At 47.8% G+C, this 71,761-nt stretch overlaps 1 protein-coding gene and 1 long non-coding RNA gene across 2 annotated transcripts; both read left to right on the forward strand.

Moving 5' to 3' along the window:
• Positions 1-23,291: 23,291 nt before the first annotated feature.
• Positions 23,292-29,572, forward strand: LOC103638413 (uncharacterized). Its single transcript, XM_020546224.3, has 2 exons — positions 23,292-24,419; positions 27,546-29,572. Exon 1 carries the CDS (start codon positions 23,432-23,434, stop codon positions 24,029-24,031), a length of 600 nt encoding a protein of 199 aa, XP_020401813.1. The 5' UTR covers positions 23,292-23,431; the 3' UTR covers positions 24,032-24,419; positions 27,546-29,572.
• A 1,995-nt stretch (positions 29,573-31,567) lies between these two features.
• Positions 31,568-35,990, forward strand: LOC100194369 (uncharacterized). The gene is made up of 2 exons (NR_160004.1): positions 31,568-32,689; positions 35,816-35,990. It is a non-coding gene; the product is annotated as an uncharacterized lncRNA (long non-coding RNA).
• The last annotated feature ends 35,771 nt before the right edge of the window (positions 35,991-71,761 follow it).

Below are 71,761 nucleotides of genomic sequence, written 5' to 3' on the forward strand. Positions count from 1 at the left end.
CATATCATCCACATAAGCTTCTACACGCTTGCCCCAGTGATCGGCTAAGCATGTCTGAATGGCTCTCTGGTAAGTTGCTCCAGTGTTTTTGAGGCCAAACGACATGAAGGTGTAGCAGAAAGCCCCAAACGGGGTGATGACTGCTGTTTTTTCCTTGTCTTCTTTTGCCAAGCTGATCTGATGATACCCGGAGTAGCAATCTAAGAAGGACAACACAGAACACCCGGCGGTCGAGTCTACCACCTGGTCTATTCTAGGAAGTCCGAAGGGATCCTTCCGACAGTATTTGTTGAGATCCGTATAGTCGACGCACATGCGCCAATCCACTTTATTCTTTTTGAGTACAAGAACAGGATTTGCTAACCACTCGGGATGTAGTACTTCTCTAATGAATCCTGCCGCGACCAAGCGAGCCAGCTCTGCACGAATGGCTTCTCTCTTGCCGGGCGTGAAACGACGTAATTTTTGTCGGATTGGCCTCGCCTGGTGTCGGCGTTTCGAGACCGAGGGGTCCCTGGGCCGACGAGTGAATGTCGCCGCGTGCCCCAGCTCAGATGGGTCGAGCGCGAAGGGGGGAGAGCGAGGCGGCCGGAGACCGGCGTGAAAGAGGTGGGAATCCCGCGGCCTTCGTGTTCGTCCCGCGCCCAGGTCGGGTGCACTTGCAGTAGAGGGTTACAAGCGTCCACGCGGGAGAGGGAGCGAGCGGCCCCAAGCGAGCGCCTGTCTCGTCCTCGTCCCCGCGCGGCCAACCCTCTCTAAGAGGGCCCTGGTCCTTCCTTTTATAGACGTAAGGAGAGGATCCAGGTGTACAATGGGGGGTGTAGCAGAGTGCTACGTGTCTAGCGGAGGAGAGCTAGCGCCCTAAGTACATACTGTTGTGGCAGCCGGAGAGATTTTGGCACCCAGCTGGTGTGATGTCGTGGCCGTCGGAGGAGCGATGGAGCCTAGCGGAGGGACAGCTGTCGGAGCGGTCGAGTCCTTGCTGACGTCCTCTTGCTTCCGTAAGGGGGCTGAGAGCCGCCGTCGTCACAGAGTATGCGGGGCGCCATCATTGCCTATCTGGCGGAGCGAGCCAGATGAGACACCGGTCTTGTTCCCTGCGGCCTGAGTCAGCTTGGGGTAGGGTGATGATGGCGCCTCCTGTTGACGTGGCTGGCCTGCGCCCTAGGTTGGGCGATGTGGAAGCTCCTCCGAAGCCAAGGTCGAGTCTGTCTTCCGTGGCCGAGGTCGAGTCCGAGCCCCTGGGTCGGGCGAGGCGGAGTTCGTCGTCTTCTAGGGCTGAGCCCAAGTCCGAGCCCTGGGTCGGGCGGAGCGGAGTTCGTCGTCTTCTGGGGCTGAGCCCGTGTCCGAGCCCTGGGTCGGGCGGAGCGGAGTTCGCCGTCTTCCGGGGCTGAGCCCGTGTCCGAGCCCTGGGTCGGGCGGAGCGAAGTTCGCCGCCTTCCGGGGCTGAGCCCGTGTCCGAGCCCTGGGTCGGGCGGAGCGGAGTTCGTCGTCTTCTGGGGCTGAGCCCGTGTCCGAGGGGCGGAGCGGAGTTCGCCGTCTTCCGGGGCTGAGCCTGTGTCCGAGCCCTGGGTCGGGCGGAGCGGAGTTCGCCGTCTTCCGGGGCTGAGCCCGTGTCCGAGCCCTGGGTCGGGCGGAGCTTCCTATGGTGCCTTCTGTAGGGCCCGACTGCCTGTCAATCTCACTCTGTCAAGTGGCACCGCAGTCGGAGTGGTGCAGGCGGCGCTGTCCTTCTGTCAGGCCGGTCAGTGGAGCAGCGAAGTGACGGCGGTCACTTCGGCTCTGCCGGCCGGGGGGGGGGGGGCGTGTCAGGATAAAGGTGTCAGGCCACCTTTGCATTAAATGCTCCTGCGATTTGGTCGGTTGGTGCGGCGATTTGGTCAGGGTTGCTTCTTAGCGAAGGTAGGGCCTCGGGCGAGCCGGAAATATGTTCGCCGTTGGAGGGGGGCCTCGGGCGAGACAGAAATCCTCCGGGGTCGGCTGCCCTTGTCCGAGGCTAGGCTCGGGTGAGGCGTGATCGAGTCCCTCGAATGGACTGATCCTTGACTTAATCGCGCCCATCAGGCCTTTACAGCTTCATGCTGATGGGGGTTACCAGCTGAGAATTAGGAGCCTTGAGGGTACCCTAATTATGGTCCCCGACAGTAGCCCCCGAGCCTCGAAGGGAGTGTTAGCACTCGCTTGGAGGCTTTCGTCGCACTTTTTTGCAAGGGGAACAGCCTTTCTCGGTTGCGTTTTGTTCCGGGGGGTGCGCGCGAGCGCACCCACCGGGTGTAGCCCCCGAGGCCTCGGAGGAGTGGTTTCACTCCTTCGAGGTCTTAATGCCTTGCGTAATGCTTCGGCTTGTCTGGTTGTTCCCTCATGCGAGCTGGCCATAGCCCGGGTGTACGGTCGGGTCCCAAGTTCTCGGGCTGGTATGTTGACGCTGTCAACGGTTCGGCCGGAGCCGGGTTTGCGAGAGCAGCCCCCGAGCCTCTGCACAGGGCGAGATGGCGATCAGGGACAGACTCAGCTTTTTTACATACGCCCCTCCGTCGCCTTTCCGCAAGGAGGAGGGGGGGGGGAAGCGCCATGTTGCCCTCGATGGGCGCCGAACATGGTGTCTCCGGTGAGCTGCAAGCGGGTAATCCGAGTGGACGTCCGTGCCCCGTTCGTTAGGGGTCGGCTAGGGGCCCAGAGGCACGCCCAAAAGTACCTGCGGGTGATCTGCCGGACCTGGTCCCCTGGCGACGGGGTCCGAGGGCTCGATGCCTCCCTCTGATGGGATTCCGTTACAAGATCGTTCCCGCTGGTCTCGGAAATGTCCTAGGGTACCTCGAGAGCGCAGCCCGAGCCTTGGTAATGTATCGAACGTACCCATGGTCATCCCTCGCTCGGCGTCTGAGGCGGCTGTGAACCCTTTGGGGGCCAGCCTTCGAACCCCTGATCAGTAACCGCGGAGCCCGAATAGCCTGAGGCGGCCGTGGAAACCTTTCCGAGGGGCCGGCCTTCGAACCTCTGACCAGTAGTGGGTGTAGGGCCCACGCGATCTGAGGCGGCTGTCGAACCCTTCTGGGGGGCCAGCCTTCGAACCTCTGATCAGTAGGGAGGCTCGGAGCCTGGTTCCTTCACGGGGAAGGATCCTTTTCGGGGTATCCCCCTTTCCCAGTCCCTGTTGCAAGAGAGAGAAAGAGGAAAAAAGGAAAAGAATACGAAATCGAACGACGCGGCGTACCTTTACTGACGCGGTCATTATGACGAAGGCGAAGCGTCGCCCGCTTCTCCTGCCAGAGGCGCCGCCTGTCCCACCGCGAAGTTAATGCGACGGGGCGAGTGGTTGGCGGGGCGGCCGTTGCGCATGCGCGAGCCGTTCGAGGATGGAACACGGGCGCGTTGTCTTCACGCCGTGAGAGAGGGTTCTCTTGCTGCCCCCGGATGGGACATGAGCTTGGCTGACGACGTGACTGCTGCTCCTGCCCGCCTGCCACCGTCATTGCTGCCGGCCCATTTTTGGCCGCACTAACCGCCGCACCAGGCTGGCGCTACTGGGTCGTGCGCTGGGTCGCCTCGAGTCACGGTATTGGTTCCGCAGTCGAGGAGGCGCGGTGGTGGCGCAAGTGGCGGTGCAGTTGCATGCACGAAGCATTCGGCACGCCGGTTGCATGACGCGTGGGCCTAGGCCTCCATGCTGGGCGTGTTGGGAGTCAGAGAAGCGCGCCCACTTGGCACGGTTGCATGCCGCCTTCATGGCTGCCCGCCCCTTTCGCCCGTTGGTCTGGGCAAAAGTGGAGGGTCACTTGTAACCGCTGGGCGGTCGTGCGCACCGCGCACGGCGGTTTGGCTTCTTCTGCTCTGAGCCGGTTTGCATGACGTGTGGGACCCAGCCCCCGCGCCGCAGGGGAGGACCTTGGAGTGTGTTGGAGAAGACTCAGCCCGCAACGGTTGGGGGCGCAAGTAGGGAGAGTCGCCTTTAAAAGGAGGGTGACCCCCTTTGGGAGGCGACCATGTCTTCGCGCTCCCTTATGCATCGTGTCTTTCCACCTTCCAAGCCCCCGGATGGGGGATACCCGCCGTCTTTCCGCCTCATCGTTGGAGGAACGCAACTCCGGGTGTGTTTTGTAAAGCTGCGTCTCTTTTCCTCTTGCTTCGAGTATCCAGACTTTTTTGTCGGTAACAGGGATGTTTGTGCGAGCGAGAGTTGCTTCTCGCGGAAGGTGACAAGTGAGGTATCCGTATCCCGGAGGCGTAGGAGTCCCTCGGCTCGGTCGGCCTTGCTGCTTACGCGCACTCTTACCCATCCATGGGGCTCTGTCACCGACGCAGTCGAGAAGGCTCGAAGGATCGCTTCGGCAGAAGAGCTTCCGAACGTGAAGACTTGTTCGGTCCGCGGAATCACTTATCCGAACGTGAGTTACTTATCGCAGAAGGTGATGAGTGAGGTATCCGTATCCCGGAGGCGTAGGAGTTCCTCGGCTCGGTCAGCCTTGGCTGCTTACGTGTACTCCATCGTTTTCAGGATCCACTTTTCGAAGTAGTCAAAAAGCACGAAAGATATTCTGGCAGAAAAGATCTTTCTTCGAGGAAAATTTCGACGCAGAGGGGGTTCCCCCCCTTTTAGCCCCCGAGGGAGGGTCGGGCTTTGCCGGGGCGAGGCCGACCCTTCCTTGATGACTAAACTTTGCGTGGGTGCGAGGTATATGAACAACTTGAAAACATCTTAAGGGTAGAAGCGACGTAGTTGTTGGATGTTCCAAGCGTTGCCGTAGACCTCGCCTTGACTGTTGGCCAGCTTGTACGTTCCGGGCTTCAGAACTTTGGCGATGACGAAGGGCCCCTCCCAGGGGGCGTGAGCTTGTGCCGCCCTCGGGCGTCTTGTCGCAGCCGAAGCACCAGGTCGCCCACCTGGAGGTCTCGGGACCGGACCCCTCGGGCATGGTAGCGTCGCAGGGACTGCTGGTACCACGCCGAGTGTAGTAAGGCCTTGTCCCGAGCCTCCTCCAGCTGGTCCAGCGAGTCTTCTCGGCTAGCTTGGTTGCTTTGATCGCTGTAGGCCCTCGTCCTCGGGGAGCCGTATTCCAGGTCCGTGGGCAAGACGGCCTCGGCCCCGTAGACTAGGAAGAACGGCGTGAAGCCCGTGGCTCGGCGTTGTCCTCAGGCTCCAGACCACCGAGGGGAGTTCCTTCATCCATCGCTTGCCGAACTTGTTGAGGTCGTTGTAGATCCGAGGCTTGAGCCCTTGTAGAATCATGCCGTTGGCATGCTCCACTTGCCCATTTGACATGGGATGAGCCACGGCGACCCAGTCCACCCGGATGTGGTGATCCTCGCATAAGTCCAAGAACTTTCTGCCGGTGAACTGGGTGCCGTTGTCGGTGATGATGGAGTTTGGGACCCCGAAGCGATGGATGATGTTGGTGAAGAACGCCACCGCCTGCTCGGACCTGATGCTGTTCAGAGGTCGGACCTCGATCCACTTGGAGAATTTGTCGATGGCGACCAGCAGGTGCGTGTAGCCCCCCGGTGCCTTCTGCAAGGGGCCAACGAGATCCAGACCCCACATAGTGAAAGGCTAGGTGATGGGTATCGTCTGAGAGCCTGAGCGAGCAGGTGGGTCTGCCTCGCGTAGAATTGACACCCTTCGCAGGTGCGGACAATTCTAGTGGCGTCGGCCACCGCCGTCGGCCAGTAGAAGCCTTGTCGGAAAGCATTCCCGACAAGGGCTCGAGGCGCTGCGTGATGGCCGCAAGCCCCCGAGTGTATCTCTCGCAGGAGTTCCTGACCTTCGGCGGCGGAGATGCAGCGCTGGAGGATGCCAGAGGGGCTGCGGTGGTAGAGCTCCTTCTCATCGCCCAGCAAGACGAACGACTTGGCGCGCCGCGCCACCCGCCGAGCCTCGGCTCGGTCGAGGGGTAGCTCTCCTTGGTGGAGATATTGCAGGTACGGGGTCTGCCAGTTTCGATCAGGCGTGGCCCCGCTTCGCTCCTCCTCGACGCACAGCGCCTCACCCTCGGGGGCCGAGGGTACCTCAGGCTGAACCGAGGGCGCCTCGGGCCGAGCTGAGGTTGCCTCGGGCTGTGCCGAGGGTACCTCGGGCTAGGCCGAGGGTACCTCGGACTGGGCCGAGGGCGCCTCAGGCTCGGGCGTGTCGTCGATCCTGACGGAGGGTTGATGCAGATCCCGGGAGAAGACGTCCGGGGGAACCGTTGTTCGCCCCGAGGCTATTTTAGCCAGCTCGTCCGCAGTCTCGTTGCAGCACCGAGCGATGTGGTTGAGCTCGAGCCCGTAGAACTTGTCCTCCAAGCGCCGAACCTCATCGTAGTAGGCCTCCATCTTCGGGTCGCGGTAGTGGGAGTTCTTCATGACTTGGTCGATGACGAGCTGCGAGTCACCGCGGGCGTCGAGGCGCCGGACCCCTAGCTCGATGGCGATCCGCAACCCGTTGACCAGAGCCTCGTACTCAGCCACATTGTTGGACGCCGGGAAATGGAGGCGTAGCACATAGCATAGGTGTTTCTCGAGGGGCGAGATGAAGATCAGGCCTGCGCCGGCCCCCGTCTTCATCAACGACCCGTCGAAAAACATGGTCCAGAGCTCCGGTTGGATCGGAGCCATCGGTAATTGGGTGTCGACCCATTCGGCCACGAAGTCCGCCAAAACCTGGGACTTGATGGCCTTCCGAGGGGCGAACGAGATTGTCTCGCCCATGATTTCCACTGCCCACTTTGCAATCCTACCCGAGGCCTCTCGGCACTGGATGATCTCCCCCAGGGGGAAGGATGACACCACAGTTACCGGATGAGACTCGAAGTAGTGTCACAACTTCCGCCGTGTCAGGATCACTGCATACAACAGCTTCTGAACTTGTGGGTAGCGGATCTTGGTTTCGGACAGTACCTCGCTGATGAAGTAAACTGGCCTCTGAATGGGCAATGCATGCCCCTCTTCTTGCCTCTCGACCACAATCGCGGCGCTAACCACCTGAGTGGTCACGACGACGTAGACCAAGAGGGCTTCTCCGGCAGCTGGAGGCACCAAGATAGGCGCCTTTGTGAGGAGCGCCTTCAGGTTCCTGAGAGCTTCCTCGGCCTCAGGGGTCCAAGTGAAGCATTCGGCCTTCCTTAAGAGGAGGTACAGTGGTAGACCTCTTTCGCCGAGGCGTGAGATGAAGTGGCTCAGAGCCGCGAGACATCCCATAACCCTCTGTACGCCTTTCAAGTCCTTGATGGGCCCCATGCTGGTGATGGCTGCGATCTTCTCCGGGTTGGCTTCGATGCCCCGCTCGGAGACGATGAACCCCAAGAGCATGCCTCGGGGCACCCCGAAGACACACTTCTCGGGATTGAGCTTGACGCCTTTCGCCTTGAGACATCGGAATGTCACTTCAAGGTTGGAAAGGAGGTCAGAAGCTTTCGTCGTCTTGACTACGATGTCATCGACGTAGGCCTCAACCGTGCGGCCAATGTGTTCGCCGAACACATGGTTCATGCACCGCTGGTACGTCGCGCCCGCATTCCTCAAGCCGAACGGCATGGTGGCATAGCAGTACATGCCGAAGGGTGTGATGAAAGAAGTCGCGAGCTGGTCGGACTCTTTCATCCTGATTTGATGATACCCTGAGTAGGCATCGAGGAAAGACAGGGTTTCGCACCCAGCTGGGGAATCCACGATTTGATCGATGCGAGGCAGAGGGTAGGGAACCTTCGAACATGCTTTGTTGAGACCTGTGTAGTCTACACACATCCGCCATTTCCCCCCTTTCTTTCTCACAAGCACAGGGTTGGCAAGCCATTCGGGATGGAATACCTCTTTGATGAACCCTGCCGCCATTAGCTTGTGGATCTCCTCGCCTATCGCTCTACGCTTCTCCTCGTCGAATCGGCGCAGAGGCTGCTTGACGGGCCGGGCTCCGGCTCGAATATCCAGCGAGTGCTCGGCGACATCCCTCGGTATGCCGGGCATGTCCGAGGGACTCCACGCGAAGACGTCGGCATTCGCGCGGAGAAAGTCGACGAGCACTGCTTCCTATTTGGGATCGAGCCCAGAGCCGATCTGGATCTGCTTGGAGGCGTCGCCACTAGGGTCGAGGGGGACGGCCTTAACCGTCTCCACTGGCTCGAAGTTGCCGGCATGACGTTTCACGTCTGGCACCTCCTTAGAGAGGCTTTCCAGGTCGGCGATGAGGGCCCCGGACTCGGCGAGGGCCTCGGCGTACTCCACGCACTCCACGTCGCATTCGAACGCGTGTTTGTACGTGGGGCCAACGGTGATGACCCCGTTGGGGCCCGGCATCTTGAGCTTCAGGTAGGTGTAGTTGGGGGCGGCCATGAACTTCGTGTAGCATGGTCTTCCCAGTACCGCGTGGTAGGTCCCTCGGAACCCGACCACCTCGAACGTCAGGGTCTCCCTTCGGAAGTTGGAGGGTGTTCCGAAGAAGACGGGAAGGTCGAGTTGTCCGAGGGGCTGGACGCGCTTCCCGGGAATGATCCCATGGAAGGGCGCAGCGCTTGCTCGGACGGAGGACAGATCGACACGCAGGAGCCCGAGGGTCTCGGCGTAGATGATGTTGAGGCTGCTACCTCCGTCCATGAGGACCTTGGTGAGCCTGACGTCGCCGATGACGGGGTCAACGACGAGCGGGTATTTCCCCGGGCTCGGCACGTGGTCGGGGTGGTCGGCTTGGTCGAAGGTGATGGGCTTGTCGGACCAGTCTAGGTAGACTGGCGCCGCCACCATCACCGCGCAGACCTCCCGGCGCTCTTGCTTGCGGTGCCGAGCCGAGGCATTCGCCGCTTGCCCACCGTAGATCATGAAGCAGTCGCAGACCTTGGGGAACTCTCCTGCTTGGTGATCTTCCTTCTTGTCGTCGTCGCGGGCCCTGCCACCCTCCGCGGGTGGCCCGGCCCTGTGGAAGTGGCGCCGAAGCATGACGCACTCCTCAAGGGTGTGCTTGACGGGCCCCTGGTGATAGGGGCACGACTCCTTGAGCATCTTGTCGAAGAGGTTGGCACCTCCGGGGGGTTTCCGAGGGTTCTTGTACTCGGCGGCGGCGACAAGGTCCGCGTCGGCGGCGTCGCGTTTCGCTTGCGACTTCTTCTTGCCTTTCTTCTTGGCGCCGTGCTAAGTCGACGCCTCGGGAGCATCTTCCGGTGGGCGGCCCTAGGGCTGCTTGTCCTTCCGGAAGATAGCCTCGACCGCTTCCTGGCCGGAGGCGAACTTGGTGGCGATGTCCATCAGCTCGCTCGCCCTGGTGGGGGTCTTGCGACCCAACTTGCTCACCAGGTCACGGCAGGTGGTGCCGGCGAGGAACGCGCCGATGACATCCGAGTCGGTGATGTTGGGCAGCTCGGTGCGCTGCTTCGAGAATCGCCGGATGTAGTCCCGGAGAGACTCTCCCGGCTGCTGCCGGCAGCTTCGGAGGTCCCAGGAATTCCCAGGGCGCACGTACGTGCCCTGGAAATTGCCGGCGAAAGCTTGGACTAGGTCGTCCCAGTTGGAGATCTGCCCCGGAGGCAGGTGCTCCAACCAGGCGCGAGCGGTGTCGGAGAGGAACAGGGGGAGGTTGCGGATGATGAGGTTGTCATCGTCCGTTCCACCCAGTTGGCAGGCCAGACGGTAGTCCGCGAGCCACAGTTCCGGTCTCGTCTCCCCCGAGTACTTTGTGATAGTAGTCGGGGGTCGGAACCGGGTCGGGAACGGTGCCCGTCGGATGGCCCGGCTGAAGGCCTGCGGACCGGGTGGTTCGGGCGAGGGACTCCGATCCTCCCCGCTGTCGTAGCGTCCCCCACGCCTGGGGTGGTAGCCTCGGCGCACCCTCTCGTCGAGGGTGGTCCGACGGTCGCGGCGATGGTGTTCGTTGCCGAGGCGGCCCGGGGCCGCAGGCGCGGTGTTGCGCGTGCGCCCGGTGTAGACCGAGGCTTCCCACATGAATCGGGAAGTCGCGGCATGAGGTTCCGAGGGGTACCCCTGCCTTCGGGAGGTAGAGCTCTCGGCCCGTCGGACCGCGGCGCCTTCCAGGAGATTCTTGAGCTCCCCCTGGATTCGCCGGCCCTCGGTGGTTGATGGCTCCGGCATCGCGCGGAGAAGCATCGCTGCTGCAGCCAGGTTCTGGCCGACCCCACTAGATGCGAGTGATGGCCTGACCCTGACGTCGTCGGCGACGCGGTGATGGAAACCCTGGGGCAGATGATGTATTTCTCCGGCCGGGGGTTGGCCCGCCCATGCCTGCCCGACGTCTCGGCGGATCGGCTCAAGCGCCCCTGCTCCCTCGTCGAGCCTGGCCTGCACCCCGCGGATTTGCTCGAGTTGTGGGTCATGGCCCCCCGCCTGAATGGGGACCACAGCTAGCTCCCGTGGGATGTCAACGCGGGGCATCAGCCTAGGGAGATCACCGTCCTCCGACATGCCGAGATGATTGCCTTCAGAGGGACCCCCTAGATCGAGGTGGAAACATTCGCGGCTTGGGCCGCAGTCCTCGTCGCCAAGGCTGCGGCTACCGTCGGAACAGTCGGAGAGGCAGTAGTCACATGCGGTCATGAAGTCCCGCATGGCACTGGGGTTGCCAAGTCCAGAGAAATCCCAACAGATGCTGGGCTCGTCGTCTTCCTCGGACCCAGAGGGCCCGTAGGTCGAGACGTCCGTCAACCGGTCCCAAGGCGACCGCATGCGAAACCCCAGAGGGTTTGGACTCGCCTCTACGAGAGCGCCCGCCAAAGCGAGGTCGCTAGGCGGGTTGAGGCTGAATCCAAATGACGTGGGATGGGAATCGGTCGGTACCTCTTGGTCGACGAGCGGCGATAAAGTCACGTCGGGGACTGACTGCACCGTCGTCTCAGGTACGAGGGTGACGTCCAGCAAGCTTTCCGCGAGCGTGCTGGCGTCGTCCGCTTGCTCGGGATTGGCGTGTCGCAGGGAGACGACGCTCGTCTTTGTCTCAAGCGCGAAGTCGATACCCGGTGCGCCCCCCGTTGGGGTGCCGGCGCTGTCGACTCGCTCGACAGCCGACGAGGCGCTGCCTCCTGCTTGGCCTTGGTTGCCCTACCTTCCCCTCCGTCGGCGGGGAAGAGGGCGGGATGAGCTCGAAGGTTGTTCTTCCACCACGCGGGGAAGACGTCATCGATTCCGCCGCCGGCGGGCGGGCTGTTGGCTGCTGTTGTCGTCGTCGCGCGGCGGTGGAAGGAGTATCATGTTGTAGCTGCCGTCGAGGGATATGAACTCAAGACTCCCAAAACGGAGCACCGTCCCGAGTTGGAGAGGTTGCTGGAGACTGCCCATCTGGAGCTTGACGGGAAGCTGTTCGTCAACACGCAGCAGGCCCCTACCTGGCGCGCCAACTGTCGGCGTTTCGAGACCGGGGGGTCCTTGGGCCGACGAGTGAATGTCGCCGCGTGCCCCAGCCCAGATGGGTCGAGCGCGAGGGCGAGCGCGAAGGGGGGAGAGCGAGGCGGCCGGAGACCGGCGTGAGAGAGGTGGGAATCCCGCGGCCTTCGTGTTCGTCCCGCGCCCAGGTCGGGTGCGCTTGCAGTAGGGGGTTACAAGCGTCCACGCGGGAGAGGGAGCGAGCGGCCCCAAGCGAGCGTCTGTCTCGTCCTCGTCCCCGCGCGGCCAACCCTCTCTAAGAGGGCCCTGGTCCTTCCTTTTATAGGCGTAAGGAGAGGATCCAGGTGTACAATGGGGGGTGTAGCAGAGTGCTACGTGTCTAGCGGAGGAGAGCTAGCGCCCTAAGTACATGCCGTTGTGGCAGCCGGAGAGATTTTGGCACCCAGCTGGTGTGATGTCGTGGCCGTCGGAGGAACGATGGAGCCTGGCGGAGGGACAGCTGTCGGAGCGGTCGAGTCCTTGCTGACGTCCTCTTGCTTCCATAAGGGGGCTGAGAGCCGCCATCGTCACAGAGTATGCGGGGCGCCATCATTGCCTATCTGGCGGAGCGAGCCAGATGAGACACCGGTCTTGTTCCCTGCGGCCTGAGTCAGCTTGGGGTAGGGTGATGATGTCGCCTCCTGTTGACGTGGCTGGCCTGCGCCCTAGGTTGGGCGATGTGGAAGCTCCTCCGAAGCCAAGGTCGAGTCTGTCTTCCGTGGCCGAGGTCGAGTCCGAGCCCCTGGGTCGGGCGAGGCAGAGTTCGTCGTCTTCTAGGGCTGAGCCCAAGTCTGAGCCCTGGGTCGGGCGGAGCAGAGTTCGTCGTCTTCTGGGGCTGAGCCCGTGTCCGAGCCCTGGGTCGGGCGGAGCGGAGTTCGCCGTCTTCCGGGGCTGAGCCCGTGTCCGAGCCCTGGGTCAGGCGGAGCGGAGTTCGCTGCCTTCCGGGGCTGAGCCCGTGTCCGATCCCTGGGTCGGGTGGAGCGGAGTTCGTCGTCTTCTGAGGCTGAGCCCGTGTCCGAGCCCTGGGTCGGGCGGAGCGGAGTTCGCCGTCTTCCGGGGCTGAGCCCGTGTCCGAGCCCTGGGTCAGGCGGAGCGGAGTTCGCCGTCTTCCGGGGCTGAGCCCGTGTCCGAGCCCTGGGTCGGGCGGAGCGGAGCTTCCTATGGTGCCTTCGGTAGGGCCCGACTGCCTGTCAGTCTCACTCTGTCAAGTGGCACCGCAGTCGGAGTGGCGCAGGCGGTGCTGTCCTTCTGTCAGGCCGGTCAGTGGAGCGGCGAAGTGACGGCGGTCACTTCGGCTCTGCCGGCCGGGGGGGGGGCGCGTCAGGATAAAGGTGTTAGGCCACCTTTGCATTAAATGCTCCTGCGATTTGGTCGGTTGGTGCGACGATTTGGTCAGGGTTGCTTCTTAGCGAAGGTAGGGCCTCGGGCGAGCCGGAAATATGTTCGCCGTTGGAGGGGGGCCTCGGGCGAGACGGAAATCCTCCGGGGTCGGCTGCCCTTGTCCGAGGCTAGGCTCGGGTGAGGCGTGATCGAGTCCCTCGAATGGACTGATCCCTGACTTAATCGCGCCCATCAGGCCTTTGCAGCTTCATGCTGATGGGGGTTACCAGCTGAGAATTAGGAGCCTTGAGGGTACCCCTAATTATGGTCCCCGACACCTGGGGATAGACCTTCAGTTTGTGCTCGGCTAGTTCTCTCGGGACTCCTGGCATATCCACAGGTTGCCATGCGAATACGTCTCGATTATCTTGTAGAAACTGGACGAGCGCGCTTTCCTATTTGTCATCCAGGCTGGAGCTGATGATGGCAGTATTGCATTCATCGGTGAACTCGAGGTTGATTCTGTTGGTTTCTTCAGTCGGCCGCATAGAGGTCATGGCTTGAGCTTCACTCGCAGGTACTGCGAGGTCCTCCTCAGGCTTTGAGTTCGCCTGCGCAGAAGAAGTCGCCGATGGTTTGGTGGTGAGGGCCGCCTGAATGGCCACTCGGAAGCACTCTGCGGCACCTTGGAAGTCAGCACACACAGTGATGATTCCTTGTGGTCCTGGCATCTTCAATATCATGTACGTATAATGTGGAATGGCCATGAACTTCGCCAATCCAGGCCTACCGATGATGGCGTTGTATCCGCAGTCGAAGTTCGCCACCTTGAACCTTAGGAACTCGGTTCTGTAGTTCTCTAGGGTTCCGAAGGTGACCGGCATGTAGATGTGTTTGAGTGGATATTCTCCTTCAGTTGGCATGATGTCGAATAAAGGAGTGTCTGACTCGTGGAGCTCTTTGAGGGCGACTCCCAAGCCTTGAAGCGTCCGAGGGAAGGTGACGTTGATGCTGCTTCCCCCGTCCACTAACACCTTGTTTACCCTACTCTCTCGGATCACCGGATCGACGAGGAGTGGGTACTTGCCTGGCTGATCGAAGTTGAGCCACTGATCCGCCCGAGTGAAGGTGATCGGGTGTTCAGACCATCGATACGGGGCGGGAGGACCGGTGGTCGCCACCAGTATCTGACGGTCGTTGAGCTTCTGTTGTCTCTTGCTTTCTTGCGATCCATGTCCGCCGAAGATGACGTTGACTTCTCCGTCGACGCGCGGGAATGCTCCGCCTCCTCCCCCTTCCTGTTGTTGGGGCTGTCGAGGTTCTCCGGGTCCTCCTTGAGGCGGGGGAGGTGGTAGAGGTTGGAAGGGTCGGCCGTTCCCAACGGAGTACTTGAAGTCCCTGCAATTCCAGAGGGTGTGGCGCATGTCCTTGTGGTACGGGTACTGGACGTCGAGGATGTCGTCCAATGTACGTTTACCTCCGCGGGGTGCTCCTCGGGCACGAGAGGCGGGTGGTCCGGCGGCGTGGACTTCTTCACGAGGCCTCTTCTCCCAACGCTTGTCGGGTTGTTGGTTCGTGTCACGTCGTGGTGCCTCTGGTGCAGGCTTTGCTCCTCCGATGAGGTCCTGAGCTCGTTCGTCGGTGGTGATGTAGAGGTCGGCTTCTCGGAACAGCTGCTCGGAGGTAGTCGGTGCCTTTTGTAGTATGGCTCGGACGAAGGCTGAGTCATTAGATCCTCGGTAGAAGTCCTCGATCACTGCTGCTTCCGCAACCTCAGGGATACGATTTCTCATGGTCTAAAATCTTTTGAGGTATGACCAGAGAGTCTCATCCCCTCGGCGTTTGATGGATTTGAGGTCCCATGGCTGCGCCGGTTTGTCGGAGAGAGATTGAAAGTTGGTGGTGAAACGCCGACTAAAGTCGCTCCAGTCGTCGATGCAGTGTCGAGGTAGGTGTCGTAGCCATTGCAGTGCATCCTGCTCGAGGACGATGGGCAAGTATGCGGTCATCACATCTTCGGTCGCCCCAGCGGCTCAGGTGGCGGTGGTGTAGACGGCCAACCAGCCTCCTGGATCCTGCTTAGGCTCGTACTTGTAGACGTTGGAGACTTTGAAGTTAGGGGGCCATTAAATGGCCCTGAGACGTGGAGTGAGCGCCGATACTCCACATGTGTCCTCCTGTCGGCGATGATGATGTCTATCCTGGGGAGGGGAGTTGTTGTCGTGGTGCCTCGACTGTCCCCAGGTTGTGCCGCCGGTCGAAGCCGTTGCCGACTCAACTCCGGTGGCCTGACTCCGCGCAGGGATACCGTGGTCCCGATCATATTCTTCTCAACACCAGATCTCGTTCTCGTGTCGTCGTTCGCACGAAGCGTTGATGGAGTTTCGTGCGTCCCGCCGACTGTTGATGGCGTGTCGTAGATCACTCGGTGGATGAGCGAGACGTAGAAGATGATTAGCTGCCCGAGTGAGCAGCCGCCGATAGCCCTCGACGTCAGGAGTCCGGGGGAGGCCATCGGCTATCCGAGCCAATACTCCACCGACCTCACTCGGTGTGTTCATGCCTCGGGCGAAGTCGGGGTTCAGGTTCCGTCCGAAAAGAGGGTTCTCTCGGCATTGTCTTGCTTCCTGCTCAGCCTGCTCTTGAGTTTGCCGACGATCACGTCGTCGGGAATTCCTTCTTTCCCTGAAGACCCGTTCTTCTGGAGTTTCTCCCATCTCCGAGATTTCATCTCGTGACACGGGCTGCGTCGGGTCCTGTTCTCTGGCTTCGTGATGTCGCCGAATATTTCGGTGTCGGTTCCTTTGTCGGCGAGATTCTCGCTGAAGTGGTTCTTCTCCCGGCGCGGTTGGTTCATCGTCGGAGATGGGAGTTGATTCCACTCTTCCTCCGATGAAGAGGATGTCAGGGTAGAATGGAACCGTCGTAGTGACGAGCTTCTTTCCTTTCTCCTTTGAGGGTGGAGGTACCAGAAGAGCAGTTTGACGATCCTTTACCTTGTCCGCCTCCTTTCTCCTTGTGATCTGTGTCCATTTTTCCGTAGAAGAGGTGGACAACGGAGTTCTCGGGGTAGATGGACCCTCTGCTCCTGGCTTGCAGGAGGTAGTCTTTGCTCAGAGCGCTGGAGGTTGCGCTTTTTCCTGCTTGGCTCCGGCTTTTCCGAAGATTGTTGAGGGAGGCTTTCTCTCTGACGGATCCGTGATGCGATGTAGAGTTCCTTCCTCATCTGCTACGGATGAAATGGTTCCGAAGCAGAACATGGACCCGGGGCGAAGGACAATCTTGTGCTGGAAAGTGATGGCCATTGAGCTAGCTTGGATCAGTGACACACCCCCTACCTGGCGCGCCAGCTGTCGGTGTTTTGGGTCCGACCGCGCACCCGGGGTTGCCCCTCGAGGTGCTTTTTGGAGTAGGACGGTGTTACCGACTGTAGCTTGATGGTTCGTGCCTGATGCATGAGAAACAGTAGACAATCTTGTATAGGTTCAGCCCGCTTTGAGGTGCGTAACACCCTATGTCATGGCGTGGATACTTTGTGTGGTGGGTTACAAGAGAGTTCTCTAGTATCAGGGATGCTAGAGAGCTAAGTAGATGGCTAAGTAGTGAGATGTTTTGAGGGGATGCCCCCTAGGCCTTATATACTCGACCGTGGGGCGTTACATGTGGATATGATAACAGCGTGTGCCTAAGTAATAGTAAACCGACTGAGCCTATCTTCCTATAATTCCACCGACTTATCTCCATTCAGTTCTGATGCATGAGGATAGTGTACGGGAAGGTTGGGTCACTGCTGCGGTCGTTGCTCAAATTCATCGGGCCGTCTGGGTTCGAGTTGATCCAACCTTGTGTCAATCCACTTCGCTAGACGTCCCTCCTCAGGCCCACGAAGGGATGAACTTGCGAAATATTGGACCCAAGGCCTTTCGCGAGGTCTTTTAGCCTTCAAGTGGACCCGAGGGATATCTGTCCCCCACCACAGGTGCATAAGGGTCAACACAAACCAATAAAAAATTCAAGTTAGGGACACAATTTTAAAGGAGCAAAAGGACTTGAGTGCGCTGAGAATTGGCGCGCCAGACTGTCCGGTGTGCCACCGGATAGTGTCCGGTGCACCAGGGCCGTACACTCCGAACCAACCACTCTCGGGAATTCAGGGGCACCCTCTGCTATAATTCACCAGACTGTCCGGTGTGCCACCGGACTGTCTGATGTGCCAGCGGAGCAACGACTATCTGCGCCAACAGTCGACTCTGACAGCAGGAATAGTGCAGCACAGTACCGTGCAGAAGTCAGAACAGCGAAGTCAGAGGGGCACCAGACTGTCTGGTGTGGCACCGAACTGTCCGGTGTGGCACCGGACTGTCCGGTGCCACATGAAGACAAAGCTCCAACGGTCGACCCAGCTCCGAACCCTAACGGTTGGGTGACATGACAGTGCATCGGACAAGGAACAGTGCCTGTCCGGTGGCGCACCGAACTGTCCGGTGCGCCCATCGCCAGCAGCCTCCCCAACAGCTATGGAAGTGGTTGGGGGCTATAAATACCCCCAACCACCTCATTCATATCCATCCAAGCATTCCAAACATTTCATTCAATACAAGAGCAAGAGACTCCACTCCAAGACACATCAAATAGATTGAATCCTCTCTAAACCTCCAAATCAACTCAATTCCATTAGGGACTTGAGAGAGGGTGTTCTTGTGTTCTTTTGTTGCTCTTGTCGCTTGGATTGGCCTTTTTATTTTCCCATTCTTATTCTCAAGTGCTTTGTAAGCAAAGAAGAGACACCAAGTGTGTGGTGGTCCTTGTGGGGTCTTAGTGACCCATGAGATTAAGGAAGAAGGCTCACTCGGTGTAAGTGACCGTTTGAGAGAGGGAAATGGTTGAAATAGACTCGGTCTTTGTGACGTCCTCAACGGGGACTAGGTTCTTTAGAACTGAACTCGGTAAAACAAATCCCGTGTTCACTCGCCTTGATTCTTGTTTGATTTGTTTCCCTCTCTCCAGGACTTGAATTTGATTCTAACGCTAACCTCGGCTTGTAGTGTGAATTTAAAGTTATAAATTTCAGAATGCCTATTCACCCCCCTCTAGGCGACTTTTAATTGGTATCAGAGCCAGTGCTTCATTAAGAGTCTAACCAACTCAAAGTGATGTCTGGAGATCACGCCAAGAGGGAGATCATGACCGGGGAAAAAGCCGCAAGCTCGGGGAGAACTCTCTCAAGGGAGTCCGACAACAAACAAAAGGAGGAATCCTCTTCCTCCATCAAGTCGCATCGGAGAGGTGACAAGAAGAAGAAGATGAAGAAGGTGGTCTACTACGAGACCGACTCTTCGTCACCCTCCACATCAAGCTTCGAGTCATCCACTACTTCTAAGCGCCATGAGCACAAGAAGTATAGTAAGATGCCCCTTCGCTATCCCCGTATTTCAAAGCGCGCTCCATTACTTTCCGTACCCCTAGGCAAACCACCATATTTTGATGGTGAAGATTATTGTATGTGGAGTGATAAAATGAGGCACCATCTAACCTCACTCCACGAAAGTATTTGGGATATTGTTGAGTATGGAGCGCAGGTACCTAAGGTGGGGAACAAAGATTACGACTCGGATGAGGCTGCCCAAATTAGGCACTTTAACTCTCAAGCCACGTCTATACTCCTCGCCTCCTTGTGTCGAGAGGAGTATAACAAGGTGCAAGGGTTAAAGAGTGCCAAAGAAATTTGGGACGTCCTCAAGACCGCGCACGAAGGGGACGAGGTGACTAAGATCACCAAGCGGGAGACGATCGAGGGGGAGCTCGATCGATTCGTCCTCAACAAAGGAGAAGAGACACAAGCAATGTATAACCGGCTAAAGACCATGGTGAACCAAGTGCGCAACCTCGGGAACACCAAGTGGGATGACCATGAAATGGTCAAGGTTATTATTAGATCACTTGTTTTTCATAATCCCACTCAAGTGCAACTAATCCGTGGAGACCCTAGATATAAACAGATGTCTCCCGGGGAAGTGATTGGTAAGTTTGTGAGCTTTGAGCTAATGATCAAAGACTCCAAACACATTGTCAACTTGGAGCAAGGCGCCACCTCCACACCTGTAACATTATAAAAAAATCATCAAATAAAAATAATACAGTTAGTTTATTAATGGTATTTATGGTAATGAATTTTCTTTTAAGTGTTTGTTATTTATTTGCATTTGGAATTGTTGGGGGCCTTCGGCTTCCGAAGGTCCTCAAAAACATGATTTGACAATGTTTTCCAAGAGAAATATGTAAACAGGTACCTTCGAAGTTAGATTGCGGGTATACAAAAGCACAGTTAAAGACGAAGCTTGACTGGGACGAAAGGCGATCACGACGAAGGATAAGATGATCACGAAGCTATGTGCAGAAAAGCTTCGGCATAACGGCAGAAAAGGGGAACCGACTTAAAGATGAAAAGCCAAATTAGACCTCGAAGAATTACTATAGAGTTATTGTTAAATGTAATGGGTATTAATGTAATTTTGCATGGGCTGCGACCCGTGGCTATAAATAGGTGAACAATATTCCTATACTGGTGACGGGGATTTGGCATTTGCTTTTGCATCACACCTGTATTCACATTCCTTCAAGCCGAAGGTACATTTGTAATTTACCGTTGTTTACATAAGTAATATAAGTGAAAATAAATTAATAACAATGTTTACAGAGATTATGTTATTTTCTGTATTCTGTGTTTGAATGTTCTTTATCTTTTATCATGATCATGAAGGTTTGTCCTTCATGACCTTCGTCCGAAATCCATTATATCTGAAGGGAAATAATGATCCAAAGGACGAAGGGTTTTGATATTTAACATTTTGTGTTGCCTTGTTCTTGATTCATAGCATTTGAGAACAAGTTCCCAACATTGGCGCCCACCTCCGGTGAACTCACTTCCATTTCTTGAGCTTTTGAACATCTTCGGCAAACATCACCTTCGTCATGCCGCCGAAGAAAGCTTCAGCGACAGGGGCTGCCACTCTGCAGCCGCTGGACCCCAATCAGGACGTCCTTTCTCTTAGGGAGGCCCGAAGCCAGAAGAGAAAGGCCACCAGTCCAACGCCTCCGGAGGACGACTTGGACCAGGAAATCCAAAACCTGGAGATGCTCCAACAACAGGTGCAACGAAAGAGGGAGAAGATGGCTCGACTAGCTGACCTTCAGAAGCAGATAGATGAAGCTTCGGAAGAGGTTCGTCATCTTGTTCAGGATGACCAGAACCGAAGGCCTACGCGCAGAGAGCTCCATCAGGAGGGTTTCTACAATGAGGATGACTGGTATGAAGATTTCCATCATGGAAATTTTGCTTTTGATGATGCTTCTCCTCTATCAACAGAATTGCAGGCTACACCATGGCCCCAGTCTTACAAGCCACCTCAGCTCCCCATGTATGACGGTCATTCAGACTTGAAGCAATTTTTGATGAGCTATGAGGCAACCATATCTTCGTATGGTGGCAATACGGCAGTCATGGCAAAGTCTTTTGTCATGGCCGTCAAGAGTGTTGCTCAGACTTGGTACTCCTCTCTTCGACCTGGGACAATTACTTCATGGAAAAAGCTGAAGGATATGTTGATAACCAGCTTCCAAGGATTTCAGACAAAGCCAGTCACCGCTCAGGCTCTATTCCAGTGTACCCAGGACCACGAAGAATACCTTCAGGCGTATGTCCGAAGGTTTCTGCGTCTGAGGGCACATGCGCCAACAGTGCCCAATGAAATTGTCATTGAGGCCATGATTAAGGGACTTCGGCCGGGACCTTCAGCGCAATACTTTGCCAGGAAGCCACCACAGACTTTGGAGAAGCTGCTCCAGAAGATGGACGAGTATATTCGAGCTGACAATGACTTTCGCCAAAGAAGGGAGGAAGCATTCAGGTTCTCTGAAATGACCAGGGGCTTCGGAGGAAGATTTCACCCGAGGCACATCAGGTCAATTCATAACTCTACTCAAAATGACGATAGAGGGAGTCAGCAGCAAAGGCCACAATATTCTTCACAAGCTTCGGGGCAGCAGCAAAGCTCTTTTCGGCCGCCAGCACCAAGGGGCAGAGGCGCCAGGGGCTTCAGGGGAAGATTTGGAGATCAGCCAAGAAAGATTTACTGCCTATTCTGTGGTGAAGACAAGGGCCACACTACCAGGATGTGTCACGTTACCATCCAGAAGAAAAAGGAGATAGCAGAAGCTGCAGCACAACAAAGTCAGCCGAAGCAAGTCATGCATACTGCTTCGTATCATTCGCCTTACATTCCAGAATATGTAGGCAATCACCCTACAGCTTATGTTGCTTCGACAAGCCAACCCCAAGCATCTTGGCAGCAGCCTCCGCCGCCACCACCAACACAAAGAGGCCAGCAGCCAGAAGGGAGTCAGCGCATTAACCTCCAGCGGGACTTCAGAGAGGAGTCTGAAGCTCGCACAGTCAATAGCACTGTGCCAGAGTCGAAGCACATCTACTGACAAATATCCTACCTCGACAGCAGTTTTTCGCATTTTCACATTCAGTATTGCTTTCTTTTTAATAAAGAACAATTAAGGGTAGTTTTAACGTCTTTTATCGCCTTTCAATTTCTTGTAATAGTTTCGCTCTTTACCGTAATGAAAATATATCTTCTCCATAGGCCTAAGATGCCGAAGCATGAGAATTTATGATTGGCAAGGAGGATTTTCAAGTTATCAAAAATTTGTTCTAAGGAACGCAGTGCAATTTATTCGAAGCAGCAAAAAGCCGTTCCTAAGGGAGCGCAGTGTAAGTTTTCTGAGCCTACAGCGAAAAATAAGCGCTGGTTCCGCCGAAAGTAAAAGGCGAAGAAGCTCCTAAGGGAGGCTTACAGCGAAAAATAAACGCTGATTCCGCTGAAGTAAAAGGCGAAGAAGCTCCTAAGGGAGGCTTACAGCGAAAAATAAACGCTGATTCCGCTGAAGTAAAAGGCGAAGAAGCTCCTAAGGGAGGCTTACAGCGAAAAGTCAGCGCTGATATAAAAAGATTGTGTGCTTTATTGCAGGGATGTGTGTACTTTCGGCACAAATATCATTTTGCATAACATAACATCATCACATCATTTTGCATAACATAAGCATCATACAACATATTGCATGTGGAACAAGAAGGGGATACAACATTGATCTTCGGAGAATGTTTTGAAAAAGAGAAAATCATGCTAATGCACAAGATAAATCGAGAAGAAGTGTAGCTTCATTAGAGAGGCAACATAAAACTTTTTTATAGCTTCGGAGAATATTTCACGAAGCTTGGATATTCTCCATCAGAGAAGTATGCAAATTCTTGTGATATATAAAAGATTTTCTTCACGAAGCATGAAAAGAAGGGAAGGTGTTTTTTCGCTGAAGGCTCAAAAAATGGTATGTATGCAAAATTTCATGCATCGTAAAGAATTGAACTATAAATAGATTATATATTACATTCAAAGTTACAATGTATTACATATGTTACGTTCCAAATGTTTCTACAATAGCATTTAATCCTCCTTAAGAACTATTTCTGCAGCTTCGTTCAGTAGCTGGTCGACAACCTTGTCCATGATGGCTTCGGCCATTTTTCTAATTTCATCGTCCCCCTTCGGGTGGGGGCCCGGAGATGCCTCAGCAGGTTCTTAGGGAGGAGAAGATACATCTATATTACTATTACAAACCGCGAACAAAGTCAGGAATAAAAAATTACAACAGAATAAAAACCACTAATTAATACCTATTTGCCCTTTGGGCTCTGTACTTTTCTCAGCAGCCTCTGCTACTTTTCTAGCATCGTGGATGCCTTTTTCGCTCTTTTGAATAATTTCTTGGGCCATTTCTGTGACACCCCAGGTGTCAGTTTCATGTTATGTCGGGAGATTTGTCCCTAACGCGAATGCTCAGTGAAGATTTCTATTTCTCGATCGTGTCTATCTCTGTCTATCAGGCTTTCTCATGGAAGTTCACCGAATTCGGAGTTAATCGATCACGAGAAACAACCAGTTTTGGAGCCTGTTAAAACTTTTTATTTCTCGGCTCGAATGCCAACTCGTTAATCATTCTCGATTTATAAAATCTTGTCTAAAGATCATTTAATCAAAACACTCGACTATTGTTAGTGGAGCTGTGCCCGAGTCTAAATCCTCAACCTTTGATCTATGTCCAAAAATTAATCCGACTCCGTACTCTCACACGGAATACTCAGTACGTCGTCCTCTAATTATTTCTTACTCGACTCGGCCAAATATCTCATGTCCGAACCGAATTCAAAACCCCGTATCGACAGCGATTTTAAATTATCACACTTCGCCTTCTCCGACTACAAATCCGAAAGCCAGTCGTATTCTGAGACAAATTAATTTCGAATCATGCGTAGGGAATTATTTTCAAGCAAAGTCAAACCAAACTCTCGGCCGAATTAATTGCTCAATCGTCCGTTCGCCGAAATCTATTTCGCTCTGTTCTGTGTACAGACAAATTCCGCGGGAACATTTATTCCGGAAAATGTTTAGCGCAGCCCGATTCGTGTTTTGGGCCAGCCCAACCCAGCCCAATTGGGCCCATTTGAAACCCTAACCCTAGGGTTTCTCTATAAATACGGATCCCTCTCCCTTGCCCTTGGTCATTTTGCATTCCCACCCCTCCACTTTTTCCAGCCGCCACTCTCTTCTTCCTCCTCTCCCACACGCACAACTCTCTCCTCCTTGCTCCATGGCGCAGCAGCAAAGTCCTTCTTCCCCACATACGGTCGTCGTCCCCCTGGTCCTGCTCGGCGATGCCCTTCTCCCCTAGGCCGGTGAACAGGTCTTCTTCCTCCCTGCTTCACGGCAGCAAGCATGGACGCCGCTGCTCCTTTTTTTTCCTCTCGCTCTGCTCGCTCAGCCGCCAGCAGCCATGGCCGACCTCCACTTCCATGGAGCAGGCGCCCCCAACAGCCATGGCGCCCTTCCCTGTTCTCCAGCGCCCTCCCTGCCATCTTCCCTCCCATGGGCGCGAGCTTCACCCTCGGCAATGGACGCTGCGCGAGATCCCCCTGGCGCCCCTATTTTCCCAGCCGTGCAGCTCCCTATTCGACTTCCATGGTCGCCCAGCTCCCTGTCCACGGCGCCCAGGAATTCCAACAGCAGCTCATCCCCTCCCAGCGCCCCCTTCTGCTCCATGGCTGCAAGAAGCCTCTCCATGGCTGACGCACAGGTGGCCAGCAGCTTCGCTCGCCCCTTGTACCTTGAGCAGCAAGAAGCGGCGCCCCTATCTCCTTTTCCCCGCAGCCCCACCAAATCGACGCGCCGTAGGTGCTCGACAAAATGCGCAGCTCCATTTCTCCATGGCCGCGAGCATTTCCTTGCTGCGACTGCCTCCCAAGGACAGCGCGTAGCAGCCTCCCCGTGGCCATGGTCTGCAACATGAAGTCGCGCGCTACATGTTCGATGTTTTGCGCAGCAGCTCCGACGTCTCCGCGCGGCTCGCTGCTTTGTGCTGCGCAGCGAACAGCCGTCGACGCCTGCCATGTGTTCGCTGTTTTGCGCAGCCCCAATATCGTCGTCGTTCACCCCGGTGAGACCACGACAATTCTTGTTTAATTTCACATCGACATTATTCTCCGGTGATTAATTGTGTATGTGTTGCTTGTTTTGTTTTGTGGACGAGACGAACCCCGTGTTTTGCGGGGAGAAGGCAAGTCGTTCGACGCTCGTCGACGTTCGAAGTTATGCGCAAATCGAAATCGCCATCGTCCTTACAAACACCGATTGGGTTTGTTTATGGTGAGCCGATGCATATCGCTCTCGATCGACTCAATTAATTATTTTGAATGGATGTGTGTAAAATGTTTCGATTGTGCGCATTGGTAGGATCGCGTTTGCGATTGGAGAACAAGAAGTTGTTTGATGTGTGCGATTTGTAGTTTGTCTAAATACGTTTTGGTCGATGTGGTGTGTATTGGTGTTTGAATATATGTGGTTGCGATGATTCATTTAGGTGTCACGAGGATGGTTCGTGGGGTATTAATCGTTTGTTAAAATACTTCGTCATAAAGCAGTGTGTTAGTCGTGGTAAATCTAATAAAGCGTAAAGCATGTGGTGGTTTCCTCAGTCGGCTAATGAGTTAGTCTATGTAAATATATTTTATGTATTCATCATGGTGTAGGTTAGAGTGGGTTGAAAATATAAATTATGTCACATATGATTAAGTGTTTCAAAGGCGAATGTACGAATAGTCAGTTGGTGTTTTACTCGTCTAATCGCTAAGTGTTGTCATAAATAATTGCGCTAAAATTTGGTTATAAGAATGCAGTGGTCACGTGGTGTGTTTGGATGTGACAAGTAGATTAGGAGTGTGGGGTCTGTCGAAGCACTGTGATGTCAAACGTGTATATCGAAGTGCATTGTGGTGGTAATTGCGTTAAGTTAATCGGTAGTGTCTCGAGTGCATGCCACAACATGGTTGTATGTGAGACAAGGTAACATAAGGTGTGCTCGACACGAATGTTCGGTCGATATAAGTAGGAAATTGTGTTTGCTTAATTAGAGAGGTGGTGACATGCCGAAGTAGTCATCGCTTTCTCAATACTTATAAGTCGAATCGAGTCGATGCGTATTTTGTGTTCGTTAAATTATGCTTCGCGTATAATGTGTGATTGTGCTCACGGATTCGAGTAGACACTTCAAGCAAGTCAAGTAGGTTTGTGGTATGAGTTGTGTAATGGAGTTAATTGTTTTAGGATAATTATTGAAATGCTCTGTTCGTATGATAAACATGTATGTGTTCATGATTGGGAAGTAAATGCATGGTGATTGTGAGTTGGAGACTAGTAGTTTACGATTCGTATGATTTGGTCGGTGTGCGAATATACTTGTGAATCTGTGGGTTTATAAAAATGTTGTAATATATGTTGTGTCTCGGATTGCGGCAATAAAAGGCAAGTTGACGTGTATGTTATTTAGCGGCGATGTCGTTGCTCTAGTTAACCGAATGGTTAGATAACTTGGTTAAGCTCGTAATCACAGCGAATGGCTTGTTGTGGTCTAACTATGTATGTTTATGGTCGCGGATGAAAAGTAGTAGTGCTCATGTGATGTCCAATTTAAAACGCAAATTGTTGGGTGATTATCGTAGAGAATGCGTTGTTAATTGGTTGTAGTAATTTTAGTGCACTAAATGATTTGGATAAAATTTGTAAGTCTACTTGTTAGTCCTCATTTAATTAATTCAACTCTAACGAATGGTAAAGTGTTAGAATAATTCAAGTACTTAGAACGCGGCAATTCTTGAATTGTATAGGAGCTGAAATTAATTAGTTGCTGTTTTGGGCTGCACGCATTGTTTTCGTTGTGCTGATTGTTTGATTAACCAAATCATATTTTCTGTAGAAACGTCATATAGAAGAGTTGTAGATAACATGATTATCTTGCTTGTATTAAAATTTGACAGCCATAAACCTGATCGTTTAGGAGTTGTGCTTTTCACAAGCCCAGCACCTGAATCTGTCGAATTTCTGAACAGATTTCAGAAATTGCAATGGTTGCTTAAGTTAATGTTGAAATCAGTGATTGGTGGTCACAAGAAAGTTGTGGACAACTTTATTATCTTGCTGGTGTTAAAATTTGACAGCCATAGGTCTGACAGTTTAGGAGTTATGCTTTTTACAAATTCAGTAACTGAATCTGTCCAAATTCTGTACAGATTTCAGAAGCTGCATTGTTTGCTTAAGTTAATATTAGAATCAGTCCTTGTCGATTATAAGAAAGTTGTAGAGGCTTTTCTGATATTGCTTGTGTTAAAATTTCATAACCATAGGACTGATAGTTTAAGAGTTATGAATTTTTCAAACTGGTTGCTGTGTTCTGTCCTCTGTCAGAACATATTTCAAAAACTGTAATGTTTTATTTGAATAAACCTGGAATCACTTCTTGGTGATTATAAAAGTTATGTATTACTTTTCCCAAGCTTTCCAAAAAGTCTTGGATCACTATTTTTGGTGGTTTGAAGATTAAGTTACATGTGTTTGAAGTGTGAAGACTGAATCTGTCCAGTTTTGGACAGCACAGCCTTCATAGTATATTTTACCCTTGATACATGCTAAACCAGCCAGGGATGTTTATAAATAATTTGTAGAACATTTAATTAGCTTTCCAGAAAGTCTAGGATCACTTTGTTTGGATGTCTGAATCTTTTGTTGTGAATTTTTGAAGCTGGAAGTCTGAATCTGTCCAAATCTGGACAGAGCTGCCGTGTTTGCACGATTCGACCTTGCTAAGTGTTTAATCAGGTTGTGATGACAATACCAAAGTTGTAGAGCACTTTTTAAGCTTTCCAGAAAGTCCTAGTTTGATATTTTTGGACTAACCATTGAAGAGTTATGATTAAAACAAGCAACTGCTGTATTGCTGTCCAAAAATTCTGCTAGTGCTCATTTGATTGTTAGTTCACCCGTTTGGCTAAAAATGTTTGGTTAGCACTTAAATAAATGTAGACTTGCCATGACTAAGCTTAATATTGCCTAAGTGTCCTGTTTTATATGTTGCTTCTCTAGTTGATTGTGATATAGGAGTTCATAGACATGAATGCCTAGGTCCTATTTAAACTTACGTTGTATTGGTTGCTCGTGTACGCTCAATAGAAGAACAAATGAACGATTAAGGTGAGCGTAGTAAATGCGTGTACTTGTGATGTCGTGGTCATGTTGCGTAAATAAATAAAATGTTGTCATCTTTTTTTAATGGTGTTAATGTTGAACGCCGACGACGTGTAGATAACTAAAGCTAACATGTAGTTATCTACGGTGTCTTCCACTTTAATGTTTAGTTCGCCACTGTGTCTTGGTATATCTTGTGCTATTTTTGTGCTACTTTCATTATATTCATACATATGCATCTTGCACCTCATATAGGACCGAGAGATGATGATCGAGCCAGTGATGTGGTGCCAACCACAAGATGCCGTGGTGGACGACCTGAAGAATGGACTTAACTAGTGGATGCTCGCCAAGCGAGTACCCCCCCAGCAAACACTATCTAATTGTTAAATTAAAGGCAAGCCCCGGTTTTATGCATAACCGTTTATATATGCTATTTTACTATACTTAATGTTTGTAGGTTTGTACTGTGCACTTAAGTGTAGGAGTTGACTGAAACCCTAGTTGCATGAACTCAGGATTCCTTTTTGAGATGGATACTAGCATGCTAGGTCGAGTAGCTGCTTTATTAATTAGGGATCTCGGTAGAAGTCGAGTGATTTTTCTAGCACTCGCGCGAGGTCAGGACATTGATTGTACCCACTTTCATATCATACTGATGTTGGTCTGTGGACACGGATTCATGGGGATGCGTGGTCTATGAGATGAAATTGGAATAAGTATTAACGTGCGGATACCTGTGTCAAGCGTTTGAACGTACTAAACACATACCGAGAAATATGGTAAATCGGTAAGCCTAGTACCTGATTGAACCTGCCCACAGACATATCCCCTCACGCGACCTGAGACGTGGTCTCCCATTCCGGTTATGGTGGGTACAAGTGCGGTCACTGCACGACGGCAGTCGGGGTCAGTGAGGCATTGTACGCCAAGGCGGTGAGCCCTGATCTGTTGCCAGGGAATCGATGGGGACGGTTGATGTGTGTGGGGACGGAGTGCCTCGCCACGTCGTGTGTTTAGGTTTACCTTGCAAGGATAAAAACTCGATTTGAATCGTCTGCTTCTCGCAGCTAATGAGACTGCTTGATCCATTGTACTGCATTGAGTAATAAGTGGAAATGAGATGACAAAAGATGTTGATTGATAAAATGTTTGATATCATGTATGACTAGCTAGGTACACATCTAGTAAAGAGGATCATACTAAAACTTGAAAAGCTAAAACTTGATTTTAGACTCAGCTAGTGCTTTTGGCAAACCAACCCCCTCAGCCAAACAACTGCATGTCTAGAGGTAGAGGAGTAGACTCCTCACACCGGGTAAGTCTAGCTGAGTATTAGTATACTCAGCCTTACTTGTGGCACAATTTTTGCAGGTACTCCTTAGGATGATTTGTTGCTGGTGTGACTTGGCCTCCATCCCTGCCACCGGGATAGATGGTCGAGTGGGTTACTGCTTCCGCAGGAGAGGACCAGGAGGAGTAGCGTGGCCAGGCTTCGCCATGTTGCTCGGTTCTTCTCCGTTAGTTATTTCCGCTGCATTAAAAATTTATGGTTATTATTTCTGAAACTCCGATAATGTAATCACTAATGATACTTATTAAATTTGTGGTATTATGTTTTATTGTATTTCTCTGTGCCTCACCTTCGAGTGAGCTAGTGGTATTCGATCCTGGATAAGTGGCTTTATCGGACTAGATCCGAGGGACTGACGGATTATTCCTATTTAAGTGTGGTCTAGCCTCTAAGGCGGGACTTAGGCACTTAAGTCGGAATAATTCGGGCGGTTCCGCCACAGCTGGTATCGGAGCGAATACCATCACAGAGAAGTCAATAAGTCATGATTACCAACCTTTTCTAAAGTAAAACTTGCTTAGAAATCAAAGTTGGATAGATCGTCAGGACGATAAGGATAGACCTAGGACGTGAAGCCCTAGGAATAGATGGGTAGCTAGGTGGCTAGTTATTTAGGCCATAAAGGCTACTACTACTATTAATAAGGATGCTGTAGAAGCATCCGAAAAATTAGTTAGGTCTGAGAAGACGACTAGAATAAGCATGCATCATGATTGTCGCATTATAAATGTCTCTTGTGCACAAATATGCTTCTCTCACCTTTATTCCAAGAATAAGAAATTGTGAATAATGTGTTGTATAGCTATGAACTGTAAAAAAATGTCTTATCCTGTGTGTCATGATAGTCTTGACTAGGTTGTGCTATGTGTTTCTCTTTTCTTGCTATCTAGGTGATATTGTGATTGTTCAACCCTTTTGCAAAAAAAAATAATTGTTGCTTGTTTTGCCCATAAAAAGAGACCCCCTTTCTCCAAACAATCTAGTGGTTCCCTAGTGAAACCAAAAAAAAATCATATGCTTATGTAGTTTTTCTAGCCCTTGTGAGTTTATCCTTGAAATTACACCTGCACAGCTTATAGACACCCATAGCTTGACCGCTAGATCAACCCAAGTCTCCTTGTGCACTTGTCGTGTCAAAAAAATTTTGTCTAGTTGCGCAAACCATATGGAAGCTATGTTTCTTTCCATAAAATCCTTGCCCCTAAAACTTCATAACATTTCTATTGATCATCCTAGCCGCTCCTGTTTGCCTACCTCTCCTTTCGCATGGATCTGGTGATCTCTTTCCTTGTGAATCATGTTGTGGCTTTATCATCAGAATCCCTGGATTCTTTAATGATTCTGCCCCGTTATCTGGTTATCTGCTATAACCTGTTCTCATGTATCGGGTGTTGATCTTGCCTAAATCTCTCATTTCTGATCATTCTCATACTCTTTCTCTAAGGATCATGACGCTTGTTTTATCAACTTATCTCTAAATGGCATATCCATTTGGTTCAATGGATTTGATTCTTGTCTTTAGTTCTCTCATGTCTCTACAAGCTCTTCAATCTTGATCTCATGGTTGGTTCGTCCTCATATCAAATCTCGTGCTAATATCTGATCTGATAATCTCCATGTTGATCATCAAATGGTTCTCTGGGTTAAAGAAAATTCTCATGTGATGCTCTTTTGTCAGCAATCTCTGCTTCAACTCCGGTCACATTCTTATTTTCTGAGCCATACTCTCATGAGCTCCATCTATCTGTGCTATGTGGATTTCTCATTGGTTGCGTTTGGTAATGGTATTATGGCTAACCACTGATGGTGCCGCGACGAGACCGAGAGCCTACTATGGTGCACACATGGTTGAGCTACTCGACACGCGCTGGTATCGCGGTTAATAGTCGTGGTCCATTACGAGACTATACTGATGTGCTATCTTTTGTGGATATTCTTTCAAAGTGATCGCTGCATTTTGTCTCAATATGTCACGATATTCTAACCAAATCTGTCTTCAGTATCTTGTCAGATACCCTCTCATGAATTTGCATCTATCTTCAGTCTGGGAGTTACATGCTTCTCCACCCTTAAATATCCTCATTCGAATCTCGGGACGAGATTCTTTTTAAGGGGGGAAGGCTGTGACACCCCAGGTGTCAGTTTCGTGTTATGTCGGGAGATTTGTCCCTAACGCGAATGCTCAGTGAAGATTTCTATTTCTCGATCGTGTCTATCTCTGTCTATCAGGCTTTCTCATGGAAGTTCACCGAATTCGGAGTTAATCGATCACGAGAAACAACCAGTTTTGGAGCCTGTTAAAACTTTTTATTTCTTGGCTCGAATGCCAACTCGTTAATCATTCTCGATTTATAAAATCTTGTCTAAAGATCATTTAATCAAAACACTCGACTATTGTTAGTGGAGCTGTGCCCGAGTCTAAATCCTCAACCTTTGATCTATGTCCAAAAATTAATCCGACTCCGTACTCTCACACGGAATACTCAGTACGTCGTCCTCTAATTATTTCTTACTCGACTCGGCCAAATATCTCATGTCCGAACCGAATTCAAAACCCCGTATCGACAGCGATTTTAAATTATCACACTTCGCCTTCTCCGACTACAAATCCGAAAGCCAGTCGTATTCCGAGACAAATTAATTTCGAATCATGCGTAGGGAATTATTTTCGAGCAAAGTCAAACCAAACTCTCGACCGAATTAATTGCTCAATCGTCCGTTCGCCGAAATCTATTTCGCTCTGTTCTGTGTACAGACAAATTCCGCGGGAACATTTATTCCGGAAAATGTTTAGCGCAGCCCGATTCGTGTTTTGGGCCAGCCCAACCCAACCCAATTGGGCCCATTTGAAACCCTAACCCTAGGGTTTCTCTATAAATACGGATCCCTCTCCCTTGCCCTTGGTCATTTTGCATTCCCACCCCTCCACTTTTTCCAGCCGCCACTCTCTTCTTCCTCCTCTCCCACACGCACAACTCTCTCCTCCTTGCTCCATGGCGCAGCAGCAAAGTCCTTCTTCCCCACATCCGGTCGTTGTCCCCCTGGTCCTGCTCGGCGATGCCCTTCTCCCCTAGGCCGGTGAGCAGGTCTTCTTCCTCCCTGCTTCACGGCAGCAAGCATGGACGCCGCTGCTCCTTTTTTTTCCTCTCGCTCTGCTCGCTCGGCCGCCAGCAGCCATGGCCGACCTCCACTTCCATGGAGCAGGCGCCCCCAACAGCCATGGCGCCCTTCCCTGTTCTCCAGCGCCCTCCCTGCCATCTTCCCTCCCATGGGCGCGAGCTTCACCCTCGGCAATGGACGCTGCGCGAGATCCCCCTTGCGCCCCTGTTTTCCCAGCCGTGCAGCTCCCTATTCGACTTCCATGGTCGCCCAGCTCCCTGTCCACGGCGCCCAGGAATTCCAACAGCAGCTCATCCCCTCCCAGCGCCCCCTTCTGCTCCATGGCTGCAAGAAGCCTCTCCATGGTTGACGCACAGGTGGCCAGCAGCTCTGCTCGCCCCTTGTACCTTGAGCAGCAAGAAGCAGCGCCCCTATCTCCTTTTCCCCGCAGCCCCACCAAATCGACGCGCCGTAGGTGCTCGACAAAATGCGCAGCTCCATTTCTCCATGGCCGCGAGCATTTCCTTGCCGCGACTGCCTCCCAAGGACAGCGCGTAGCAGCCTCCCCGTGGCCATGGTCTGCAACATGAAGTCGCACGCTACATGTTCGATGTTTTGCGCAGCAGCTCCGACGTCTCCACGCGGCTCGCTGCTTTGTGCTGCGCAGCGAACAGCCGTCGACGCCCGCCGTGTGTTCGCTGTTTTGCTTAGCCCCAATATCGTCGTCGTTCACCCCGGTGAGACCACGACAATTCTTGTTTAATTTCACATCGACATTATTCTCCGGTGATTAATTGTGTATGTGTTGCTTGTTTTGTTTTGTGGAGGAGACGAACCCCGTGTTTTGCGGGGAGAAGGCAAGTCGTTCGACGCTCGTCGACGTTCGAAGTTATGCGCAAATCGGAATCGCCATCGTCCTTACAAACACCGATTGGGTTTGTTTATGGTGAGCCGATGCATATCGCTCTCGATCGACTCGATTAATTATTTTGAATGGATGTGTGTAAAATGTTTCGATTGTGCGCATTGGTAGGATCGCGTTTGCGATTGGAGAACAAGAAGTTGTTTGATGTGTGCGATTTGTAGTTTGTCTAAATACGTTTTGGTCGATGTGGTGTGTATTGGTGTTTGAATATATGTGGTTGCGATGATTCATTTAGGTGTCACGAGGATGGTTCGTGGGGTATTAATCGTTTGTTAAAATACTTCGTCATAAAGCAGTGTGTTAGTCGTGGTAAATCTAATAAAGCGTAAAGCATGTGGTGGTTTCCGCAGTCGGCTAATGAGTTAGTCTATGTAAATATATTTTATGTATTCATCATGGTGTAGGTTAGAGTGGGTTGAAAATATAAATTATGTCACATATGATTAAGTGTTTCAAAGGCTAATGTACGAATAGTCAGTTGGTGTTTTACTCGTCTAATCGCTAAGTGTTGTCATAAATAATTGCGCTAAAATTTGGTTATAAGAATGCAGTGGTCACGTGGTGTGTTTGGATGTGACAAGTAGATTAGGAGTGTGGGGTCTGTCGAAGCACTGTGATGTCAAACGTGTATATCGAAGTGCATTGTGGTGGTAATTGCGTTAAGTTAATCGGTAGTGTCTCGAGTGCATGCCACAACATGGTTGTATGTGAGACAAGGTAACATAAGGTGTGCTCAACACGAATGTTCGGTCGATATAAGTAGGAAATTGTGTTTGCTTAATTAGAGAGGTGGTGACATGCCGAAGTAGTCATCGCTTTCTCAATATTTATAAGTCGAATCGAGTCGATGCGTATTTTGTGTTCGTTAAATTATGCTTCGCATATAATGTGTGATTGTGCTCACGGATTCGAGTAGACACTTCAAGCAAGTCAAGTAGGTTTGTGGTATGAGTTGTGTAATGGAGTTAATTGTTTTAGGATAATTATTGAAATGCTCTGTTCGTATGATAAACATGTATGTGTTCATGATTGGGAAGTAAATGCATGGTGATTGTGAGTTGGAGACTAGTAGTTTACGATTCGTATGATTTGGTCAGTGTGCGAATATACTTGTGAATCTGTGGGTTTATAAAAATGTTGTAATATATGTTGTGTCTCGGATTGCGGCAATAAAAGGCAAGTTGACGTGTATGTTATTTAGCGGCGATGTCGTTGCTCTAGTTAACCGAATGGTTAGATAACTTGGTTAAGCTCGTAATCACAGCGAATGGCTTGTTGTGGTCTAACTATGTATGTTTATGGTCGCGGATGAAAAGTAGTAGTGCTCTTGCGATGTCCAATTTAAAACGCAAATTGTTGGGTGATTATCGTAGAGAATGCGTTGTTAATTGGTTGTAGTAATTTTAGTGCACTAAATGATTTGGATAAAATTTGTAAGTCTACTTGTTAGTCCTCATTTAATTAATTCAACTCTAATGAATGGTAAAGTGTTAGAATAATTCAAGTACTTAGAACGCGGCAATTCTTGAATTGTATAGGAGCTGAAATTAATTAGTTGCTGTTTTGGGCTGCACGCATTGTTTTCGTTGTGCTGATTGTTTGATTAACCAAATCATATTTTCTGTAGAAACGTCATATAGAAGAGTTGTAGATAACATGATTATCTTGCTTGTATTAAAATTTGACAGCCATAAACCTGATCGTTTAGGAGTTGTGCTTTTCACAAGCCCAGCACCTGAATCTGTCGAATTTCTGAACAGATTTCAGAAATTGCAATGGTTGCTTAAGTTAATGTTGAAATCAGTGATTGGTGGTCACAATAAAGTTTTGGACAACTTTATTATCTTGCTGGTGTTAAAATTTGACAGCCATAGGTCTGACAGTTTAGGAGTTATGCTTTTTACAAATTCAGTAATTGAATCTGTCCAAATTCTGTACAGATTTCAGAAGCTGCATTGTTTGCTTAAGTTAATGTTAGAATCAGTCCTTGTCGATTATAAGAAAGTTGTATAGGCTTTTCTGATCTTGCTTGTGTTAAAATTTCATAACCATAGGACTGATAGTTTAAGAGTTATGAATTTTTCAAACTGGTTGCTGTGTTCTGTCCTCTGTCAGAACATATTTCAAAAACTGTAATGTTTGATTTGAATAAACCTGGAATCACTTCTTGGTGATTATAAAAGTTATGTAGTACTTTTCCCAAGCTTTCCAAAAAGTCTTGGATCACTATTTTTGGTGGTCTGAAGATTAAGTTACATGTGTTTGAAGTGTGAAGACTGAATCTGTCCAGTTTTGGACAGCACAGCCTTCATAGTATATTTTACCCTTGATACTTGCTAAACCAGCCAGGGATGTTTATAAATAATTTGTAGAACATTTAATTAGCTTTCCAGAAAGTCTAGGATCACTTTGTTTGGATGTCTGAATCTTTTGTTGTGAATTTTTGAAGCTGCAAGTCTGAATCTGTCCAAATCTGGACAGAGCTGCTGTGTTTGCACGATTCGACCTTACTAAGTGTTTAATCAGGTTGTGATGACAATACCAAAGTTGTAGAGCACTTTTTAATCTTTCCAGAAAGTCCTAGTTTGATATTTTTGGACTAACCATTGAAGAGTTATGATTAAAACAAGCAACTGTTGTATTGCTGTCCAAAAATTCTGCTAGTGCTCATTTGATTGTTAGTTCACCCGTTTGGCTAAAAATGTTTGGTTAGCACTTAAATAAATGTAGACTTGCCATGACTAAGCTTAATATTGCCTAAGTGTCCTGTTTTATATGTTTCTTCTCTAGTTGATTGTGATATAGGAGTTCATAGACATGAATGCCTAGGTCCTATTTAAACTTACGTTGTATTGGTTGCTCGTGTACGGTCAATAGAAGAACAAATGAACGATTAAGGTGAGCGTAGTAAATGCGTGTACTTGTGATGTCGTGGTCATGTTGCGTAAATAAATAAAATGTTGTCATCTTTTTTTAATGGTGTTAATGTTGAACGCCGACGACGTGTAGATAACTAAAGCTAACATGTAGTTATCTACGGTGTCTTCCACTTTAATGTTTAGTTCACCACTGTGTCTTGGTATATCTTGTGCTATTTTTGTGCTACTTTCATTATATTCATACATATGCATCTTGCACCTCATATAGGACCGAGAGATGATGATCGAGCCAGTGATGTGGTGCCAACCACAAGATGCCGTGGTGGACGACCTGAAGAATGGACTTAACTAGTGGATGCTCGCCAAGCGAGTACCCCCCCAGCAAACACTATCTAAGTGTTAAATTAAAGACAAGCCCCAGTTTTATGCATAACCGTTTATATATGCTATTTTACTACAATTAATGTTTGTAGGTTTGTACTGTGCACTTAAGTGTAGGAGTTGACTGAAACCCTAGTTGCATGAACTCAGGATTCCTTTTTGAGATGGATACTAGCATGCTAGGTCGAGTAGCTGCTTTATTAATTAGGGATCTCGGTAGAAGTCGAGTGATTTTTCTAGCACTCGCGCGAGGTCAGGACATTGATTGTACCCACTTTCATATCATACTGATGTTGGTCTGTGGACACGGATTCATGGGGATGTGTGGTCTACGAGATGAAATTGGAATAAGGATTAACGTGCGGATACCTGTGTCAAGCGTTTGAACGTACTAAACACATACCGAGAAATATGGTAAATCGGTAAGCCTAGTACCTGATTGAACCTGCCCGCAGACATATCCCCTCACGCGACCTGAGACGTGGTCTCCCATTCCGGTTATGGTGGGTACAAGTGCGGTCACTGCACGACGGCAGTCGGGGTCAGTGAGGCATTGTACGCCAAGGCGGTGAGCCCTGATCTGTTGCCAGGGAATCGATGGGGATGGTTGATGTGTGTGGGGACGGAGTGCCTCGCCACGTCGTGTGTTTAGGTTTACCTTGCAAGGATAAAAACTCGATTTGAATCGTCTGCTTCTCGCAGCTAATGAGACTGCTTGATCCATTGTACTGCATTGAGTAATAAGTGGAAATGAGATGACAAAAGATGTTGATTGATAAAATGTTTGATATCATGTATGACTAGCTAGGTACAAATCTAGTAAAGAGGATCATACTAAAACTTGAAAAGCTAAAACTTGATTTTAGACTCAGCTAGTGCTTTTGGCAAACCAACCCCCTCAGCCAAACAGCTGCATGTCTAGAGGTAGAGAGTAGACTCCTCACACCGGGTAAGTCTAGCTGAGTATTAGTATACTCAGCCTTGCTTGTGGCACAATTTTTGCAGGTACTCCTTAGGATGATTTGTTGCTGGTGTGACTTGGCCTCCATCCCTGCCACCGGGATAGATGGTCGAGTGGGTTACTGCTTCCGCAGGAGAGGACCAGGAGGAGTAGCGTGGCCAGGCTTCGCCATGTTGCTCGGTTCTTCTCCGTTAGTTATTTCCGCTGCATTAAAAATTTATGGTTATTATTTCTGAAACTCCGATAATGTAATCACTAATGATACTTATTAAATTTGTGGTATTATGTTTTATTGTATTTCTCTGTGCCTCACCTTCGAGTGAGCTAGTGGTATTCGATTCTGGATAAGTGGCTTTATCGGACTAGATCCGAGGGACTGACGGATTATTCCTATTTAAGTGTGGTCTAGCCTCTAAGGCGGGACTTAGGCACTTAAGTCGGAATAATTCGGGCGGTTCCGCCACAATTTCTCGGCCGCTGTTGTCCCAAATATCGGTGAAAAATTTTCTGCCGATCATGCTTGCTTCGGCTGAGGGGTCTTTAATGTCTTCGGAGGACAAAGTAGCTTCGGATTGCGCTAAAGATTTTACATGCTCGCAACCTTTCCTCTCCAAAACAGTAGCAATTCCTCTAGCACCCGAAAAAGCACATATGTCTCCGCGGCTATTCAGGATTTCCTCGAAGGCCTCAGCTTCATGACTGATCCATTCCATCGGACCTTCGGGATTGCCCCTTGAGAAATTCTCTTCGCTAGAAAATGCGCCAACGTTGGCGAAGCTGGATTTTATCTTCTTAACACACACTATGGATTTATCATAGCATCTTCTCTAGGATGCACGAAGCTCTTTAACATTTATTTCTAAATGATTGGCCCATTGATCACTAAGCTCTCGTTTTGTCTCTTCAAGTATACGTTCTTCTTTAGCTCTGGCTAGCTATTTCTGAAGATCTTTAATTTCGCGTTTTTGGGCTTCAGCTTGAGCCTTAGAGGTAGCTTTGTCTTCCTTTATCTTGTCCACCAATGTAAGCAGAATTTTATCTTTTTCCAGAGCTTCATTCCTCAGCTTAATAACCTCTGATCGTAGATTGTTGAAAGCAATATCATAGCTCTCGTCTTCGACATTCTTTTGCGCTCTCAGCGCGTTGCTCAATATTAAACCCTATATATACAAGAATTAGTATAAGAATAAAAGAATGATTTGAAAATTATAAATTTCTAAATATACAATTCTCATATCTTCAGACTATTATATGCAAGATTATCTGCAAGATCGTCCTTCGTCATAGCGCAGAGTCCAGCTTCAAGCTTCGGAAACCCTATACTTCTAGCCATCTCCCGGTAGACAGATAATTCTTTGTTGTCCGGGAGGCAGTATAAAAAGTCATCTTCGTTCGTGCCATTGAATACTAAGGCTCCCTTCGGATACTTCAATTCCCGAGCATAGTGATTAGCCTCAAAAATTTCTTCTTCAGATAATCTTTTTCCAGAAGCATGTCATAAAATATAATTGAGGGCCTCGGAGGATGCTTCGGGGGCAGCAGTGTCAGTTTCTGCAACCAAAATTGGCTCTGTCCTTTTTGGTTCTTCGGCTTCCAGGGGATTTATCTTTGTAGGTTCTGAAGGCCCAGCTTCAGTTTCAGGTTGTTGCTTCGAAGTTTCAACAGCAAGGGTTTCACCAGGCACTTCAGGAGTTTCAATAGTTTTCTTTGGGGTTATGCTTGAAGATTTAATTGTCTCCAAAACATCTAGCACATTAACCATTCTTTTTCTTTTCGGAGTCACTGTTGGCCCCTTTTGACTTTTTGCTACCTCGATTTCTCCTGAAGGACTCAAAATTTCTGATATTTTTACTTCTTCAGCTGATATTTTTACTTCTTCAGCCCTCGGTTCTTCTTTCTTTTCTGTCGATGGCACTTCGGCCAGCTCTACGATTTTTGGCAGTGGAGTTGGTTCTCTAGCTTCGGTGGCCGTAGAGGTCTCACCGGCGAACTCAGGCACCGTGGCTGGTTCAATAGAGCGTGGCCGGTGTGTGAGAACCTTTACCCTTTTTCTCTTCGGCGCTGGCTCGCTAGGAGCGGCTGAAGCAGTTTCTTTTGCAGAAGTTGTGCTTTTTCTTTTTTGACCCCGCGATGGATAGCGGTAGTCGGGGTAGACAAACCCAATTGCGTCAAATACTCGGTTGAGTCTTTTCTTCTTTCGGCCTCCGAAGGCCGCTGATAATGCAGTGTCTTTGGCCTTTGAATATACCCCAAGCAATTCATCACTTACAGTCTCAATGCTCTTTAACCAATCATCATTTGGCTCAACGAATTTGTCTCTATACTTGAATGTGTACTTCAGCCTGACTAGTCCACCTTCATCAGTTTCTTTAACAGTTTCTTTCGGCATTTCCCAGTTATCTGCAAGTGGCCATACTCTGAAGGCAATGTGTTCTTGTATTAAATCCCTTGTCCCAATAAAAGAGCAGACTACGCCGAAGGCCCTTTGGCATTCTTCGGCTACTTCATCCATTTCTACCTTCGGTTTCCGGAGTCCAAAGCGCTGCCAGATAGGGTACATGATGATATCTTTAATATCTTCTTGAGAGCACCTAGAGGGGGGGGGGTGAATAGGTGATCCTGTAAAAGTTCAAAACTTAAGCCACAAAAACTTGTTAAGGGTTAGCACAAGTATGGCCAAGTGGCTAGAGAGAACTCAAAACACGATAACCACAAGAAAGCAATCACAGAGTTGACACGGTGGTTATCCCGTGGTTCGGCCAAGTACAAAACTTGCCTACTCCACGTTGTGGCGTCCCAACGGACGAGAGTTGCACTCAACTCCTCTCAAGTGATCCAATGATCAACTTGAATACCACGGTGTTTTTCTTTCCTTTGATCTTTTCCCGTTTGCGAGGAATCTCCACAACTTGGAGTCTCTCGCCCTTACACTTGAGTTCACAAAGAAATACGGAGTAAGGTGGGAATGAGCAACGCACACAAGACTCGAAAATCAGAGCAACAACACGCACACAAGTCGCAACAAGAGCTCGCAACGCAACACAAAGAGTTCACAACTCCACAAGAGCTCTATATGCTATCACAATGAAACGAATGCGTGAGATTGATGTCTTGGTGCTTAGAAGAGTTGTAGGAATGCTTGGTGTGCTCCTCCATGCGCCTAGGGGTCCCTTTTATAGCCCCAAGGCAGCTAGGAGCCGTTGGGAACAAATCTGGAAGGCCATCTTTGCCTTCTGTCTCGTGGCGCACCGGACAGTCCGGTGCACACCGGACACTGTCCGGTGCCCGATTTGTTTCCTTAAACAACGCATCCGACCGTTGCTGTCTGAGTCAGATCTGCGCACAGTTGGCGCACCGGACATGTCCGGTGCACACCGGACAGTCCGGTGCTTCCTTCCGACCGTTGGCTCGGCCACGTGTCGCGCGCCGATCGCGCGGCCGACCGTTGGCCCGGCCGACCGTTGGCTCACCGGACAGTCCGGTGCACACCGGACAGTCCGGTGAATTTTAGCCGAAGTCGCCGGAGAAAAACCCGAGAGCGGCCTCTTCGGCCGAGGCAGCCTGGCGCACCGGACACTGTCCGGTGCACCACCGGACAGTCCGGTGCCCCAGACCGAAACAGCCTCTTGGCTGTACACAGCCAAGTCTTCTCTTCTCTTCTTCTTTCTGTTTCTAACACTTAGACAAGAATATTAGTACACAAAACCAATGTACTAAGGCTTAGAAACATACCTTTACTTGTGATTTGCACTTTGTTCATCCATGAGCATATTTTCACATTTAAGCCCTTGTGTTTGCACTCAATCACCAAAATACTTAGAAATGGCCCAAGGGCACATTTCCCTTTCAATCTCCCCCTTTTTGGTGATTTATGCCAACACAACATAAAGCAACTAGAACAAGTGCAAAATCACTTCAAATAAAAACTAACTTTGAGTTTTATTCAATTTTGTCATATATGGATCATCCTTTGCCACCACTTGGTTTGTTTTTGCAAATCAAACTCAAATCTCTATCTCTAAGTCAAACACACATGATGAAGTATAAAGAGAGTCATTCCAAAAGAGATTGATCAAAGATTTCAAAAACTCCCCCTATTTCCCATAATCAACACTTCTCCCCACAAGAAGCCAACTTCTGACAATAGAGACAATAAAAGCTTTTGACAAAACAAAAACTCTATTCTACTATTTTCAAAATCTCTCAAGTGGTAGCTGATCCATTTATCACTTTGGCCTTTATTTTCTCCCCCTTTGGCATCAAGCACCAAAACGGGATTAATCTTGGCCTATTAACCCCATTGCCTCACCAAAGTCTTCAATTAAGAGCAAATGGCAATAAGATTTCATGAGATGAACTTGGAATTAGTTACCCTCTCATCGGAGTGCAGTGGAAGTCTTTCATGGTCCAAGTCCACCTTTTCCCTTTCAATCCTCCTTCGAGACTAAATTATCAAACTCAAGCACATGGTTAGTCTCAAAGGGTCAAGTTGTAACACATCTCCCCCTACACATGTGCATCACTTTGCAACGGACTTGTGAGGTCCAGGGAGTGTTTGTACAACTTGAGCACCATAATAAGCAACATAATGCAAAAAGGAACATGATCAAAAGCATAACTACATGTATGCTACAATTCAATCCAAGTTCCGCGAATCTAAGACATTTAGCTCACTACGCAGCCTGCAAAAGGTCTTCTCATCTAGAGGCTTGGTAAAGATATCGGCTAGCTGGTTCTCGGTGCTAACATGAAACACTTCGATATCTCCCTTTTGCTGGTGGTCTCTCAAAAAGTGATGCCGGATGTCTATGTGCTTTGTGCGGCTGTGTTCAACAGGATTCTCCGCCATGCGGATAGCACTCTCATTGTCACATAGGAGTGGGACTTTGCTCAGATTGTAGCCAAAGTCCCTGAGGGTTTGCCTCATCCAAAGTAGTTGCGCGCAACACTGTCCTGCGGCAACGTACTCGGCCTCAGCGGTGGATAGGGCAACGGAAGTTTGTTTCTTAGAGTTCCATGACACCAGGGACCTTCCTAAGAATTGGCACGTCCCCGATGTACTCTTCCTATCGACCTTACATCCAGCATAGTCGGAGTCTGAGTATCCAACTAAGTCAAAGGTAGACCCCTTTGGATACCAGAGCCCGAAGCAAGGCGTAGCAACCAAATATCTAAGAATTCGCTTCACCGCCACTAAGTGACACTCCTTAGGATCGGATTGAAATCTAGCACACATGCATACGCTAAGCATAATGTCTGGTCTACTAGCACATAAATAAAGCAAAGAACCTATCATTGACCGGTATGCTTTTTGATCAACGGACTTACCTCCTTTGTTGAGGTCGGTGTGTCCGTCGGTCCCCATCGGAGTCTTTGCGGGCTTGGCGTCCTTCATCCCAAACCGCTTTAGCAGATCTTGCGTGTACTTCGTTTGGGAGATGAAGGTGCCGTCCTTGAGTTGCTTCACTTGGAACCCAAGGAAGTAGTTCAACTCGCCCATCATCGACATCTCGAATTTCTGCGTCATCACCCTGCTAAACTCTTCACAAGACTTTTGGTTAGTAGAACCAAATATTATGTCATCAACATAAATTTGGCACACAAACAAATCACCATCACATGTCTTTGTAAAAAGAGTTGGATCGGCCTTCCCAACCTTGAAAGCATTAGCAAGTAAAAAGTCTCTAAGGCATTCATACCATGCTCTTGGGGCTTGCTTAAGTCCATAGAGCGCCTTAGAGAGCTTACACACATGGTCGGGGTACCGTTCATCCTCGAAGCCAGGGGGTTGCTCCACATACACCTCCTCCTTGATTGGCCCGTTGAGGAAGGCGCTCTTCACATCCATTTGAAACAACCTGAAAGAATGGTGAGCGGCATATGCTAGCAAGATACGAATTGATTCTAGCCTAGCCACAGGAGCAAAAGTCTCCTCGAAATCCAAACCTGCGACTTGGGCATAACCTTTTGCCACAAGTCGAGCCTTGTTCCTCGTCACCACCCCGTGCTCGTCCTGTTTGTTGCGGAACACCCACTTGGTTCCCACAACATTTTGCTTCGGACGAGGCACCAGTGTCCAAACTTCATTGCGCTTGAAGTTGTTTAACTCCTCTTGCATGGCCAACACCCAGTCCGGATCTAGCAAGGCCTCTTCTACCCTGAAAGGCTCAATAGAAGAGACAAAGGAGTAATGCTCACAAAAATTAACTAATCGAGATCGAGTAGTTACTCCCTTGCTAATGTCACCCAGAATTTGATCGACGGGATGATCCCTTTGAATCATCGCTCGAACTTGGGTTGGAGGTGCCGGTAGCGCTTCTTCCTCCATCACTTGATCACCTTGTGCTCCCCCTTGATCACACGCCTCCTTTTGATGAACCTGTTCACCGTCTTGAGTCGGGGGATGCACCATAATTGAGGAAGAAGGTTGATCTTGCTCATCTTGTTCCTGTGGCCGTACTTCTCCAATCGCCATGGTCCGTATAGCGGCCGTCGGAACATCTTCTTCATCTACATCATCACAATCAACAACTTGCTCTCTTGGAGAGCCATTAGTCTCATCAAATACAACGTCGCTAGAGACTTCAACCAAACCCGATGATTTGTTGAAGACTCTATACGCCTTTGTATTTGAGTCATAACCTAATAAAAACCCTTCTACAGCTTTGGGAGCAAACTTAGAATTTCTACCCTTCTTCACTAGAATGTAGCATTTACTCCCAAATACACGAAAGTACGATACATTGGGTTTGTTACCGGTTAGTAGCTCATACGACGTCTTCTTGAGGAGGCGATGAAGGTAGACCCTGTTGATGGCGTGGCACGCCGTGTTCACGGCTTCCGTCCAAAAGCACTCGGGGGTCTTGAACTCTCCTAGCATCGTCCTCGCCATGTCGATGAGCGTCCTGTTCTTCCTCTCTACCACACCATTTTGCTGTGGTGTGTAGGGAGCGGAGAACTCGTGTTTGATCCCTTCCTCTTCAAGGAACTCCTCCACTTGAAGGTTCTTGAACTCGGACCCGTTGTCGCTTCTTATCTTTTTCACTTTGAGCTCAAACTCATTTTGAGCTCTCCTGAGGAAGCGTTTGAGAGTCCCTTAGGTTTCGGATTTTTCCTGCAAAAAGAACACCCAAGTGAAGCGGGAAAAGTCATCAACAATAACTAAACCATACTTACTTCCTCCTATGCTCAGATAGGCGACAGGTCCGAAGAGGTCCATATGCAGCAGCTCCAGGGGTCTTGAAGTGGTCATCACGTTCTTGCTGTGATGCGCTCCTCCCACCTGTTTCCCTGCTTGACAAGCTGCACAAGGTCTATCTTTTTCGAAATGAACATTGGTTAGACCTATCACGTGTTCTCCCTTTAGAAGCTTGTGAAGGTTCTTCATCCCCACATGTGCTAAGCGGCGATGCCACAGCCAGCCCATGCTAGTCTTAGCTATTAAGCATGCATCTAGACCGGCCTCTTCTTTTGCAAAGTCAACTAAATAAAGTTTGCCGTCTAATACACCCTTAAAAGCTAGTGAACCATCACTTCTTCTAAAGACAGACACATCTACATTTGTAAATAGACAATTATACCCCATATGACATAATTGACTCATAGATAGCAGATTATATCCAAGAGACTCAACTAAAAACACATTAGATATGGAGTGCTCATTAGAAATTGCAATTTTACCTAAACCTTTTACCTTGCCTTGATTCCCATCACCGAATATAATTGAATCCTGGGAATTCTTATTCTTGACGTAGGAAGTGAACATCTTCTTCTCCCCCGTCATATGGTTTGTGCATCCGCTGTCGATAATCCAGCTTGATCCCCCGGATGCATAAACCTGCAAGGCAAATTTAGGCTTGGGACTTAGGTACCCAACTCTTGTTGGGTCCTACAAGGTTAGTACAAATTTCCTTAGGGACCCAAATGCAAGTTTTGTCTCCCTTGCATTTTGCCCCTAGCTTCCTAGCAACAATTTTCTTATCCTTTCTACAAATTGCAAAGGAAGCATTCAAAACACAATAAATTGTAGAAGGTTCATTCACTACTTTCCTAGGAGCATGAATAACATTCTTTCTAGGCACATGATGAATAGCATTTCTCCTAGACATATTTCTACCATGCATAACATGAGAACTAGAAGCAGTCATGGCATAAGAGTCATAAGCATGTGAATCAAACACATCATGACCTCTAAAAGCATTTCTAGAATATCTCCTATCATAGTACATAAAAGCATGGTTCTTTTGCACATTACTAGCCATAGGGGCCTTCCCTTTCTCCTTGGCGGGAATGGGAGCCTTATGGCTTGTTAAGTTCTTAGCTTCTCTCTTGAAGCCAAGTCCATCCTTAATTGAGGGGTGTCTACCAATTGTGTAGGCATCCCTTGCAAATTTTAGCTTATCAAAATCATTCTTGCTAGTCTTAAGTTGAGCATTAAGACTAGCCAGTTCATCATTAAGCTTGGAAATTGAAACTAGGTGTTCACTACAAGCATCAACGTCAAAATCTTTACACCTAGTGCAAATTGTAATATTTTCAACACAAGAGTTGGATTTATGTGCTTCTACTAGTTTAGCATTTAAGTCATCATTAATGCTCTTTAATTTAGAAATTGAATCATGGCATGTTGACACTTCACAAGCAAGCATTTCATTTCTCTTAATTTCTAATGCAAGGGATTTTTGAGCCTCTACAAACTTATCATGTTCTTCATACAACAAATCCTCTTGCTTTTCTAAAAGTATATTCTTTTCATTCAAGGCATCAATTAATTCATTAATTTTGTCTATCTTAGATCTATCTAAGCCTTTGAACAAACATGAATAATCTACTTCATCCTCATCACTAGATTCTTCATCACTAGAAGAATCATAAGTATTAGCATTACGAGTGATTACCTTCTTTTCCCTTGCCATAAGGCATGTGTGACGCTCGTTGGGGAAGAGGGTTGATTTGTTGAAGGCAGTGGCGGCGAGTCCTTCATTGTCGGAGTCGGACGAGGAGCAATCCGAGTCCCACTCCTTGCCTAGATGCGCCTCGCCCTTTGCCTTCTTGTAATGCTTCTTCTTTTCCCTCTTGTTTCCCTTTTCCTGGTCACTTTCATTATCAGGACAGTTAGCAATAAAATGACCAAGCTTACCGCATTTGAAGCATGATCGCTTCCCCTTGGTCTTAGTCTTGCTCGGCTGTCCATTGCGACCCTTTAGCACCGTCTTGAAGCGCTTAATGATGAGAGCCATTTCTTCATCATTAAGCCCGGCCGCCTCAATTTGCGCCACCTTGCTTGGTAGTGCCTCCTTGCTCCTCGATGCCTTGAGAGCAATGGGTTGAGGCTCGTGGATTGGACCGTTCAACGCGTCATCGACGTACCTTGCCTCCTTGATCATCATCCGCCCGCTTACAAATTTTCCAAGAATTTCTTCGGGCGACATTTTGGTGTACCTGGGATTCTCACGAATATTATTCACCAAATGAGGATCAAGAACAGTAAAGGACCTTAGCATTAGGCGGACGACGTCGTGGTCCGTCCATCGCGTGCTTCCATAGCTCCTTATCTTGTTGACAAGGGTCTTGAGCCGGTTGTATGTTTGAGTTGGCTCCTCGCCCCTTATCATCGCAAACCGTCCAAGCTCGCCCTCCACCAACTCCATTTTGGTGAGCAAGGTAGCGTCATTTCCCTCATGAGAGATCTTGAGGGTATCCCAGATTTGCTTGGCGTTATCCAAGCCACTCACTTTATTATATTCATCCCTGCACAATGAGGCTAGAAGAACAGTAGTAGCTTGTGCATTCTTATGGATTTGCTCATTAATGAATATAGGACTATCCAAACTATTAAAGTGCATTCCACTATCTACAATCTCCCATATGCTAGGATGGAGAGAGAATAGGTGACTACGCATTTTGTGGCTCCAAAATCCGTAGTCCTCCCCATCAAAGTGTGGGGGCTTGCCGAGTGGAATAGAAAGCAAATGTGAATTTGAACTTTGCGGAATACGAGAGTAGTCAAAAGAAAAGTTAGAATTAACCGGTTTCCTTTGTTTGTCGTGGTCGTCGTCCTTTTGGGAAGAAGAGGACTCATCGCTGTCGTAGTAGACGATCTCCTTGATGCGTCTTGTCTTCTTCTTCTTCCCATCTCTTCGCTTGTGGCCCGAGCCCGAGTCATTGGACTTGTCATCCCTTGGCTCGTTGACGAAGGACTCCTTCTCCTTGTCGTTGATCACAATTCCCTTCCCCTTAGGATCCATCTCTTCGGGCGGTTAGTCCCTTTCTTGAAGAGAACGGCTCTGATACCAATTGAGAGCACCTAGAGGGGGGGGGGGTGAATAGGTGATCCTGTAAAAGTTCAAAACTTAAGCCACAAAAACTTGTTAAGGGTTAGCACAAGTATGGCCAAGTGGCTAGAGAGAACTCAAAACACGATAACCACAAGAAAGCAATCACAGAGTTGACACGGTGGTTATCCCGTGGTTCGGCCAAGTACAAAACTTGCCTACTCCACGTTGTGGCGTCCCAACGGACGAGAGTTGCACTCAACTCCTCTCAAGTGATCCAATGATCAACTTGAATACCACGGTGTTTTTCTTTCCTTTGATCTTTTCCCGTTTGCGAGGAATCTCCACAACTTGGAGTCTCTCGCCCTTACACTTGAGTTCACAAAGAAATACGGAGTAAGGTGGGAATGAGCAACGCACACAAGACTCGAAAATCAGAGCAACAACACGCACACAAGTCGCAACAAGAGCTCGCAACGCAACACAAAGAGTTCACAACTCCACAAGAGCTCTATATGCTATCACAATGAAACGAATGCGTGAGATTGATGTCTTGGTGCTTAGAAGAGTTGTAGGAATGCTTGGTGTGCTCCTCCATGCGCCTAGGGGTCCCTTTTATAGCCCCAAGGCAGCTAGGAGCCATTGGGAACAAATCTGGAAGGCCATCTTTGCCTTCTGTCTCGTGGCGCACCGGACAGTCCGGTGCACACCGGACACTGTCCGGTGCCCGATTTGTTTCCTTAAACAGCGCATCCGACCGTTGCTGTCTGAGTCAGATCTGCGCACAGTTGGCGCACCGGACATGTCCGGTGCACACCGGACAGTCCGGTGCTTCCTTCCGACCGTTGGCTCGACCACGTCTCGCGCGCCGATCGCGCGGCCGACCGTTGGCCCGGCCGACCGTTGGCTCACCGGACAGTCCGGTGCACACCGGACAGTCCGGTGAATTTTAGCCGAAGTCGCCGGAGAAAAACCCGAGAGCGGCCTCTTCGGCCGAGGCAGCCTGGCGCACCGGACACTGTCCGGTGCACCACCGGACAGTCCGGTGCCCCAGACCGAAACAGCCTCTTGGCTGTACATAGCCAAGTCTTCTCTTCTCTTCTTCTTTCTGTTTCTAACACTTAGACAAGAATATTAGTACACAAAACCAATGTACTAAGGCTTAGAAACATACCTTTACTTGTGATTTGCACTTTGTTCATCCATGAGCATATTTTCACATTTAAGCCCTTGTGTTTGCACTCAATCACCAAAATACTTAGAAATGGCCCAAGGGCACATTTCCCTTTCACTTCTCGAACCTTCAAATCATTTTTTACATAGAACCATTCTTTCATCCATTCCCCGGGCCATCTCTTCCGAAAGGTTGGCACGAGACAACTTGATCCAGAGCGAGCACCGAAGTTGTAACAACCAAAGTTGTTATGATATTGCTCCTTACCCCAGGGCTTCGTCTCATATACTAACTCATGTATATTGCAGAAGCTTTTCGCACTTGGTTCCAGGCTCTGGCTCTTCACGGCCCAGACGAAGACTCCCATTCTTATTATTGCTTCAGGGGTAAGTTGATGAAGATAAACCTGATATATTTTCAGAACTTCTACCACAAACCTGCTTAAAGGGAATCGTAGCCCAGCTTTAAAAAAGCTTCGGAAGATCACGACTTCATTATCTTCGGGAGTCGGCACAGTCTTCTCTCCGTCATCTGCCCTCACGATGGATATATCTCGAAAATATCTTCCCCTCATGTTTTCAAGGTGACTTTGTCCAATAGTTGATTTTCCGAAGACTGAATGGCTTGGTCGCCATGGTCGATCTTCGGAATCCTCACCTCCGCTGTCTGCGTCATAACTATCAGTTTCACCAGTATCTTCAGATAAGCCTTCCAAAATTTCCCTAGTAATTTTCTCTGTATTTGTTTTTGCTATTGATTCAATGAAGCCCGGATTTTTCTCCTCAGAAAGGCTCAGCTTCACTCCGGCAACAACTTTCTTTTCCTGAGACATCCCTTCAGAAGTCCTTTTAAAAAGTGCTTTTTGGTCCGAAGCTTAAAATCTAGAGAGGCAGTCAAATATTTGTGGACAGAAAGCTATTTGAGCAGGCAGAGCAAATGGCAAGATAGCGTGCCAAATGAGCTTGTGGTGAGCCCTTATTTATACACCCAGTATGTCGAAAACTGGAGGGTCCCGCTTCTCAATGACTGTTGCTATTCTAGCAAAAGGAAGGTGTTTTTTCGGACCTTCGGCTCATAGCCTTCGTCCGTATCGCAATATAAATTTATCTTTACAATAAATTAATATTGCGAGGGGCTACTGTTGGGGGGCCTTCGGCTTCCGAAGGTCCTCAAAAACATGATTTGACAATGTTTTCCAAGAGAAATATGTAAACAGGTACCTTCGAAGTTAGATTGCGGGTATAAAAAAGCACGGTTAAAGACGAAGCTTGACTGGGACGAAAGGCGATCACGACGAAGGATAAGACGATCACGAAGCTATGTGCAGAAAAGCTTCGGCATAACGGCAGAAAAGGGGAACCGACTTAAAGATGAAAAGCCAAATTAGACCTCGAAGAATTACTATAGAGTTATTGTTAAATGTAATGGGTATTAATGTAATTTTGCATGGGATGCGACCCGTGCCTATAAATAGGTGAACAGTATTCCTGTACTGGTGACGGGGATTTGGCATTTGCTTTTGCATCACACCTGTATTCACATTCCTTCAAGCCGAAGGTACATTTGTAATTTACCGTTGTTTACATAAGTAATATAAGTGAAAATAAATTAATAACAATGTTTACAGAGATTATGTTATTTTCTGTATTCTGTGTTTGAATGTTCTTTATCTTTTATCATGATCATGAAGGTTTGTCCTTCATGACCTTCGTCCGAAATCCATTATATCCGAAGGGAAATAATGATCCAAAGGACGAAGGGTTTTGATATTTAACATTTTGTGTTGCCTTGTTCTTGATTCATAGCATTTGAGAACAAGTCCCCAACATGAATGATTTTTGATTGCTCATGATTGATTTTGAATGTTTAATAGCATTTCTTCTTAAATGAAAATCCTAGTAAATAATATAATAATTATTAGTCCAAAAATAAATACTTTATTTATAAATAATTTTGTTTAATTATTATGAATTTTAGGGTTATTTTAAATTGTTTTTGAAATTAGAAAATAAATAAAAAAAGAAAAAGAAAACTAAACCCTAACCCTAAAGCCCATTAGGGGCCCATCAAGTAGTGGCCGCCGCCCCTGGTTCCCTCTTCCCTGCCTCTTCCCTAGCCACCGCCGCCCCTAATCCCCTCCCCTTCTCTCTCTCAGGCACGGGCCCCACCCGGCCTTCTCAGTCACACGCCGCTCCCTTCTCTCCCTGGCCGCCGCCACCTGCCAGCACGGCAGCACGCGCCCAGCGTCGTGCGCCCTGACGCGCCCAGGCGCCCAAGCCAGAAGCCGCCAGGCCCCAACCGCTACCCCGACCCTGCGCAACACCCACGACCGAACCACCGTGACCGTTTCCTCTTCTCTCTCCCTCCATTCAAGCTCCATGAATGCCATCAATGGCATGACGCCGACCGCCGTTTCTCCTCCCCATTACCGCTCTCCATTGACGTCATGGAAGAAACCGACGCCATTGATAGCGCCATGAAGCACCCTGGCCGCCCTCTCCTCTCCCTCCATCTCCTCTATAAAACTGACGCCGAGCTCCTCTCTTCTCCTCCCTACCCAAGCTCGCCCCCTATTCTCTCTCACTCTCCTCGTCGTTAGAGCCGCCGCCGTCACCGGAGTTCACCACACCGTTGTCGGAGCCCGTGGAGCTCGCCGGAGCTACGCACCTGTTGTACCGAGCCTTCGCCTAGACGCACGCCCAAGCTCGTCCGCCGTTCGTCCCAAGGTTGAAGACAACCCCAAAATGTTGATTTATTTTCTAAAGCATGTTTTGAATTAATTTATGAATCTTGTGAATTATCGTTGTAATATTGAGATGATGTGATTTGGCGATTCACGTGTATGATTTTAGAAATTTCGATGTATACGTGTAGCCAAAATCGAACCCCGCGACAATGCTTTGAATATGTGTATGATTTTATAATTTTAAAAATGAACACGGTCACTATTCACTACCTAGGTAATTTCATACTAGAAAATGTTTACAGATTGAATTTCGCTTTAGTGTGTGTGGAACGATAATTGTTAGTAGTATTTTAAGTGTAAACTTATTGACATGAAGAAATAGAAGAAATACTAAGCCACATATTCTGGTCAAATGAAGATATAGATTTTACTATTCATGTATTCATAAGTATATCACTTAATTACTTAGAATTAGTAAAAATACTTATGTATGTCATAATAACCATGAATATTTTATTAAAAGTTCCAATTAGTAATTTACAATTAATTCTTAGAATATTAATATTAGAAGAATTATAAACAATTTTTAGTTATACGTATAATTTATATTTAGAAAAGAAAGGAGAAAACCAAAAGAATAGAATTTTATAATATTGATAAAATGGCTTAATTTAGTGCTCACACCGTCATAACTAAAATGATAGTTAATGAATATAGTATTCATTTTAAATATCTAGATCATATGTTCCGAAACTAAAGGTAAAGATAAGTAATAGTTTAATTATGTTTCCTCATAATCTAGTTAATTAGATTTATATTTCAATTTGTTCAAAACTGGTTATATAGGCTTAATTAATCATTTAAACAAACTTAGTCCATGTCATATATATATATCAATTAGTTTTCTAGACATGATTAATATTATCCATCAAATTAGTCCATATTATTTATATCACTTAGTTTTTCCTAAAGAATAAACTAAGAAAATTAGTGTTCATGTTCTTTAATAATAATTAAAATGTTAGTTTATATATGGTTTTGTATATAGCTTTCTTAATAAAGAATATAGGACATGTACTTTCTAATAAAAATAAAATTGTCGTCGTTTCGAGACCGGGGGGTCCCTAAGCCGACGAGTGAGTGTGCCGCGTGCCCCAGCCCAGATGGGTCGAGTGCGTGGGCGAGCGCAAAGGGGGGAAGCGAGGTGGCCGGAGACGGGCGTGAGAGAGGTGGAAATCCCGCGGCCTTCGTGTTCGTCCCGCGCCCAGGTCGGGTGCGCTTGCAGTAGGGGGTTACAAGCGTCCACGCGGGTGAGGGAAGCGAGCGGCCCCAAGAGAGCGCCTGTCTCGTCCTCGTCCCCGCGCGACCAACCTTCTCTAAGAAGGCCCTAGTCCTTCCTTTTATAGGCGTAAGGAGAGGATCCAGGTGTACAATGGGGGTGTAGCAGAGTGCTACGTGTCTAGCGGGGGAGAGCTAGCGCCCTAAGTACATGCCAATGTGGCAGCCGGAGAGATCTTGGCACCCAGCTGGTGTGGTGTCGTGGCTGTCGGAGGAGCGGCGGAGCCTGGCGGAGGGACAGCTGTCGGAGCGGTTGAGTCCTTGCTGACGTCCTCCTGCTTCCGTAAGAGAGCTGGGAGCCGCCGCCGTCACAGAGCATGCGGGGCGCCATCATTGCCTATCTGGCGGAGCTGGCCAGATGGGACACCGGTCTTGTTCTCTGCGGCCCGAGTCAGCTCGGGGTAGGGTGATGATGGTGCTTCCTGTCGACGTGGCTGGCCTGCGCCCTAGGTTGGGCGACGTGGAGGCTCCTCCGAAGCCGAGGTCGAGTCTGTCTTCCATGGCCGAGGCCGAGTCCAAGCCTCTGGGTCGGGCGAGGCGGAGGTCGTTCGGCAGAGGCCAGGGCGGAGCCCGAGCCCTGGGGTCGGGCGAGGCGGAGTTCGTCGTCTTCTTGGGGCTGAGCCCGAGTCCGAGCCCTGGGGTCAGGCGGAGCGGAGTACGTCGTCTTCCGGGACTTAGCCCGAGTCCGAGCCCTGGGTCGGGCGGAGCGGAGTTCGCCGTCTTCCGGGACTTAGCCCGAGTCCGAGCCCTGGGTCGGGCGGAGCGGAGTTCGCCGTCTTCCGGGACTTAGCCCGAGTCCGAGCCCTGGGTCGGGCGGAGCGGAGTTCGCCGTCTTTCGGGACTTAGCCCGAGTCCGAGCCCTGGGTCGGGCGGAGCGGAGTTCGCCGTCTTCCGGGACATAGCCCGAGTCCGAGCCCTGGGTCGCGCGGAGCGGAGTTTCCTATGGTGCCTTTGGCAGGGCCTGACTGCCTGTCAGCCTCACTCTGTCAAGTAGCACTGCAGTCGGAGTGGCGCTGGCGGCGCTGTCCTTTTGTCAGACCGGTCAGTGGAGCGGCGAAGTGACGGCGGTCACTTCGGCTCTGCTGGGGGGCGCGTGTCAGGATAAAGGTGTCAGACCACCTTTGCGTTAAATGCTCCTGTGACTCGGTCGGTCGGTGCGGCGATTTAGTCAGGGTTGCTTCTTAGCGAAGGCAAGGCCTCGGGCGAGCCGGAGATGTGTCCGCCGTTGGAGGGGGGCCTCGGGCGAGACGGAAATCCCTCGGGGTCGGCTGCCCTTGTCCGAGGCTAGGCTCGGGTGAGGCATGATCGAGTCGCTCGTATGGACTGATCCCTGACTTAATTGCACCCATCAGGCCTTTGCAGCTTTATGCTGATGGGGGTTACCAGCTGAGAATTAGGAGTCTTGAGGGTACCCCTAATTATGGTCCCCGACAAAAATATAGTTGTTTGTTCATTGTCTTTTACATAAAAGTTCATTTAAGGCATATATCATAACTTTTCATAAAATAGATGTTTAATAATAATGATCTTTTCACATAAAACCTATTTAGACTTATATCTTAGTTTATCATAAGTGAAGGTTTAACAATGAATTATAATATGTTCCATAATGCTTCTAAAATTAATAACGTGTTTCGTAGCCCATTAACCTTAGATATATAACTTATATCTTTTCTAAAAGGTTAAAAATGTTTAATATCGTTATAACGTGTTTTATCGTCTTATAAACCCTTAATCTTAGACATATCACATATGACGTTTTATAAAAGATTAATTTGATGAACCTAATATTTGTATATTTTAATTAAGATATTTTAAGCTCATGTCTTGTTTTATAAAGTATAGATCACACATTTTTGAAAAGATTACCCTCTTATTATAGCCATTACTTGCGATGTTTTTGAAAAATGAATGCTCTTTTCGTTAAGCTTTCTTTTAGCTTTGCGTATGGTGAATGTTGTATGTTATTTAGTGGTGTTTGTTTCTTTTTGTTTGTTTGTGTGATATTCAGTGGTTGATCTAGTAGTTAAAAATCAAGATCTATTCCTATACGTGGAAGAACCTCATGCTTTCAATAAGCAAGGCAAGTGGACTTCTCCCTCTGCATACTCTATTTGATCCCAAACAATACATTTAACAAAGTTTATTCTTGGATATATATATATATATATGCATAATTTGATGGGTTACCTATTTAGATACACCTAACCTTTCCTACCTTACTCCTTGTTTAACCTGGGATTATGATCTAATTAAGTAGCTATGCTATTGCTACAACTTTAAATTTATGCAGTCACTCCTGTTTATGATATTAATGTTCCAAATGGTAAGTTTACTTTATTGTTGCTAATCCGACGATTAAGCAAGATCATATGATTTAATTGGAACACGGAGTGACCACCCAAGAAAATAGTGCTACCATGAGGGTGGTATGGGACGCCCTTGGCTAAATAACTAGGGAAGTCTTATGTTGGGTGCTGGTCGTGGTCGACTGGAACAGGGGCATCTGGCAAGCGCTTGTAGTTCCGGTTCAGGCAGATTGGATATGGGCATAGTTCCCAAAGCTTTACCCTGCAGACTAGACTATAAGTTGGTTATGTTACGTGCTTTATGCAGTTTGACCATTTCCAGCATTTGCATAATGAGGACTCTAGGGAAAAGCCTCGTAGTGAGACCCTAGCCATTCACCTCGGAAGTGAATATGGGTTTAGCTAACCCGGGCTAGAAGGGAATCATGACTCATGGGTAAAGATGCGCCACCTGTACAGAGTGTAAAACTGATATATCAGTCGTGCCCACGGTTATGAGCAGCCTAGACTCCTCACATGATAATTGAACTTGAAGATGGAAATAAATCGAGATCTGATGGTCTGCCAATGGTTTGCTTAAGTGGTTTCACTTAAGTGTTTTTGATATACTCTTATACCTTTGTTTAATGGGAATACTTGGGATTCACACTTATTACTAAGATAGGTGTTGTTGATAAAATGTTGACCAACTAAAATGCTTACTGCTCAACCTTAGCCTCACCTTGTTACACTTGCATTAGTTTTCCCCCACTTGCTGAGCCCCGACCATAAGTGAGCTCACCCTTGCTTAAATTTTGATCAAAAGTTTGCAGATGAAGTTATGTTGCTGAACTCCATGGATGCTAGTCTAGTGATACCCCCGGTCATCTTCCTGTGGATGGATGTCCATATTTTGCTGTACTTTGATGAATAAAGGTTAAGACATTATGTATGTTCGAAGTATAATATGTTAATATAATCGTTATTTACGCTTTTATGCATTGTTCTTTTGATATATTACACTTGTGACGTCAACATATGTGTGGAAATAGATCCTGTCACACATATGCTATGCACCTGGCTTTGCCTCTAGAAACGGGTGTGACAACACCCGAGGTACAACCCGTCGCATTCAAAGCGACGTAAGAAAAGAAGGAGGAGTCTACATCAAGTAGGCTTCCAATCGACGCCTCCAAGCTCGACAACGAGGAAATGACGCTCATCATCAAGAGCTTCCACCAAATCCTCAAGCAAAGGAGGGAGAAGGACTACAAGTCCTGCTCCAAGAAGGTGTGCTATCGGTGTGGTAAGTCCGGTCATTTCATAGCAAGATGTCCAATTTCTAGTGAAAGTGACAAGGACGACGACAAGAAAGGGAAGAAGAAGGAGAAGAAGAGATACTACAAGAGGAAGGGCGGCGATGCCCACATATGCCGGAAATGGGACTCCGACGAGAGCTCCACCGACTACTCCTCCGACGAGGACGCCGCCAACATCGCCGTCAACAAGGGCCTCCTTTTCCCCAACATCGGCCATAAGTGTCTCATGGCTAAGGACGGCAAGAAAAAGAAGGTACACTCTAAAGCCACCCCCAAATATACAACATCTAGTGATGAGAGTAGCTCTAGTGATAGTGAAGATAATTTAATGTCTCTCTTTGCCAACCTTAGCATGGACCAAAGGAAAAAATTAAATGCATTAATTGAAGCCATTAATGATAAGGATGAACTCTTGGATATCCAAGAGGACTTCCTCATTAAAGAAAACAAAAATTTTGTTAAAAACTGAAAAATGCTTATGCTCAGGAAGTAGAAAAATGTGAAAACTTAACTAAGGAGCTTAGCATTTGTCATGATTCTATTTCAAGTCTTAGAACTGAGAATGCTAGTTTAAATTTTAAGATTGAAAAATTGAATGTTTGCAATGATTCTATTTCCTGTCTTAGAGATGAGAATGCCATATTGAATGCTAAGATAGAAGAATTAAATGTTTGCAAACCATCTACATCCACTATTGAGCATGTTTCCATTTGCACTAGATGTAGAGATGTTAATATTGAAGCTATTAATGATGACATTGCCATGATTAAACAAAAATTGATCATATAGCTAAATTAACTACTGAAATTAATGAGCATGAATTTGAAAATGAAAAGTTTAAATTTGCTAGAAGCATGCTCTATAATGGGAGACGCACTGGCATTAAGGATGGCATTGATTTCCAACAGGGGAGCAATGTCAAGCTTAATGCCCCTAAAAGATTGTCTAATTTTGTTAAGGGTAAGGCTCCCATGGTTCAGGATAGTGAAGGCTATATTTTATATCCTGCTAACTATCCTGAGCACGAAATTAGGAAGATTCATGCTAGGAAACCTCATAATGTTTCACACCATGCATTCATGTATAAAAATGAGGCTTCTAGTTCTAGGCATACCACACATGTTAAAATGCCTAGAAAGAAAATTCCTGCTGCATCAAATGAACATAATGTTTCATTTAAGACTTTTGATGCATCTTATGTTTTAACTAACAAATCAGGCAAAGTAATTGCCAAATATGTTAGGGACAAACACAAGAGTTCAAAGACTTGTGTTTGGGTACCCAAGGTGCTTGTTTCTAACGTCAAAGGACCCAAGACTGTTTGGGTACCTAAGAACAAGGCCTAAACTTTTTTTGCAGGTTTATGCATCCGGTGGTTCAAGTTGGATAATCGATAGCGGATGCACAAACCACATGATTGGGGAGGAAATAATGTTATCCTCCTATGAGAAAAACGAAGATCCCCAATGAGCTATCACATTCGGGGATGGAAATCAAGGTTTGGTCAAAGGTTTGGGTAAAATTGCTATATCCTCTAACCATTCTATTTCCAATGTTTTTCTTGTAGATTCTTTAGATTACAATTTGCTTTCTGTTTCTCAATTATGCAAAATGGGCTACAACTGTCTTTTTACTGATATAGGTGTTACTGTCTTTAGAAGAAGTGATGATTCAATAGCATTTAAGGGAGTGCTAGATGGTTAGCTATACTTAGTTAATTTCAATCAAGCTGAGCTAGACACTTGCTTAATTGCTAAGACTAATATGGGTTGGCTCTGACATCGTTGACTAGCCCATGTTGGAATGAAGAATCTTCACAAGCTTCTAAAGGGAGAACACATTTTAGGACTAACAAATGTTCATTTTGAGAAAGACAGGGTTTGTAGAGCATGTCAAGCAGGGAACCAAGTTGGAGTCCACCATCCAAACAAAAACATCATGACGACTGACAGGCCGCTCGAGCTACTCCACATGGATTTATTTGGCCCGATTGCTTACATAAGCATCGGCGGGAGTAAGTACTGTCTAGTTATTGTGGATGATTATTCTCTCTTCATGTTGGGGACTTGTTCTCAAATGCTATGAATTAAGAACAAGGCAACATAAAATGTCAAATATTAATGCCCTTCATCCGCTGAAGCATTATCTCCCCAAGGATCTAATGAACTTCGAACGAAGGCCATGAGCAAAATATCACGAAAGTCGCACCTTCGTGATCAGACTTATAAAACAACATAAAATGAAATATAAAACATAAAATATTATAGAGAGATATAACGAGAACAGATAATATTATTCACATATTTTATTGCACAAATCTGAACACTAAAACATAATATTTAGGTACATTTATACCTTCGTTTTGGCAGAAGACAATAATTCCAGCGTAACGTGTCCGTGATTACAAGATTGCGTGAACAGTACAGGGGTACTGTTCACCTATTTATAAGCACAGGGCGCAGCCTGTGTAAAATTACATTTATGCCCTCTACAATCGACTACAATAATGACACAAAATGTTATGGGTCTTTAAGTCATTTCATCTTTAAGTCGGTTCACCCCTTCGTCTTGAGATCTGTCACTGTGCCGAAGCTTTATAGGTGACAGCTTCAGCGCTGCTTCTGAGAGGACCTGTCGAAGGTGTTCTCTTGCTTTAGGATCTTCGGCTACGAAGCATACCCCCAACAGTAGCCCCTTCGCGGTGCTAGATCATTTTTCGTAACGAGCTTGATCCGTGAAAAAAGTCTTCTAGGCTTCGGGATGCCGAAGATCCGAAAAACACCTTCCCTGAGCTCGTTGGCGAGAAACGATTAAAATAATCCGCGCGCGGAGTGGCCCCATCTTGCAGCAATTTCACGCGCCCTGGCAATTCACCTTCTCGGACTCTGTGGCGCACCGTTCAGTGAGTGCGGGTGACTGTTTGTCCGGTGTGGAAGACCTTGACGATTCACCTTCCCACCTGCGGCACTATATAAACAGACGGGTAGGTGTGAAGTTACCACAACATTCATTGCTATTGCACTGTTTTGCTGCCAAAATATTGACCAAAGCCGAATCTATTTTCTTTGCCCAAGCTTCGTAAAACGAAAGAGCTTCGGCAAAGTAAAGAAAAATTTTCAACATCATTCAAAAAACAAGAAATTCAATCATCAGATGGCCAAAGTGCGTTCCACAGCTAGAATTACGCACGACGGAGAAGAAGCCGAAGGTGCTGAAACTGCCCCAATATCCAAAGTGATGCAGCACTCAGGACTGGTAACATCGGAGGATGTACCTGCCGCTAAAGCAGAGCAGGCTGATCTTGAGACTGAGTCTGAAGATGATTACAGCGCGGTGCCAAGTAAACCTAACCACCTGGACTTCGGGAAATCCACCATCTCCGAAGATGATCTGCCTAAGATGTTGAATTTGGGCTATTTCAATGAAGCGAAGAAAGAGCTGGTTCATTTCGGTGGGGAAGAGACTACTCCGAAGCCAAGAAAGGATGAATTAGTGGTCTTTAAAAGCTTCTTTAAGGCTGGTTTGAGATTTCCTTTGAACAAGATGATTGCTGATGTATTGAATAAGTTTGGGATCTACCTCCATCAGCTAACTCCTAACACTATCGTTAGGCTTAGTGTTTACATCTGGGCTCTCCGAAGCCAAGGGGTGGAGCCATTTGGTGAAGGCTTCTGCCGAGTGCACGAGCTCCATTACCAGATGAAAGCTAGAGGAGATGGGCTACATGAAAGTTTTGGCTGCTACAACTTTGCCTATCGCAAGACTACAAAATTTCCAGTGATTAGCTACCGAAGCAAGTGGCCAGCTAGCTAGAAGTCTGAGTGGTTCTACGTCAAAGTTGATGAAGAGAAGGAGAAGCTAGTCCAGAGTCCGTTTGAATTGATCTTCGGAGAGACTAGGCCCCGGTGCGACATGACACCAGGGAGTCCGAGCCAAATCGCCCTTGCTGAATTTCGAGTTATTGCAGATCATATTGGCACTAGGGACTTAGTGCAAGAGTTTTTGGCCTTCAGAGTGTTCCCAACTTTGAAGGAATGGGAAATGCCGAAGCTGAAGGGGGAAAAGAAGAAGGGGGAATTTGTTCGTTTGCCTTACCATTACAAATTCAAGAAACATTTCAAAGTGCCTTGCCAAGAGTGGCTGGACATAATTGAAGTAATGTGCAATGAAATACTCGGCAATTATTCTAAAAAAGAAGATCAATTGATGACTGCAGCCTTCGGCACCCATCCGAAGCAAAGGTTAAATCGAGTAATGGATGCTCTAGATTTTGAGTACCCTGATTACGAGCGGCTAGACAAGGATGCCGAAGGCCAAAAGAGGAAAAGAGTAACTGGTGCTCTGAATAAAGACGATGAAGAACAACCGAAGAAGAAAAAGTTAGAGCCTGAGCCGAAAACAGTTGTTTCGAAGAAGAGAAAAGCTACAGCTCCGAAGCAGAAAGCAATTGATGAAGAAGAAGAATCTGCTACAACACCCTCTGCTACCGAAGTAGAGGAAATCTTAAAGGTAATGACTGAATCTTTGCCTGTCAAGCTAAGTCCACTCGGGCCACATCTGACAAAGCTTTTTTAGAAGGAAAAGGAGCCCGCGAAAATGAAGAAGGCAGCTAGGCCAAAAAAGCAAAGAATCATTACAGTGACAGAAGCCATCGAAGGGACACCACCAGGAGCTTCAGCTCCGAAGGCGCCGGCTGTTGAAAGCACGACAGCTACTGAAGCTGCACCTTCGGAAGCCACAAATGCCGAAGCTACCAGAGCCGAAGATATTCATTTAGAAAGCACGATTGCTGATATAGATAAAATACTGCTAGACATGGCCGCAGAAGAAGCTGTCGCAGCCACCGAAGAGACTATGGCCCCAGAGCCCGAGAAGGAGAAAGAAATAGCCGAAGACACTTCGGAAGATGAAGTTTTTAACTTTCAAAACTTAGTTGGTCAAGAACTGACAAAGGCTGAAAAAGAAGAGCTAAAAGAATATGCTATATCTTGCGGATATCGGCCGGGAGCACTTCTCTTCGGTGGCATTGATGACGAAAGGTTGGGCTGCGTCCGGGATCAGACTGGTGCGAAGGTTATCGGTACTCTATCAAAGAGTATCGGTTTCCCGAAGCTCGAAACAGATATCAGCCGCTACCGACGACAGCACATCGTCGGTAGCTTATTTTATTCCAATTTCAAGGTAAACAACTTTTCTCTGACTTTTATTGTTTTTAATAACGAAGACGTTTTCTAACGAAGGTTGTTTATGTGCAGAGTATGCTGCTGAGCAAAGCTTTGAAAATGCAGCAGGATTTGGAAGATAAAAAACACGAGGTTATAATTGAGAATTTAGAGAGCAAAATAAAAGAGCAATCAGCTGCTATTGAAAAGAAAGACTTCGAGCTTCAGACAACCGAAGGCTTATTGGCAGAAGCTGAAGCTAAAATAGCAGAATTAAGTACGAAGCTTATCTGCCAATCAGAACACTTTGAACAAGAAAAGCAAGAGCTTAATGCAAAATTTGAGGCCGAAGTCCAGAAAAATTCAGATTTGAAAAAATCATTGACAAGCCTTCAAAACAAATGTTTGGAATTCAGTAATCGATGTGTTCAACGGCTGAAGCAGGTCTTCTATTCGGTTGGAGCCAACAGCGAAAAATTTAATCCTTCATCTGAAGACCTGCCAGGGGCCTTCGAACATATCGAAGGTGAAATTGATGACCTTGACGAAGTTATAGCTGGACATGGTGACTACTGTGCCCTGGTGGCTTCTCGGGGCACAGCTGTTGCCTTCCTGAAGTCTGGCTGTGAACACGGAAAGGTTATCAATAGACCCAATTTCAGCTTATCACCAGCAGATTTGGATAACCTTCCCAACCTTGCCCGAAGCATAGCAAATAGATTTATAAAATTTGTATGGACAAAGGGTGGACGAAGCAAAGCTGGTGATGAGGCTCGGAGTCATCTTAAGCCGGTAACAAAATCATACCTTGTACTTACCTCTTCCTTCGAAATTGAATTTTGCTTACAATACTTTAATACGTACAAGATGACGAAGCCGAGGCCGAAGCTGAGGAGTAAAAAGACGAAGGTCCATGGATACTGACGAAGCTTGAATAGTCTGTAGAAAAAACTCTAAAAACTCTTGTAATAATTTGTGTAAAGAATGATGTAATTAAATTTTACTTCGTGGACTTTGTCCATACCTTGTAATATATTCTTACCTTTCCATCAATGTATAAAATGCTTTGATGTGAATGAAATTAGCATTTTTGAGCCGAAGGCGAAAAACACCTTCCCTTATTTTCGTACACAGCGAAGCATAAAACTGATTCTTTTTCTTTTTTCCGAAGCCTTCTCTTTAAAGCCGAAGTAACTGTTTATGTTATGATGATGATGATCCTATGTATGTCTAAATGAATGTTTATGAATGCAAATATATGATGTAATGTGTTGGGGGCCTTCGGCTTACGAAGGTCCTCAAAAACAGGATTTAACAATATTTCTGGAGTATAATGTGTGAGCAGGTATCTTCGGACTCAAGTCGGTATCACAGCAGGAGAAGACCAGAATAATACGAAGGTTGATACAGCGCCGAAGATGTGAACAGGAAAGCTTCGGCATGGTAGCAGAAAATGAAACCGACTTAAAGATGAAAAGGCTATTCAGACCTCGATAGATTACTATAGAATTATTATCAAATGTAAAGGGCATGAATGTAATTTTGTATGGGCTGTGTCCTGTGCCTATAAATAGGTGAACAGTACCCCCATACTGTTCACGCTGATTTGGACATTTGCTTTTGCGTCACACCTGTACTTTCATTCCCTTCCAAGCTGAAGGTACATTTGTAATTCGATATTATTTCTGTTTCTCTGCAATAATGATAAGTTGATAATGATAAATAATTATCTATGTAATCCTTCATATTCTTTATGATTCGTTCTTCGTCATCGTATGCTATGTTTATGAAGGTACGTCCTTCATAACCTTCGTCCGAAAATCATTATATCCTAAGGGAAATAATGCTTCGAAGGACGAAGGACTTTATCGATTAATACTTTTTGTGTTGCCTTGTTCTTAACTCATAGCATTTGAGAACAAGTCTCCAACATTGGCGCCCACCTCCGGTGAACTCACTTCCACTCTTTGAGTTTTTTGAACACCTTCGGCGATCATAAACCTTCGCTATGGCGCCGAAGAAAGCTTCAGCAACTGGGGCTGCAGCTCTGCAGCCTCTGGACCATAACCAGGAGACAGTCTCTCTTCGGGAGGCCCGAAGCCAGAAGAGGAAGGCTGTTAGCCCGACACCACCAGAGGATGAGATAGATCAAGAAATCAGAGACATGGAGATGCTTCATCAACAGGTGCAGAGGAAGAAAGAAAAGATGGCCAGGCTAGCTGAACTGCAAAGGCAGATAGACGAAGCCTCTGAAGAAGTTCGTCATCTTACTCAGGATGAGCAACACCGAAGGCCTCAGCACCAAGATCTTCATCAGGAGGGTTTCCCCAACGAAGATGACTGGTATGACAATTTCCATCATGGGAATTTTGTTTTTGATGATGCTTCTCCTCTGTTCGCTGAGCTGCAGGTGTGACAGAACCTCCCAAGTAATTAGGCCCACCTACAGTTGTCCTTGTCCAACGGACCTCAGACAACCCTGTAGGTGCCCCTGAACTACTTAACAAGCTCGGTATCTTTCCTTACCTTACCAGGAACGTCTCACCCGTCTTGCAGACATTACAGAACATCGGAGATAAAGAAATGCGGAAGCAGTTACATAAACTTACATTTATTTCAAAAGCAAGCTTGAGTTATTTTATTACAGACCAGACTAAAAGTGAGTGCAGAGTAGTAATATTATACAAACCAAGGGAGGCACAAACTCCTCCCAATAAGTTTAATAAACAAAAGATCCTAAGTGGAGGACCGAGTCCTCCCGCACTTCAGTCTTGTTTTTCCTCGTTTGGTACCACCTTGGAGCAAAAGCAACAAAAGTTTGTCGCTTCCTCACCTAAAAACAACAAAGGGATAAACCCTGAGTATGGAATTACTCAGCAAGTCTTACCCGACTAAGGAAAAGACTCTCAAGGGTATGCTGGATAAATAGGAGTCAAGGAGAGGTTTTAGCAAAAATCAACTTATACTTTTGCAGAAGTAGCTTACTAAAGTGAGTCCTTACTTTCAATCTTTTAACGCCACATTAAGTATTAATAGACTCTATTTGCATCTAGTCTAATTTCACATCACATCAAGACAACATCATTTTTATCCATAGTGTTCACGTCCTGACTTTAGGTTGCAGGGAAGTGACCAAGTCTTCATAACCGCGAAGGTACGGCGATCCGAATCGATTATACTCAGCTGAGGATCTCCAATCACACGACATATGTAGCACTTAACCCTTGCATATGTCAACCCGCCACCGGGGTTCTTAAGACCGGATCAGGTTCACGCAAACCGAGAGCACAGATACACCACCGTCCAGCCTCTTGCCACGGAGGGTACACGCTACTCTCGCCACCGCTCCACGCCCATTTCGTGTTATCTTATTCCGGCCTTAGTCTGCCCGAGGCAAGGCTTACCCATGACGAGGCATGTGACCAGTTAAAGGGTCCTCGGTCAGCACGCCTACATACGCGTTAATCCTTAACCAACCTGGGTAGAACATCACCTGTTCCTAACCCAAGTCTCAATTTAAGTATTGCCATCCTGAGGATTGTGTCTGTTCCTTAGGATGAAAGAGCATCACAGGGAACTTTGCAGTAAGATCCCACTATTGCTCCAAATGAAAATATACTTGCAGGTAGAAGCCATCCTCTCCCGGGTTAAATTGAGGACAACCTCTATCCACAAGATCTAAGCAAGGCTAAGCATTTTTGTAAATCATATTTTGATACTTCACAGAAGTATCTATAAAGGTATGGATATCAAGGAAAGCAATGCATCAAAGGGTTTCAAATAACTCCTATGAACCTAATGCACATCTCACTAGACTTAAGTGTGCGAAAAGTATTTGAAAACACAAGGAAAGGGGTTGCATGCACCGGGGCTTGCCTTTGTTAGTAGGTGAGTCAGGCTCGGACCCGCAGATGTCGAAGTAGAGCCAAGTCCTTGCCCGAGATTCCAAAGGTGGTGGTGTCTTCTCTTGAGTCACCTCACTCTCTTCTTCGTTTTCTAAATATAACCATATAGGTATATATATAAGAATGGATGCCATGTAATGTGCATGAGGATGCAAAGATAATATAAACTTAATATTTATGTCTTGAGTACAACTTTCCTTCACGGAATTCCGGGAACTTAGGGTTTCCTGAGTTGGTAAAGGAGTTCACAGGGCAGGGGGGGTGTTTTGGGGTTTGGTGATCAAACAAGGTCCAAATCAACTCAAACCCTACCCAAGGCTTTTAAATAATGTGAAAAGCTCACATAAAAAGTTTGGGCAATTTTGGGATTATTATCTATTTTCTAAAAATCCAGAACTACTACTTTAAACTACTAAAAATACCTTAATTCCTAATTTTCCCTAAAAATCAAGAAACTATTTTTATTAAATTCTAAGGAAAATAATAAGCCTAGGAAAATTAGTTTCATATTTTTAGGATTTTTCTGTAATTTTCTACATCTTTTCAAAGTTCTGCTGAAAAAGAAAAAAGGAAAAGCTTCAATAGTGCTGGGCCAAATCTAGCCCAAGCGGCCCAACACCAGAGAGAAAACACGCCCACGCCCGCGCGCACTGGCATTTTTGCAGAAGGGTCCTCGGTGTTCTGGCTAATCTGAAACGAGCATAAGCACTATTTTCAGGAGTCGCTGACATTTCGCAGAAAGGCCCTCGATCTTCTATCTCTTCACAGGGGAAAGTCCTCGACAACAGCGCGCGTTGTGGAGCTCCGGCGAGCTAAACTGGCCGGAGGGGGCCAAGATCGGCGCTCCCGAGCGACAAGAACCAGATTAGACTCCATCCGCGCCCTTTCCCCCAATCAATTTCACTAGCGATGAACTATCATGTACTGGCCACGATGACAGCGAGCTGCGAGGACATTTTCTCGCGTTTCCAGTGATTCATGGCGGTTCAGTTCAAATAACGAGGTCGAGGAGCTTGAGGAGAGCTTAGGGATGCTAGAACAAGCGACGGAGAGGCTTGAACTAACCTGAGTCGAGCTGGCCACGGGGAGGTGTTCATCGCGGCGGCGGAAACCTAATTTAGGGGAAGTGAGCGATTCTCCAGCTATGGTGGTTAATTAAGGGTGTAGGCGGGTGCTATGGCTTCGCAATTTAGAGACGAAGAGTTGAGCTCAGTTGATTTGAACGAAGAGGGTGAGGAAGCGATGAATTTATAGGCGCAGCAAGCCACTATCATGACCATGGTGATAACCATTGCCGGTCTTTGCTGGCGATCAACGGCGGCGTCCAGCGATAGCCATTCATACGGGCTTGCCACGTCCCCGCCGCGACAGTAACACAGTCACATCCGCGCGGCGTGGATGAATGGAGGGGAGCGGCGCCGATGACCGGACACGGCCGGGAGGAGGGATGGCCGCGTGGCAGCCGGAGTTAGTGCCTTCCACCGCGGCGGTCTTATCCGGAGTAAAGAGGTCTTCACGGGGAGATGCTCGCCGCCCGATCATCTCGACCCCGGCGCAAATCGCGGCGCGGATAGGTCGTCGGCGGTGAGATTTTCTGCCGCGGCGATCAGACCCATATCTGCTTTCCCAATGCACTATACCATGGCGTTTGTTCTTCAGTCACCTGACAGCCCGGATTTAGGGCCAAATTGCTCCTAAATTTCAATGGCAACACACCTAAGTTTCTGTAACAAAGTTGTTCCTGTATAGAAGCTCTACAACTTTGTTATAGCAATCCTAGGTAGATTCCCACTGGATCTTAGTCTAAATGACTCTTAATCTTGGATCAAAGTCACTGTCCAACAGAAGTTCAGTCTATATTGGCCTGACAGTCCAACTTCAGGCTTAAATATCTCTGGATTTTTCTCAACAAGTGAGCTTACAACCTTGAGCAAAGTTGTTCTCCTTTGATTGCTCTACAAATTTGGTGTGGTCACTTTGGGCAAAATCCCTATATTTTAAAAGATACAGGGCTCCAAAGTTGAACCAACAAAACTGAATTTCAGACATAGAATGAAACCTAAGTGAGGTCCATTTTGCATTTAAGTCCAAAACCTAGGGTTTGGCTTTCAAGTCCACATATTTGTGAACCAATTGACTTCAAATACTTATTTAGCTTGGTTTTTGTACTTTAGCCCAAAAGTGGGCTAATTTTGCACATAAACCCCTAGGGTTTGGTTTCAGGGTTTTCTAGGGTTCCAATTAGGGTTTCTGGTATCCCAGGGGTATAAAAGTGATTCAAGTTTATTCTTGGGGTCATTTTATGACTTTTACCCTAAAGCCTTTAGGTTTTCTTAACTTGGGTTAAGTTTTACCCCTTTAACCACTATTTAGGGTTAAGTCCTTTAACCAGGGTTTCATTTGCAAAAACATTAAAACAATACAACTTGTTTGAAATTTTTGCCTAGTGAATGCACTCTAGGTGTGTCAAACATATGCAATGCCAATGCTTATGATGTCATGCTCAAGTTTTAGTTACAGTAACACCAGGGGTGTTACAGCAGGCTACACCTTGGCCTCCGTCTTACAAGCCGCCTCAGCTTCCCATATTCGATGGCCACTCAGACCCGAAGCAGTTTTTGATGAGCTACGAAGCAACAGTATCTTCATATGGTGGCAATGCTGCAGTCATGGCCAAATCTTTTGTCATGGCTGTCAGGAGTGTTGCTCAAACCTGGTATTCCTCCCTTCGACCAGGAACGATCACTTCATGGCAGAAGCTGAAGGACTTGTTGTTAACCAGCTTCCAAGGGTTTCAGACGAAGCCGGTCACTGCTCAAGCTCTATTCCAGTGCACCCAGGATCACGAAGAATACCTTCAGGCGTACGTCCGGAGGTTCTTGCGTTTGAGGGCACAGGCACCAACAGTGCCCAACGAAATTGTTATTGAGGCCATGATCAAGGGGCTTCGGCCAGGACCGTCAGCTCAGTACTTCGCTAGGAAGCCTCCTCAAACTTTGGAGAAGCTGCTCCAGAAGATGGACGAGTACATTCGGGCCGATAATGATTTTCGCCAAAGAAGGGAGGAGGCTTTCAGGTTTTCTGAAATGACCAGGGGCTTCGGAGGGAGGTTCTATCCGAGGCACGTTAGATCAATTCACAACTCTACCCAAAATGATGATAGAGGGAGCCAACAGCAAAGGCCACAGTGTTCCTCACAGGCTTCGGGGCAACAGCAAGGCTCCTTCCGACCACCAGCTCCGAGAGGCAGAGGTGCCCTGGCTTCGGCGGAAGATTTGGCGATCAGCCAAGAAGAATTTTTTGCTTGTTCTGTGGTGAGAACAAAGGCCATACCACCAGGATGTGCCATGTTACCATCCAGAAGCAAAAGGAAATAGCCGAAGCTGCAGCACAACAGGCTCAGCCGAAGCAGGTCATGCACACTGCTTCGTATCATTCGCCTTACATCCCAGAGTATGTAGGCAATTACCCTGCAGTTTCTGTTGCTTCGGCGAGTCAACCTCAAGCTTCCTGGCAACAGCCTCTGCCTCCACCACCGCTGCAACAAGGCCAGCAGCCAGAAGGGAGCCAATATGCTCCACACCAAAGGGACTTCAGAGAACAGTCCGAAGCTCGCACAGTCAACAGCACTGTGCCAGAGTCAAAGCACATCTATTGACAAATATCCTACCTTAATAGCAATCTTTTTCATTCAGTTTTATTTTCTGTGTAATAAAGGACATTGTTTAGGTTTCATGTAAATAGTTTCGTTGATTCCCACAAGGAAAATATATTTTCTTCACAGGCTTAAGTTGTTGAAGTTTAAAGATTTGTGATAACAAAGAGGACCTTCGAATTATTGAAAATTCTTCGAAGCAACAAAAAGTCGTTCTAAGGAACGCAGAGTAAGTTTGCCGAAGTCACGAAAAGCCGTTCCAAAGGGAGCGCAGTGTAAGTTTTCTGCTCCAAAGTCGTTCCAAAGGGAATGCAGAGCATACAACGAAAAGTCAACGCTGATACCGCCTAAGTAAAAGGCGAAGCGCGAAAAGTCAACGCGAATACCGCTGAAAGTAAAAGGCGAAGATGCTCCTAAGGGAGGCTTACAGCGAAAAATAAACGCTGATTCCGCTGAAGTAAAAGGCGAAGAAGCTCCTAAGGGAGGCTTATAGTAAAAAGACAACGCTGATTCAAAAATTATGTGTTTTATCGCAGGAATGTGTGTGTATCTTCGGAATAAACACCATCTTACACAACATAACATCATCGCATCATTTCGCATAGCATAAGCATCATACATCATGCTGCATATGGCACAAGAAGGGGACATGACATCGATCTTCGGAAGAATGTTTTGAAAGGGGAAAATCATGCTAAGTTGCAAGCAGATACACTATTGATCTTCGGAAGTGTAGCTTCGGAGAACATCTTCACGAAGCTTGGATATTATTCATCAGAACACTACGAATATTGTTGTGACTAATAAAAATTATTCTTCACGAAGCATGAAAAGAAGGGAAGGTGTTTTTTCGTCAAAGACTCAAAAACGGTACGTATGCAAAATTTCATGCATCGTAAAGAATTAAACAATGAAAGCAGGTATATTACATTCAGGGCTACAAGATGTCACACATATTACATTTCAGAAGTTTTTTCTTTTACAATAGTATTTAATTTTCTCTCAGAACAACTTCTGCAGCCTCATTCAGGAGCCGATTGACAACTTCGTCCATAATAGCTTCAGCCATCTTTTTAATTTCGTCGTCTCCTTTCGGCTGAGAGCCCGGAGACGCTTTAGCAGGATCTGAAGGAGGACAGGATACGGCTACATTGCTATTACAAATTGCAAACGAAGTTTAAAACCAAAAATTACAACACGATAAAAACCATTAGTTAATACCTAGTTGCCCTTCGGGCTCTGCGCTCTTCTCAGCAGCCTCAGCTACTTCTCTAGCATCGTGAATGCCCTTTTCGCTTTTTCGAATAATTTCTCGAGCCATTTCTCGGCCACCATTATCCCAGACATCGGTGAAAAATTTTCCACCAACCATGCTAGCTTCGATCGAAGGATCTCTTGCATCTTCGAAGGACAAGGCAGCTTCGGATTGCGCTAAAATCTTTACATGCTCGCAGCCCTTTTTCTCTAAAATGGTGGCAATTCCCCTGGCACCCGAGAAAGCACATATGTCTCCGCGGCTATTTAAAATTTCCTCGAAGGCCTCAGCTTCGTGATCAATCCATTCGATGGGACCTTCGGGGTTGCCTCTTGTAAAGTTTTCTTCGCTTGAGAATGCGCCGACGCTGGCGAAGCTAGTTTTCAACTTCTTGACACACTCCATAGATTTGTTGTAGCATCTTTTCTTGGACGAACGAAGCTCTTCAACAGTTTCCTCTAAATGATTTGCCCATTGGTCGCTAAGTTCTCGCTTCGTTTCTTCAAGTATGCGTTCTTCTTTGGCTCTGGCCAGTTGTTTTCGAAGATCTTCAATTTCAAGTCTCTGAGCCTCAGCTTGACCCTTAAAAGTAGCCTCGTCTTCTTTTATTCTATTTATCAATGAATGTAATATTTTATCTTTTTCGAGACCTTCGTTCCTTAGTTCAATTACTTCGGAACGAAGGTTGCTCAGGGCAATAGCGCACCCTTCGTCTTCGGTATCTTTTTGGGCCCTGAGGGCATTGCTAAGTATAAGGCCCTGCGGGGAAGGATATGTGTGTGTCAATAGATTTAAGTAAATGAAACATTTTGGTTTCAAAGAAAAAGTACAAAGATCTCATTTTTTGTACCTTTAAGCTATTGTATGCCACGCTGTCGGCCAGATCATTTTTCGACAGCACCGAGAGCCCGTCTTCTAGTATTGGGAATCCGAAGCTCTTGCTCATCTCCCGACAGACAGAAATCTCCTTGCTGTCAGGGAGACAATACAAAAAGTCTTCTTCTCCACTGCCATTGAATATTAACGCCCCCTTTGGATACTTCAGTTTTTGGGCGTAAAGCTGGGCCTCTTGTTTTTCTTTTTCTGATAATTGTTTCCCCGAAGCATGACGAACAATATAATCAGGGACTTTGGGGGATGCTTCGGGGGCAATGACACTGATTTCTTCAACAAAAGTTGGCTCTGTTATTTTTTCTTCCTCGGTTTCCAAGGATTTTATCTTCGTGGGCTCTGAGGACCCAGCTTCGGCTTCAGTTTCTTGCTCTGGAGCTTTAGTATCAGAAATTTCAGTTTTTGCTTCGGGAATGGCAACAGTCTTCTTCGGAGGTGTGCTTGAAGATTTAATTGTTTCTAGAACATCCAGCACATTGACCATTCTCTTTCTTTTCGGAGTCACTGCTGGCACCTTTTGATTTTTTACTGTCTCAACATTTGCTGCAGGACTCAAAATTTCTGATGTTTTTTCCTCAGTTGGTTTTTTCACTTCTTCCATTTTTTCTGTGGATGGCGCTTCGGCCATCTCTTTGGTTTCTGGTAACAAAATCTTTGGTTCTTCCAATTCTATCCTTGTTGGCGCTTCGGCCATTTCTGCGACTTCTGGCAGCAAGGTTGGCTTGGTTGGCTTTTCAGCTTCGGTGGCCGAAGAAGTTTCTCCGGTAAATTCAGGCACCAAAGCTGGTTCAATATAGCGTGGCCGATGTGTGAGGACCTTTATCCTCTTTCTTTTCGGTTCTGGCTCGCTAGGAGCAGTTGCAGCTTCTTCTTTCGCAGAGGTTGTGTTTTTTCTTTTCTGCCCTCGAATGGGATAACGATAGTC

This window comes from Zea mays, chromosome 10, assembly GCF_902167145.1.
Source record: "Zea mays cultivar B73 chromosome 10, Zm-B73-REFERENCE-NAM-5.0, whole genome shotgun sequence".
NCBI lineage: Eukaryota > Viridiplantae > Streptophyta > Magnoliopsida > Poales > Poaceae > Zea > Zea mays.

What these genes read in the sequence shown, in the direction of transcription:
- LOC103638413 (XM_020546224.3), top strand. Translation starts at nt 23,432, where the DNA reads ATGCCCTTCTCCCCTAGGCCGGTGAACAGGTCTTCTTCCTCCCTGCTT.